Consider the following 61,097-nt stretch of genomic DNA (forward strand, 5'->3'; position numbering starts at 1 on the left):
GACCCTTAGCATTCAAATCTTTAATTTTGCAGTTGGCCATTCTGTCTCTAAATCTTCTGCATTTGCTTCTAGAAGCTATAGCCCCTCCTTTCTTATCTTCTAAGCAAGCAATATCATTAAAGTCTCCTGCTATTAACCATGACTCCTTCATCCCTGATGCAATCTTCACTAAGTCCCCCCACAACTTATTTTTATGGATATCTTGAGGACTCGCATATAATGCAGTAAAATACCAATTCTCCATCTTGTCTCGAGTAACCTTAACATGAATAAATTGATTGCTAGTCTGGATTACATGCAAAGTTAAATCAGCTGACTTCCAGGCCACTACAATACCACCCGCAAAGCCTCTATTCTCTACACTCTCCATAGAATCAAACCCCATCCGCTTAATTGAATTATTAAGCTTCATAGGATTACATCTTGTTTCCACCAAAACCAAAACAACTGGTTTGTAATTATCCACATACTGCTTACAGTAACGGTAAAAAGAATTGCTTGCAGCTCCTCTGCAATTCCAAACCATAATCTTAGAGTTTGTACACATCATAACAATAGAATAAAAAGCTAGAACATATAAAACAGTTACTGAGTTTCACTAACTGTCTCCACATCTTCCTCCAGTTTCTCTTCATTACAATTTTCAAGTACCTCTCCCTCTTGAATCCTTTCCAGAACATGTTTGGGATTTGGGTCTAAAAAGGATCCCACTCTTTTGGACTGAAGGTTAATGTCAGGAGGTTTATCTAACTCAATGACATCAATCGTATTTGCATGCATATCCTCCAAATCATGCTTCCCACCTCTCTCTTGCATCACTTTCAAGTTCCCCACTTCCGCCGCCTTTCCTTTTTTAGTTAACGTAAAAGTGTCAAATTTTGTTGTTCCACTTGTTTCACCAAAATTCATATTTCCAAAGATGCCCTCCATACCTTTTTTTACTGATTCCACTTACTTTCTCTTTCATATTTATTCCTCCACGTGTTGCCAGTGATACCTTTTTAACTTTAACCTCATTAATATTCCTTCTACCCCCACTTCTGGATCCACCAATCTTCTTTTTTGCTTTATGGTTACCAATTTGATTCTCCACATTAATTCCTAAAATATTTAAGGAATTAATCAATTCTTCATCATTATTATGATTTCCATGCACGTTCTCTTCCCTCCCCACATTATAACTTCCACCTGTACCCCCATATTTATTTGCACTTTTAATAGGTTCCACCATTCCATTAGGAAACAAATTCAATTCTCCATATTCCTCTTCTGTATCCACATTTATGTGATCCATATTTCCATCTTTATTTCCACCAGCTCCTGAATCATTACTTTCCAAAACCAGAAATCTTGATCCACCATTCTGGGCCTTCTCATTAAATCTTGCCAGAGTTGTGCTTTTCCGGCCCTCCACTACCTTCCTCCCTTTCCTTGCCTTCTGGACTACTCTCCACGGACCATCACCTGCTTCCAGACAAATCTTCTCAGCAACCTTTCCATTCTCTGCTTGGAACTTTATATTAGCATCATGGTTTCCACCTTCAAAGACTGTCTCCTTCTCTTTTTCTCTATAGGCGCATCCTTCTTTATAATGACCATACCGGCCACAACTTAAACATAAAAGATGTAGCCCTTCACACTCAATCTTGTAATTCCACTCCGACTTTCCTTCTTGTATGCTTAGCATGGCTAGTAAAGGTTTGGAAAGATTAACCGCTACACACACTCTTGCATACTTCCCTCTTTCCTGCTTAGTGGTAGTTTTATCAACTTTAATCGTGCGACCTATCCGGTTACCAAAAGCCGTCAAAGCCCTAGCATCATAATATTCTATGGGTAATCCTGAGATTCTCACCCATACTGCCACTTCATCTATAGTGTCACTCTCCGGCTGGAAGTTAGGACGCCAATCTTTCACTGTTAAATAGTGATCATATATAAACCATGGCCCATTTTCCGTTTAATAGTGATCATAATTTCGCAAATTCATTCTTAAAATTAAAATTCTAAACATAATCATCACACACAACAAAATAGTAAAAATACAAATCCAAATAAATTTTAAATAAGATATATTTATATTATAATTTTATGTTTTTATAGTTTTTTTTATTAAAACATCGTAATTTTTCTGAGAACAAATAAATATTTAAATCAACGATTTTTCAAATGTAAATAATATAAATATTAAATAATACATCGATTAATATAATTTTTCAAATGTAAAATTCTTAGAAGAATACATTATTAGATTCTAAATTCTTAATCATATAAAAGATTTAATTCTTTTAAAGATATGTTTATTATTTATAGATTATTATAAACCATTTTTTCTATAATGGTTGTGTTTGTAGAAATAAATTTTTCAAATACTATCAGGGCCCGTTTGGTGCGCAGGATAAAAGAAAAGAAGGATAGGATATTTGTATCATATCTTATCTCAATCCAGTGTTTGCTGACACAACAGGATATGATAAGTTAATCCTGAAACTTATCCTATCATGCATCACTAGTTCAAATTGTTATCCTGAATATGAGCTGAGTTAGAATCCGACTGGATAAGATAAGAAAATGATTTACTAATTTACTCCTATAAAATATAATTTAAAATAAAAAATTAAATATGACAAAATATAAATAAAAATTAATATTATATTAAATTAAAAATATTAATAATTAATTTAATAAAATAAAAAATTAAATATTTAAAAATAAAATAATTATTAAAATTTTAAAAATATGAATTCTAATTTTATTTTTTATCAAATTAAATATATGTTCTTGCAAGGATAATTTTGTTATATATATATATATACACACGCGCGAGAATTTATGATCTTTTTCAAGAAAAATTAAAATTATTTACTTATTGTGTCAATGAATTTTTTTTAATTATAACTTTTTTACCAATTTATAAATTTTAAAATATTTTATAAAATAATTTTTAAAAAATATAGCTGTTTTACAAGGGTATATACATATATATTATTTGAAATTATTTATCAATGAGTTTTTTTTAATTATCGGAAGATATTATTTTTTATCAATTTATTAATTTTAAAATATTTTACAAAATACTTTAGGAAAAATATAGTTATTTTTTTATCAAACAAATCCAAATAAAAAATATAGTTATTAACATTGAGGGCCCGTTTGGTGCGCAGGATATGATAGAGACATGATAGGATATCAAGCAGGATAAAGATAAGATATATACAAATCCAAATAAATTTTAAATAAGATATATTTATATTATAATTTTATTTTTTTATAAATTTTTTTTATTAAAACATCGTAATTTTTTCTGAGAAAAAAATAAATATTTAAGTCAACGATTTTTCAAAATCGCTGGTTTGCCAATTTATCAATTTTGAAAAATCGTTGACTTAAATATTTATTTTTTTCTCAGAAAAAATTACGATGTTTTAATAAAGAAATTTATAAAAAAATAAAATTATAATATAAATATATCTTATTTAAAATTTATTTGGATTTGTTTTTTTACTATTTTGTTGTATGTGATGATTATGTTTAGAATTTTAATTTTAAGAATGAATTTGCGAAATTATGATATTTTGTAGTTGAAAAATTCTGTAGATATTGTAATTTTTTTAGAGCCTGTGTCATTCGGTTTGACCGTTTAATAATTATATAATTTTGTTATATAGATTAGTTAATGCAATCAAATTATTTCGTTTAATCTGATTTAATCATTTGATTCAATCAATGACTCAATAATTTGACAATAAATCAGTAACTCAATACCCGCATCTTAGGATGTGCCCAATAATTATTGACGCCTAAGGCAAATTTTGTAAAAAATTTAAATTAATAATAATAATAATAATAATAATAATAATAATAATATTTTTATTCAAAAGTGAATTTTTTTGAGTTTTTTAAGAAGTAAAATTATTTATTAATGCTTTATATTTTATATTCATCTAACAATAAGTAATATTTATTGAAAAATGATTGGTTTAACATTAAAGTTATTAACATCGAGGGTCCGTTTGGTGCGCAGGATATGATAGAGACATGATAGGATATAAGTAGGATAAGGATAAGATAGGATACAAATCCAAATAAATTTTAAATAAGATATATTATATTATAATTTTATTTTTTTATAAATTTTTTTATTAAAACATCGTAATTTTTTCTGAGAACAAATAGATATTTAAATCAACGATTTTTCAAAATTGCTGGTTTGCCAATTTATCAATTTTGACCGATTTTTACTAATGCAATAGCTTATCCGATCTAACAATCAAATCAAATCAATGTCTCCTAAAATATGATCGGTTCGATCGGCTAATTCGATTTAATTTTTAAAATATTGATAGAGGGAGAAACTTGAATTTTGTAATAGAAGATGGAATGTTAAACACAACTCAACAGAGACATATAAAAATGGCATTAAGGTATAATAATTTACAGTGTTGGGTATATATATATATATATATATATATATATATATATATATATATATATATATATATATATATATATATATATATATATATATATATATATATATATATATATATATCAGTAGATGAGAAAATTCTCTATCTATATATTGTTCTAGTAGCTAGTAATAACTTATTCAAATGTCATGCAACCGCTGCTGAGTAACCAAACAACCATGATTATGGCTGGAGCTTGTTTCTCCCCGCTCTTCCGCCGCAAGCAGCCGTTTCAGGCCTTGAAACTTAAGTCAGGCAGTATACGGAGCATAACCTCTGCTCGGTTTGCCATGTCAATCAACAGTGTTGGAGCAATGGAGGAGAAGCAGAGACGGAGCGGTTGGAAGGAATACTTGGAGCAAGCGAAAGTGTTGATAGAAGCAGACGGTGGACCTCCGCGGTGGTTTTCACCGTTAGACTGCAGTTCAGCGCCGGATAATTCTCCGCTGATGCTGTTCTTGCCAGGTCAGTCATTGTTTTGATATTAGTTGCTGAAAAACTTCTAAACCAATACATAAATCCAACGTAGATTCTACCAATAACCACAAAATCTAATCAAGATTTTTTTTCCAGTAAACTGTTTTATTTTAAACAAAATTAATGTAGAGCTTTTCTACTAAAGTATACAAATTTTAATCTTTGTTGACTTCATTAATAACTCAAAAGTGTAATCCTTAAATTTTGTCGAATTGGAGATCGAATGAAAAATTAGTAATGCGTTTATGTTTTCAAAAAATAAAACAAAATAATTTTTTTAATCAATATAAATTTTGATTAATTCAAAAAACAAGCGATACAAGCCGATCGCGAGGATCTACCATACACTATCAGACAAGAAAAACAAAAACCAAGGATACTAAATCATTAAATTAATCAGATAATCTCTAGTCTTCCTGTTATGCCATCCCCTATACACTATCATGTCTATGATAATATCTTCAACTTTTCTATTTTGTATAAACTTTCCAAATCTTTTGTCATATCTCCAAATTTCATAAATGCATTCAGCCAGGTTAAGAAGTTGAAAACTCTCTTCTAAATAAAACAAATTAATCATTAAAAAACCCTAAAGGTACAATTAATTTGGAAAATGCGCCCTAAAGGTACAATTTAAGAAGTAAATAAAAAAAATGTTATCTTGAAAATTGTTATTAAATTTATTATAGATATATAATTAATGTTTTAAACAGGTCAGTAGGTCACATAAACTATTGTCTTTGGCCTCTAAATTAATTTTTTCTATATTTAGTAATATTCACTTTCGACATTTTAATTAGGGGTGGCAAAACGGGCCGGGGCCCGCCGGGCCGCCCGTGCACCCGTCAAAAGTTGGCGGGTTGGGTTGAGATTTTAGGCTCGCCAAAGTCCGCCCCGCCAAAACCCGCCGCCCGCCATACCCGCCCCGCCAAAGCCCGCCGCTCGCCAAAACCCGCTCCTCCTCCAAAACTCACTCTTTTTTTAGTTAATTCTAATAATTGCAATTCTTGATGATTTATTTTATACATTTATTTATAAATATATGTAATATTTTTTAGAGTAAATTTGTTAAAAAATTACTTTTATAAAAAATTGTTTTAAAAAATAAGTGAAAAGTTTAATTAAAAGGTAAAAAAAACATATTAATCTATTAAAAAAATATAAATAAAAATAGGCGGGTAAGCCCGCCGTCCGCCAACCCGCTATCTTGGCGGGGCGGGCATGATTTTGATGCCCATTTTACTTGGCGGACATGCCCGCCCCGCTCGTTTTTTGGCGGGCATAAGGCGGGGCGGGCGGCCCGTTTTGCCACCCCTAATTTTAATATTGCATTGCTTTTATTGTGTGGTTTGCTAGTTTTTTTTTTATAAGATGGAGGGCCTAAGCCCAAAAGAAAAAATGTTAATGCAGAGACAATAAATGCAACAATGCACATGGTAAACATTGACCGACACCATAAAATATAATATAAATAGACTTTCTTTTTAAAAAAATATTTAGGCTTTTTTATTTTACAATTTCATGCTATGATGAATTCACATTATTAATAATAATAATATAAAAATTCAAAAAATTTATTTAAGATTAATACCAAATCAATTTTATTATCAATTAAAAAATATAAATAAAATTAATTAAAATAATTTCATAAATATTTTAAAACTTAAAATTCAATAAATAAATTTTAAATATTTTATATTAGACTTTATTTTAAAACACGCCTTAGACCTAAACATCTATTAGGCCGGTCCTAATTTTAAATTATTTTGCCGGTCCTAATTTTAAAGTATTTTTTTAAAGAGAAATTTTTTATTTGTAGATTTTTTAACATGTGTTCTATGGACACATTTTTTAGGTTTAATTTTTTTGTATTATATTTTAATTTTGGAATTCGTTTTAATTTTTAAATTAAAATTTTTATTGATCTCTTAATTCTTTAAAATATAATATATTAATCATTAATTTTATTTAATTAACAGTAAAAAAATTAAAAATTGGTCAATAATTCATTGTTAATTAATTGAAAAAGATTAGCATAATACATTTTATAAAATTAAAAAATTAATATAAATATTTTAAGTTAAAATACCAAAATAAATTTAAAAATTAACATACAAGACCACATAATAGAATATTAAACCTATTTTCTATCAGAAAGAGAAAGATGATTATATTGCAACGTGCTTGAAAGTCGAAATCACATATTGAGATTATGTTTGACCTGATTTTTTGCTGACTTATCTTCAACTTTAAAGGAAAAGTTGGGCCAAACAATTTTTACAAAAAGCTTCTTATAAAAAATTAACTTTTATTTTAAAAATAAAAATATAATTTAAGTAGTGACTTTTATTTTAAAAATAAAAATATAATTTAAGGAGTTTCTATTAAAGCGGTTGAAAGTAACTTTATAATAATTTTTTAGAATATATGTACATAACTATATATATCTTCGAATCCCAGTGAATACAATTTATACCATCACATTATTATAAATTATTTTTTAATTCTTCACTTCAACACACATTTTCATAATTCTTTTTATACTACTTTATTTTATCTAATTCAAAAAAAATTATTCGTTCACATGCCAATATTATTTTCACATATTTTTAAATATTTATTAAAAAAATCATTTAATTTTTTCACTTTTTATATTATTTTATCTATATATTAAATAAAATAACTTTTAAATTTAAAAAATTATAAATATTATCAAGCAACTTTTATTTTCAACTTCAATTTAAAAATCTTTTATAACCGAAAAAAATCCGACCAAATGATATCTATATATGTTTAATCAGTGTTTTAAAAATCAGACCGGACCGGCCGGTCGGACCGGTTGATCCGGGAACCTGTCAGGTAACTGGTCTGGTTCGATTGCTGGATCAGATATGTCATTGAACCGGTGTGAACCGGTCAAAACCGGTGTAAATCGATAAAACCGGAAAAATCGGCGGTTTTCAAGAACCGGTGGTTTAAATGCATTTTTAATTTTTTTAATTTTAAAAACTTAAAACAACAATCATTTTAATTATTTTAATAAAAATTAAAAGAAAAAATCAAAGAAAAATATAGAAAATACAAATAGAAAATAAAAATAAAGATGTTTCGGATGCGGTTGATTTTGTTGCAGATGATTTTGATATTGAAGAAGGAGGTACCAACATTGAAATAATTTTTTCTTCTTTGAAATTAAATTTAGTAGACAATGAAGTTTATTTATTATAATTTATTCAATTACATTATGTTACGATTAAATTTGTTTGCAAATATATACTTTGTAATTTTATACTATTTTATCATGTGTGATATCTATGTTTAAAATTTGAATTTAAATTATGATCATGTGAATTTATTTAAGATATGATATTTTTAAAAATTTAAGTGGCAGTTATATATTGTAGAGACTACTGAATCATCATGTTCGACATATTTTATACCTATATAGTTTTGTTATAACGACCGGTCTATTCAACCTAATTATCCGGTTTAGTCATGCGGTTCGACCAGTGACCCAGTGGTTCAATCAATAAACCAGTGACTCAATACCCTCACCGGTTTGATGTCTAGTCCGGTTTTTAAAATACTGTGTGTATCAAACTAATCTATCAATTCCGACATTTATTTGACATGTTCTCGTAATGAATAGCGAAAGAAATCACAACAAACTTTGATCTTGACGTATACCTACCTATAAAACATGCTAGTGTATGCTTTTAAACTGTATTTATTTATTATTTTTTGGATTACTATATTTAGAATATAAACATAAGCATACCAAGGTCAATCTTGGAGTACTCAACGGTGGGGGACACATCAATTTAGAGATCGACAAATGTGAACAGCTCAATTGAAATCGGATCGGATTGTGCGTCGAGTTAATTCAGTTGTTTAATTTAGATTGCATAAGATTGTTTCGGTTGGATTTGCATAAAATCAAAACTTTAATGGTCAAAATTGGACCTTAAAAATTAAACTACTGTTTGTGTTGAATTGCTTGGATTTTATCTTTCGACTCAAAATCTATAATAACTGACCATTTCTCCAACTTTACCTTAACTTTTAAAGTTTGTACACCAATTATTATTTTATATTTTTTAGTTTTACATCCATGGTATTTTTGTTTGCATTTTAAATATAGAGAATATCTCATTATACCATTTGATTCTCTCAGTTATTTGACGAAATTTTAATTATGATTCTTGCGTCCGTAAATACATATCTGGAAGTATTTTTTTAATAAAAAATTAGTTTTTTTCAAAGATACATCTACGGAAGCGTTAAAAACACAGTAAACGTTGAAAAATTCAAATTATTTCAGTTCAGCAAATCTTCCGTAGATACATCTACGGAAATGTTAAAAACAAAGTGTTCTGTAGATGTACATACAGAACATTATGTCATATTTAAATCTTCTGCATTTCACTCCAAAAATAGAACATCAAATAATAGTGCAATATATATGATGTATACAATGTATTCTTTTGGTGTTCTATTTTCCATTGCCTTAGGGTTAAGGGTTTAAGAAATTGCAAATTGCACTATAATTTGATGTTCTATTTTTGTTTAAAAAATTGAAATTTAGGAGTGAAATGTAGTTGATTTGAAAATATAACAGAATTATTTTTAACACATTTCGTAGATACATCTACGTAAGATTTGCTGAATTGAAATAATTTGAATTTTTCTTAAGTTTAGTGTGTTTTTTACGCTTCCGTAGATGTATCTACAGAAAAATTAAAGTTTTTTCTTAAAAAGTATTTCCGAAGATACATCTACGGAACTAAAGAAATATTTTTGACAACTCACATGGTGGATAAAAGATCCAAATGGTGAGGTTAGAGATTCTCCTCATTTATGTCTTGCAAGTTTTTTTTCTCATTATTTTATCTCTTTTTTATAGGCTTGGATCCTCTCTTAATTTTTCTTTCCAACTCTCTTATTTAGTAATTTCTTTCTATCTCTATTTTAAGTTTTATTTCTTTTTTTAAATTTATAATATGTTATTTATCATCTCACATTTATGTTGTGTGAAGAAACATAAATGAGAGAAAGAGAGTCTCTAAAGTGTTCTTTTATATTTGATAATTAAAAGTTTAAATTGCACTATTTCCTTTCTCTTTTATTTATTTATGGTAGAGTTTAAATTATATCCTTTAATTTATTTAAAAATTTTAGAAGCCATTGTCTTCACAGCTCATACTTTATATTTACACTGTTTTTACTTTTTACTCTTGTCTTTAAATTCACGCAAGTTTCCAAACCATAGTTTTTTGTTTTGAAAAAACTAAAAGGTATATTAAATAAAAGACTCCCAGAAAAGTACAACAGTACATTGTAGTACCATAACAGATTAACAGGTACAATATACACCAGAAAAACTAAATACAAAATTATACCCCCCACTGATACAAACAGACTAGTCAAATACTCCACTAGCAGCCCCACACCAACTAGTACTAGCTACTATAATACTTGAAATTCACGCAGGCTAATTTACAATTTAAGGGATTTGAACTCCCAACCTTTTGTATTTATTAAAGAAGGATCTCACCACTCAACCACCTAAGTTTAGGTGAAAGTTTTATGGCATAATGAAATCATGAAACTAGTAAAATAGGTGGTGAGAGAAAGGAAGTATGTTAAAACAATAACGTCTATTCAAAATGAAAGTTTTATGGCAGTATTGATATATACCACTTGAATGAAAGCATAAAACCAGTAAAATAGGTGGTGGGAGGAAGACGGGAATTTGTTATATATTATTTCTACTATAAAACTTTCAGCTAAACTTAAGTGGTTGAGTGGTAACATTAGGGATTGGAATTGTTAAAATTAATTAACAGATACCTACGATCTAATTTATACATGTTTAAGTCAAAATTTTTGAATAGGAAAGTGTAGACTCTATTGTACTTTGTATTTTATATTAAAATATAAAAATAAAATTTAATTATCTTGAAAAATTTATGAAAATAAATTAAAAAAATCTTATGAATAATGTCATAAGTTGTTTACATAAATTCTCTCAAACAAATAATTTCACAAAACTTATACTCTTATGTAGGCTTAAATAAGTCAATGTAAACAAACATTTAGTTTCATTGTACTTTTGATTTTCTAGTATATTTAATCATTAGTTAAATTGCTTATTTACATATATTAAAATGATATAGACTTTTTAAGCAGACTAATAAACTAATTAATGACTAATCAGACATTCGAAAAGATCAGACTCAGGCAAAAAAATAAGCTTATGATAAGTCGTATGTCAGACTAAGGCTTTGAATTATTTAATAAGTCAAACTCAGATTCGGCAAAGTCTAACTCGGTCCAACCTATTCTCACCTAAGTAACTTTTTTTTTCTAATGTCCAAATGGTTATGAGGATTGAATTCTTTGGTGTTCAAAATTTTGGTATTTAAATTTTAAATACTTAATTTTTGTAATTTTCTAAAAAATAATTATAATTAAATGAATAATAATGAATTAGAATTATTTAATGAAAATGTAGCATTGACACATAATTAAGTCATCTCTTATGTCATCAAATTTTGATCTTAACTTAGAAGGAGATTAAAATTTGAAAAAAATAAATTTAAAAAAACATAAATAAATTAACCAAAATAATATAGAAATGAAGGAGAGATGAGTGAGAGAAAGAGAAAAGAGAAAATAATCTTGTATTATCATCTTCAAAAGTACTTTTACATTGTAATATGGGCCTTATTTATAGGACCAAAGGGAGATGGAAAGTCACATCTATTAATAGGGAACATGAAGATGAAAAGGAAGAATAAGGATGAATATCCACTTTTATCTTTATTCATAACATCTCCCCTTGGATGTCCATTGAGGATATGTCTCATTAAAACCTTACTAGAAAAAACCCAATGGAAAAAATTCTAGTGAAGGAAAAAGAGTACAATATCCTTTGAATGTGAATTTCCTCATTTAAAACCTTACCGGGAAAATCCATTGGGACAAAACCATGGTGAAGGAAAAAAGAGTGCAAAACATATGTATTTCTCCCCATCATGCAGACATTTATATGTGAGACGATATTTTTTGTAGTTGTTGCTTAAAAGTTATTCTTGGAAGAGACTTCATGTAACGCGTCATTTGATGAACTTGTTGTTATGAGTTGTTGCATAGATCTCCATGAAATGGTTGTACCATCACATGTAAACAAATAACCTGTTTCTGATCTACCATTGTGAGAGTCTGACAAGTAACCTGCATCTCTACAAAAACAAAGTATATGTTTGACTCTGTTTGAATATCTCTGTGTAGCTGAATAATTGTATCTTGCTAATAGATTGACCACATATGATATATCAAGACGTGTATAATTAACAAGGTACATTAGTGCTCAAATTGCACTAAGATATGGTACTTCAGGATCAATCAATTTTTAAAATCCTTTTCTCGAGGCCTGAAAGGATCAGATATTTCTCTACATCTAATGATATAACAATCATTGGAGTAGACAACATATGAGATTTTTCCATGTATAAGTGTTTCAACACTTTTTTATATAACCTTCCTGATGTACAAATATTCCATTGTCCAAATTCTCAATTTGTAAGCCTAAACATAATTTTGTTTTTCCTATATCCTTCATCTCAAACTCTTCCTTTAAGCAATTTATAGCTTTTGGAAGCTCTTCAGGGGTTCCAATAATATTTATGTCATCCACATAGACAACTATTATTGCAAATTATTTTTCACATCCTTTTATGAAAATACAAGGACAAATTGAGTTATTTGTATATCCACCCTTTAGTAAATATTCATTAAGGCGATTATATCACATTCGTCCAGATTTTTCAACCCATAGAGAGACTTGTTCAATTTGATAGAGTAATTTTCTCGACATCCAAAATTACGTGCCTCTAGTAAATTGAATCCTTCAGGGAGTTTCATGTAAATGTCACTATTAAGTGAACCATATAGATAATCTGTTAAAACATCCATCATGTGCAAATTAAGCCCTTCATGTGCTACAAGGCTTATTAAATATCGAAAAGTGCTTGCATCTATTACAGGTGAATATGTCTCATCAAAATTAATTTATGATCTTTGCGAAAATCAGTGAGGAACAAGTCGAGCTTTGTATCTCACAATTTTATTATTTTCATTTTGTCTTCGCACGGAAACTCATTTGTATCCAACCGACTTCACACCTTGAGGTGTTTGAACTACAGGTCCAAACACTTGTCTCTTGTGAAGTGAGTTTAATTCTGCTTCAATTACATATTTCCATTTAGGTCAATCCTCACTTAGTGTACAAACTTTACTAGACGTCGATTCATGATCCTTTTTGTCATTCATCACATTTAGCGCTATATTGTATAAAAAATATCATCAATGTTGACTTCACGTCGGTTCCATTGTATTCCATTATGGACATAACTTATCGAGATCTCTTTATTTTCATAAGTTTCAGGTACCTGATCAATCTCTTATGGAGATAAAATGTTTATTCTGTCTGAAGATTCTTTTAAATTTTCTATATCCTCACTTGGGTCATCTTTATTCTTAGCTCCCTTTCTTGTTCGGTGATTTTTATCTTTGGAACCAATTGATCTGCCACGCTTCAGGCGTGGTTGAGACTCATTTGATTGTCCAGCAGGGATATCAATTTTTGTTGGAGCATTTGAAGTTGGTATATATGATTTAGTCACACCTTTTGGATCAGTGAATGCATTTGGTAATTAATTTACTAAGTTTTGAAGCTGAATTATCTTTTGAACTTCTAGTTCACATTGTTTTGTTCGAGGATCAAGATGAGATAATGATAATTCATTCTAATTGATATCTTTTTCCAGCTTCTTATTCTCTCCCCCTAATGCTGGAAAATTTGATTCATCAAAATGACAATCAACAAAACGAGCACTGAATAAATCTCCTGTTGTTGGTTCAAGGTACTTACGATAGATGGAGATTCATATCCAACATATATTCTCATCCTCCTTTGAGAACCTATCTTATTGCGTCGGGGTAGAGAAATTGAAACATACACTGCACATCCAAAAATTATTAGATGGGAAATATTATGTTCTTTACGAAAAACTAACTATAAAGGGGAAGAGGTGTGATAACTTGTTGGCCTGATGTGAATCAATATTGGAGCAAGCAAAATTGCATGTCCCCAAGCAGAAATTTGAAGTTTGCATCTCATAATAAGCGGTCTAGCAATTAATTTCATGTGTTTAATAAATGATTCTGCAATTCCATTTTCTGTATGAACATGTGCTACTGAATGTTCAATGTATCAATTTCAGTAGACATACAATACATATTAAATGCTTGAGATGAAAATTCTGCAGCATTATCAAGACTAATTTTCTTGACATGATATTCGGGAAAATGAGTTCTTATTCAAATCAATTGAGCTAGCAATTTCGTAAACGTCTGGTTGCAAGTTGACAACAAACAAACACGTGAGCATCTAGTTGATGCATAAACTAAAACCATAAAATATTTCGAACTTTTGGTTCATATTGATTTTTATGGGGATCAAAATTTAAAATTGTTTATTTGAACTTCTCGTTCATGATTTCAACTCCTTATTCCCTCCCACTAATATTGAAAAAATAATTTATTAAGTGATAATCAGCCTACTGGACTGCAATCAAGTGTTTTATTATTTTCTCAAATCATATCCTCAAAATTGAGATTCATATCAATATTCTTTCATGACTCATCTTAATGTATTATATTGGAGTAATTGGAGTATACACAACACATCCAAATATTCACTTAGATGAGAAATATTAGAATAAATGGTAAGTTTACGGAGGATTAAGATATAGTATCTTGTTGGCTTGTTGCGAATAAATATTTAATTTACTTGATTGCAGGTTTCCAAAGTATAATTTAGAAGTTATAACCTCATAAGTATCAATCATACAACTTACTTTAGACGTCTAAAGAATGGATTTTCAAGTCCATTTTTTTCATATGAACATATGCTACAATGTTCAATATCAATTTTTAATAATATATGTGATACTTATCAAGAAAGTTCTGGAAAGAAAAAATTCAGAAAATGAGATCATTTTCTGAGAAGACAATTTCACAAGCTTTTGGTTGTGAGTAGACAATAAATATTTTTCATGATATTTTGGCCAATGCAACAATTAATGTCATGAAAAACTCAATTTTTTTGATTTTTAATTTCCTTTAGAAACACAACAATTTACTGGACTGAAAAAACTTCAGGTTCTTCAATATTAATTATTCGCATCATATTATATCCGAGATCACTTAACCGATTTTAATTACCAACAATACATTTAAGTGTAATTTGTAAATTTCTGGTTTACAATGTCACGTGCTTCAATTATACTAATATAAATGTAGTACAAACTCGATGAAAAAGTTGATAGCTGTTACAAATGTCATCCATACATTATACTTGTAAATAGAAAAGAATAGTATAATCAAGATTTATACGAGAAATCTAAGCACTATTATAACAACTTTAAAATATGTAGCAACTTTAGACTATAGTTATATGTGTGTGTGTTGCAACATAGTTGTAAAAAAAAAACTTTGTAGTGCAAAAATATAGTCTATAAAATAAAAAAGAATGATACATGTTAATTATATAAACCAAATCACTAACTAGTGACATAAGAGACTAATTTTATTGTTTGACTAGTACCAATGGATATGGAGAGTGAGATTATTTTGTTAGTAGCAATAAAATAAAGTTTCAATGTATATCAATATTTAGAAATAATAAGATATAAAAAAAATAGTATCAACAAGACTTTGTTTAATATGAGATATTACAATTGATGACAGAAATTAAACACTGATCATCCTAATTTTGAAGCATCAAGAAGTATATATAATCTGTGTAATGGTTGGCAATATATTCAAAACCAATATAATTGTATCTCATGATTATCAAAATCATACAAAATCATATCACTATAAATAAGTTTTTTTACTCTCTCTCTCTCTCACTTCAATCTTTGGTTTCCATTTTTCTTGATGAGATTACGCAGAGATCGGAAAATTGGATTGAGGTTTCGGTGGTGGCGGAAATGCCGCCACCTTCTTGTGGCAACTATCTGAAGCTGAGATGCTGTGTGAGATGAGAGCGTCTTACTTCGCACAATGCTTCCAGCTCTACGATTCCTGTTACCTCATTTGCAATTACATTGCCAGCTCTATATCTTGGCTGTGCACCATATAGTTTATTTCACCACAATATTTATTCATGTAATCTAATGCCCTATGTATCAAACAACAAGCTTATTATATTCCAAATTTTACAGGAATTGATGGCGTGGGATTGGGACTTGTTTCGCATCATCGCCAACTCGGAAGGTTTCTCTTCATTTCACCTTTTTTATACTAACTCATATATGTAGTAATGAAATATTAATTTTGTTATTTTTTGTTTATTCAAGGATATTTGATTTGTGGTGCTTGCATATTCCATTTGCCGATCGAACACCATTTACAGGTCCTTTTTCCTTGTATACTGCTCATCTTCAACAATCTTACACTATACGTTATGTTTCTTTTTCAGTAGTGTATTCCATCATTATTTATTTTCCTGTTGCAGACCTTGTGAAATTAGTTGAGACAACAGTTAGGTTAGAGTATCAGCGTTCACCAAATAGGCCCATATATCTCGTCGGAGAATCTCTAGGAGGCTGCCTTGTACTGGCTGTTGCCGCTCGTAACCCTCATATTGATCTTGTACTAATTTTGGCAAATCCAGGTAACTTTTTAGCTTTTAGTCATATAGATAAGATTTATTAGCTTTCCTTTTACTGATTTTATACTAATTTTGGCAAATTCAAGTAAGATGTCTGTTATTGCCTATGAATAAGCTGGAGATTAGTGTTTTCCGAGTGATGCCATTTATTGGAAATGGTTCGATGGAAATGCATTTCATAGCTAGAGCTTTGAGTGAAAGTTCCTTAACAATATCCAAGTTGTTTTTGCTGTAGCAAATCAGTTAAAGAATCACAAAGCACCTGATCTGACCATGACCTTCCTATTTGGCAGCTACTTCTTTCGGTAGGTCCCAGGTGCAACTTCTAACATCATTGTTGGACGCGTTGCCTGCCACACACTTTCCTGCTCTGCCTAACATTCTCAGTTTGAGTGCAGGTTTGCTCATGTTTCTTTGCTGTTTTTTAATAAGTACTATTTTCTCAACATCCATGTCAGGTGCCTTTAGTCCAAATTTGATCTTCATAGCTCCTAATATATCTTGAAAATGTTGAATGTTATGCAGAAAACGAGAAATGCATCTAATTTTCGAGAATTATGTGAAGAATTGTTTTCTTTCACCAAAGATTATTTTATTTTAAATATTGTGTTTCTCTTTATTAGGAGTCTAGTTTATAAAATTGGAACCGTGCCTCCAAATTGTTTGAGACAACCCTGTAAATTTCATATTATGTCTCTACTTCCCTATTTTCTAGGATGTACTAGGGGTGGCAATAAAATCCATTAAGGGAAAATCCATCCAATCCATCCAATAATTTATCCATCCAATCCATCCATCAACCAAATAACTATTTAACGGATTGGATTCAATCCATCCATTTAACTATATGGATGGATTCAATCCATCCATCTCATTTAATAAATCCAATGGATTTTTTTTTAGTTTCACTTAAAATTTTCATCTAACAATTGCATTTTTCATCAATAACTGCTGTTAATTTCTTCTCATTGTTCAAGTAAGTTACTAACTTTTAATGATAATAATAATAATTTTATTTTTTATTTCCACTATCGTGAAATTACTCTTTCTCTCACGTAAACAATCATGTTCATCACCAATTAAATATCACCATCAGTTTTTTCACTCACTTTTGTATATACTTTTAAAAGCACCAATTCATTTGAATTGGAAATCATATTTCAAAATAAAATTGAAAAAATCTATAATTCAACACAGTAGTTAAGTATTGAAGGAGAAATAAGAATGCAAGGGTGTCATAATTTAACAACGAAGTAATATATCATTCCAATTATTAAACGAAATTGTAAATTCATACAAAGATAAAAAAATTAGAAACAACATTAGAAAAAAAGAGAAAAATAAAACAGAATAACACTAACAAATAATTATCAAAATTTATCTATCAAATATTATAAATTATGAATAAATATAACATAAATATATTATATCTATATATTGTAAAAATATTATTATAGAGAAATTAAAAAAAAAGTTTTTGTAAAGTTTTAAAATCTAAATTATTAGAAAATTAATTAAAATATTTAAATAAATGTTTTGGATGGATGGATATCCATCCACTATAAAGATGTTAATGGATGGATTGGATTGGATTTTAACCTTAATGGATGGATTGGATTGGATTTTTTAGATGAAGATTTAATGGATTGTTAATGGACTAATGGATTGATTGGATCCATCCATTAGCAATCCAATCCATATCCATCCAATCCATCCATTTTGCCACCCCTAGGATGTACCCACTATGGTTTACGGCGTATGAGATTGTTGTGGATCTAGTTTTCTCCTTAACCATATAAATGTTTCATGCCTTTGTTCGTTCTTGTCTTTGATTCTTTTTTTCATTTTCCGCTTTTGCTTTCCGCTAAAATTTGAATTATTTATTAATCATAGTTTTCTAGTTAATTAAATTAGCAAATACTTAATTTCTTCTATGTCACTAGGAACCTATGCTAATTTTTCACTCCAATATCTTAAGGCCTAGTTTTTTTTTTGGTAAAGTTCAAATATCATAGTGGAGAACTTGTATTCCGCCTTTATCTTTTACCAAAGAAAATGATACTTTTCTCTATTAATGCCTTCAAATTTTCTTTTAACATTAGGAGACATTCTAAGGACAGTGTTCGATAACGCTGTGAAAAGACTTCCACTACTAAATGCAGCAAGAGAGCCACTAGGCGACTTTAATACTTTTGCATCATCTCTTCCTGTAAGGTTCTACCGTTGTTTTTATTTGAAAAATTAAATAAAAACAATTTCAATTAGAAGTGCAGTGTGTGACTTTTTCTTTATGCTTTGAATATTTGAAGCATGTTGTGTGAGTAATAATGAGTTAATGCCATTGAAAGTGCTTAAAGCATAATTCAGAATAAATATTAAGTGAACATTGGCTAACTTATTTTCGTTCTTCTATTATAATTTAAACATAGTAAAAGTGGAATATGCTGGATTTTGGAAGACTGTGGTTGCACATCACTGCATTTTCTTTGATCTGACTAGTTGTTGCTCATTTGAGCTTTCACTTCATTTACTTTCAATACTGAATATCTATTGTTGATTAAATTATCAGGTTCTTGCAGACATTTTACCAAAAGAAACATTTTTGTGGAAACTAAAGATGCTCAAGTCTCCGTCAGCATATGCTGATTCACGCCTATATGCTATCAAAGCTCAGACTCTGATACTTTGCAGGTTCATCTCCTTGTGATTGTATATCTTATATTGGTCATTATATTGAATCATATGTTCTATCACATAGCAGAAATATGATAAAACCAACTGGTATATTATAACTGAAAATGGGGAAGGATCCCCTTTGATTACGAACAACGGAAGCACTTCGAGGGTCTGCCAACTTCCCAATGCCAAAAGGCCCTATTCCTCTCCTATGATAAGATAATCCCCTCTCTAATCCTCCTCTCTATTAATAGGCAGCATGCCTTATTTAACCTAACTAACTCTCATCAAAACTATTAACTATCCATAACTAACTAACTAACTAACTAACTAACTAACTAACTATTTAAGTAACGAATAACTACTTCTTAACTAACAATAACAGACCTATCAAAATGCAATAGCAAAATAAATTGATAAAAAGAGTGTTTAGTCTGAACAACCAATTTAATGAAAATTTATTACTTCTAAACCTTTTATTTCTTATACATACCATGATTTCCTTTTCATAAACACATGACACTTTCCTTTTTCAATGTATGACTCTTCCTGCAAGATGAAACTGAGTTATTTCATTTGTTCTTTAGTGGAAAGGACCAGTTACTACCTAGCCAGCAGGAAGGTGAAAGACTACGTCAGTTACTGCCTAACTGTGAACTCCGTAAATTTGATGACAGTGGCCATTTCCTATTCCTGGTATTCTTTTCCCCTTTTCTTTTTTTCTTCTGCTGGCATGCTTCTCGTTAAGTTTCTTTCCAGGAATGCATCGTGATCTTATTCTTCTGATACAAATGATATCAAACCAGTAGGATGTTAACTGACCTTAGCTTTGGGGCCTTTGCAGGAAGGCGGCCTTGACCTAGTAACGGTAGTCAAGGGAACTTCTTACTACCGGCGTGGCATGTATCATGACTATGCTTTGGATTTCATACCGCCTTCACGAGATGAAGCCAATAAAATAGTAGAATCTTACAGGTACAACTTACTGAATAAATTTGATCATTTAATCTATTAACACAAAGCAAGAGAATTCATATTATATAAATATAGAAGACTGCTGGGAAAGCTTAACCTACAGCTACCATGATGAGTTGTTTGATATTGATGTCTTGATGATATTGTATGCCTGTGAATTAATATTTGTTCATTCTTGTTAATTGAGTTGATCACCTTTCAATTATAATGCTTCCAGTTTGTTTAACTTCATCACAAGCTCTGTAATGCTTTCAACTTTGGAGGATGGAAATATTGTAAAGGGCCTTGCTGGAATTCCTTCCGAGGGGCCTGTTTTGTTAGTTGGGAACCACATGCTGCTAGCATTGGACAAATTTTCCTTGATATCTCGTTTTTATATTGAACGAGACATCATTGTTCGAGGAATGGCACATCCCTTTATGTTTAGGAGACAGAAAAGTGGAAGACTGCCAGAAGTATCTTTTTTTGACTGGCTAAGAGTTATGGGTATTGTGCCTGTAACAGCAACTAACCTTTTCAAGCTTTTCTCTTCCAAGTCACATGTCGTATTATTTCCTGGAGGTGTTCGCGAGGCTTTTCATAGGAAGGTAAATCCTTTAAGTTGGCCCTTCATTTTCAGTTTGATCTTTCTCAAGGAATCCGGTTTTGCTCACCCGACTCTTTTTGAAGTCTTTGACTTGTTCTTCTTGAACAGTTGGAACTAAATGCAGTCAGCCGGTTAGGAAGTTTAGATAGGGCTTGTGATTTATATGAATTGAATGAGTTATCAGTTATAACTTATAAGTTATACCTTATAACTACTTTTTTATAATTCATTTAAGGGTAAAAAGAAATAAAATTCATGAATCGTCGTAGATCTTGGATGTGCTGGAGAAAAAAAACATTACTTCCCCAGCATAATCATAAAATTGCATCAAATGCTTGGTATTTAATATCACATGTTGGATCTGTCTAGTGCATCTGGCTTATGATAAATATGTAGAATGGGGCACAACATGGTTTTAAATTGTGGTCCGGAACAGCAATTGCGGCTGTAATATTGTTGATGATGCAACATTATGTGTTCCGCAACAACCGCAATCCCATCCGCAGACATATAAGATGATGCCGGAGGTGTTGGGCTATGAGGGTGTCCGGGGATCATCACATAAGAGCAACCACACAAGTGAGAGACACCACATCTTATCCCAAAGTCTTAGGTATTAAGTCTATGGATCCTCTCACTTATAAAGTGTTCACCAATAGATGGTATCCTTCTAGTTTTTAGAAAAGAAAACAGGTCGTCAAAAAAAGAAAGGAAACGACTACTGTATTATTTCATTCACATTTAATGTTGGAATTTCAGCGTTTATTCATTTTAAATTTCACTGTGCCTCTTCTGTTTTTATATTTATGATCTAAAATATACTAGAATTGTTAAACTCCATCATTTTGTGATAATTATCAGGGTGAAGAATACAAGTTATTCTGGCCTGAACAATCTGAGTTTGTCAGGATGGCTGCCAGATTTGGAGCCAAAATCGTACCTTTTGGTTCTGTTGGAGAAGATGATCTTGGTCAAGTAAGTTTCAGTATTTAATCAGCCAATGGTTTTCCTTTACAAAGTAATTATCTTTCTCAAAATGCTGGGGCATTGAAAGCAAACTCTTAAAGATTTTTATGGGAAGCATAATTCTACTATAGTTTCTTACTCAGTAAGTTATTATGAACTGTAGGATTAATTTTTGTTCACCACTAGTGTAATGTCCTTGTAAGCTGTCATCAAGAGTTTTCGATTGCATTTTGGTAAATGCAGCATTACAGCCTATTACATACTGCAGTGTATGAGTAGATCATATTCTGGATCCATTTTAGCCATTTGGATGGAAGTAACGCTGTACTCTAGCATTTAATTATTTCCATTCATAAGATATGAGAGAGGTTCAGCAACTAGCGGAAACCACATATGTTGTGACATATTTGTAATCGTTGAATAGTCTTTAGGGAGTTAGTATGTTTAAAAGGAAAAAAAAGCAACAAACTCCTATATTGCTTTTCTGTCGAGTCTCCCAGCAACCACCGCCTCTCGCTACCTTCTCTGCTTCCATGACCACTACCCCGATGAAACCTCAGCAGCCTATTCCCTTGCCACATTACAATCCTCCATCAACTAAAGAGACCTTTTCTGCCAATACCCATTAAAGACAAACTAAATCCAGAAGAAGTCCAGACTTTTATGGTCTTGCTTGAATCAACGGTCCAATATACCACATAACAACCATGAGGCATATGGCTGAACCATAGGGATGAACCAACAACAAACTTTGTAGTGAAGCCCCTCTGCATTGAAACACTTATAGTGTCCAATGTTTGACCTCCTCACACTTGATTCCCCTCTAACTATGCCCAAATCCCAATACACCACTTTCTGTTCTACAAATGCAATTAAAAAACATCATTGCCATGTTTTTTGCCCCTGCCAAGCAATGCTCTAGGTTCTTTTCCGCCTTATACTCACTTCTAGCGGCGACAGCAATCCTTCACAACTTGAGTGGAATTGAAGACTCAATTGGGTTGTTATCTGTCACCTCACCATTTTATAACAACTCTTTGAAAAAGTCACAGTTTATCTTCTATCTCGTGAAAATCTATCTGGCGCTATGAAGGATTTGTGTACTGTAACGCTCACCTTTTCTACCAATGTTAGAAGTTATCTATGGCTGTAGCAGTAGCAGATAACACAGGGATTGCAAATTCCATATTAAAATTTCCGTGAATATCTTGAACCTAGATTTGAATATCACAACACCATATCTCATTGTTCTTTTCAGATTGTGATTGATTATGATGATTTGATGAAGATTCCTTACGTTAGGTCTGAAATAGAAAACCTTAAAAATGAGGCTGTGCAGTTGAGGTATCTATGTTTGCTTTTTGTTGATTCATACCATTTTTTATATACTTTCCTTTTTTCCAACTTTTATATATATATAGACACACACATAAGCATTATTTTTGTACCTTATATATTGCTAAATTAGGGTTGGTGTTGGCGGTGAGGTGGAAAATCAACAAGTGTATCCACCTGGAATTTTGCCTAAAGTTCCGGGCCGGTTCTACTTTTATTTTGGAAAACCAATTGAAACAGAAGGTAATGCCCAATACATATTTCTCTACTTGGAATAACTAAAATGTGGTGGTAAAATTTGAGATATTGTTTGACAGGAAGGAAACAGGAACTTAAGAACAAGGACAAGTCTCAAGAATTATATCTTGAAGTGAAAACTGAGGTAGAGAGATGCATTGCTTATTTGAAGGAAAAACGGGAAAGTGACCCCTATAGAAATGTATTGACTCGGTCATTATACCTAACTACAAACGGTCCTACATCCGACATTCCAACTTTTGAAATTTGATTGTTCTGCACAGAAAATGGTATGTCCTATAGAAGGTTGGACCATTGTGCAAATCTTCCTATAATTTAAATTAAAAAGAAGCAACTGCAAAAAATAAATGATTGGGATAGGATCATAACTACTCAAGTTGCAGGTAAATTTGTAAACTTTTATTCTAGGGTCATGGCATCTTGAACCATGTACGAGGCATCAATCTATCATTCCCTATCATAGTGAAACTATATGTCTTTCGTCTATATTCACACACCAGAAGTGTTTGGAATTCATTCCAATACTTTCTGTGGTTGGTTTTTAGTTTGGATGATTGTTTGTATTGAAAAGTCTGATAAACCTATATGGTCCTTTGGTCTGTGTTTATGCCATTTTCTCCAACTCAGACCAACTTTTGAGATTTGTTTGCTTTGTAAAAATGTTGTTTTATTTTTAAAATTTATTGTCAAACAGCATGTAGAAAAACCAAATAATCAAATTATAACAACAATCATCATTAAAACAAATTAAGCATACAATACAACATGTTCTATGAGTGTTTTATGGGTGCTTGATACTGAGTTGAAGAGTGTCAAAGATAAGAAAGAAACAATTTTTGGGACACTTGGTTGACCTTTTTAACATGTATCGTACGAGTGTTATATAAATGTCGGACATGGTGACACGCCTCCTCTTAGAGGTGTTAATCTTGCATATATTTAAAACAAATGTTAGCCCTTCATATATTTAAACCTCCAATAACCACACCATGACATTATAAAACACGGCCAATCATAAAGGAAAATTTCATAATATTTTTTCCTTTAAAAACCTAACACATTTTAGATTGGTTACAACATAAACCAATGTAAAAAAACAATTTTACTGATAGATTAAGAATCAATTGTAAAAATCCACCATTCTTCAGATACATCCTTCAAGCAATGTGTTTGTCACATTTCCTCGTATATTTGATGACAAAGGGTGAATATGTATTATAATCTTCAGATGCACTTATGAGATTTTTTTTTTAAAGGATAACTGAGATAATATTGTTGGTAAAGTTATAGTGGTAGTTTTGGATAACATAAATCATTAGTCATTCATAAACTAAATTTATTTCTAACAAAAAGTGAATTTTCATAAGATATTTACACATCAGTCATTTGCATAAATCATTCGCATATCATTCATTTGCATAAAATACATATAATTTATAACATAGTCATTCAAAATGTTTACATTAAAATACAAGTGCAACAATGCAATGACATATAAATAATACATCTATGTTGGTGGAGAATATATGAGTGGTATGTTTCATAAGGGATGGTTGAATGGACCATTCCACTAAATCATTTTATCAAAACCATTTTCTTAAAAAAAATTAAAATGTTATAAATAAATTCACATTTAACAGACGCAAGAAACATATAGAGGAGGAGGTTTTATAAATCGCCTAACACTGAACACTTCAAAGTCAATTAACCTTTAAGCCAACACATGGTTAAATATGAGTTTTTCTATTGTATCAGAACACGCCAAACTATTAAAATCACAAGATCATCTTTTGATCTTGACATAAGAATCCTGTTAGACACAAAGTTCTGCTCCAGACTTCCATTCCATATCGATATTTACTCGATCCTACCAGTTCCTTGTCTGAACCCTTATTCTACCTAAATATCATGGAAACTCCCAATTTATTCGGTAGCTACCTTATTTTGATACTACTGAAGTCTTTAGTGGAGTACAAAATAATAGCTAGAAGTAATTCTCCAATCACCATAATCACAAAATTGAATATTCAATCTGATACACACAAAAATTTCACAAAAACTTTAGATTCTCCGATGTACCTTATATCTACCCCTCACACTCAATCTTTAGAGTTAGGCACCAAAATGATGGGATTTCTTGTTTCAAAGTTGAAGGTAATTAGGTTTCTTAAAGAAACTCACACAATGTCTAAAGAGGTTTATCTTAATTACCATACTATGACGTTTATCTATATGTTAGACTTGAGAGAGAATGTGTGAACTAAAGAACGTTCAAGATTTTTTTAGATTTGTGAAAAGTATGACTTGAAATTTGTACTTCCTAAAAAGTACGATGAGGGTAAACCTGTATTTGGAGGGCTATCTGTAGCTGTTGGTGGTGTTTAGAGATAACATATACAAAGTGATAAAAAAGTTATGTATATAAATTTCTAGGGGAAAAGATTTATCCCCTCTTATAAAATTTTGATTTGAATAAAAGGAAATGATGGTTTTAAACAAGGTGATAAAGACTAGAAGTGGCTTATTTGATTCGAAACATATGATTTGAATCAAACAAATGTGTGATTGGAGTCACACAACCAATGGTGACCATGATTCCTGTCATGTCTAACTGTGATTCGAGTCAAGGTGTCTTCTAATTTGTGTAACTGATATAATTCCAAAATCTAAGTTTCACATTGAATTATTAATCCAAGTCAACCATATGCTTGATTCAAATAAAACATCAAAAACTACTTGTATCAATATTTTTGACTTGTAATTAAAGACACACATATAATTAACTTTGAACAATTACTCAAACTAAAAAACAATTGTAACAGTTTCAACATTTGTAAGTGAAAAGGATAACTCAAGGTACACTACTTTGATAAAATGACGAAATCAAATAACAAATAAAATCATAAAATAAAATGATATAATGAAATTACACATAAATTGACAATCGGAAAATATCAAAAAATGAAGAAAATCATCAAAATTGCAAAGATGAACTAAACAAAATCAACATTGTTATTGATCGTGAAATTTCAATCCACGACATGGTTCGTCCTTGCCTGTTTCTCTTCTAATAACTCCTGATGAACTGACCTAGGGTGATCTCCGTCTAACACTGGTGTCATATAAGGATGAGACACTATAAAACCATTAGATGTAAATGTATATCGGACTCCATGGACGAGGAGCTGACACACCACATACATCCTCTAAAACTAGATACTCATTGTAGTTAGAATATCATTAGCAAACACAAACCAAATGATAAGCATACAAGTCAGTTTAAAATTCAGGATAAGTATAATGAAAATGGATATTATAGATTGTACCTTGTTCCTAGCATGTGAACTCTTTTATACCTTGGGTCTAGTAGAGTGGACTTGAGATGGTTTGGGCCTTGGTCAATAGGATCATTTGTTGGTCCAAAAAAGTTGCCCCTAAGGATTTGTTGGGATATGAAGGAGTTGTGGGAAACCTTAGGTATCATTGAATGTGAAAATTCTGGTATGACAGATTCAGGATGTCATTTACGATGTCAAGACATCTGATTTGTTATTAACTTAGCAAATCGATAACCAAACTGTTCCACTTTTTAAAACCCAACCCAAATATTAAAATGTAATATTAGGTGACCCTTTTTGTGATCCAATAATAAACCGGTACCCATAAAAATAATTTGGTTCAACTATTGGATACCCAAATTTACTTGTCTCATATTTTTTCAAATAATATATACCTATGTTATTTATCTTGTAAATAAGATGGCAATATTAACATCAGTTAATTAATTTTTTCGTATTTCGAACCGTGTTTCAAATAATTAATTATTATTTATTAAATTTTTACCGAAATTAATCACATATTCAGAGTTAAATATTAAAATTGAATGCTCAATCCTCTTTCAAACAATTAGGAAATCTCGACTAATTCATTAGCATTGAAGTATCGAACATATCCAATGATAACAAAGTTGAAAATCTAAAGTGGATTCAACCTGTGCTAAGATTGAAATTTTAAATAAACTGTATCCAAAAATTTATGTTAATAAAATTTGGTAACAAAATATGTTAAATAGAAAACAGTGTGACATTAAAAATAAGGGTCAAGTTATAAGGGAGAAATGTAAGGAACAACTTGAAAATACAAAGTTTGAAATATTATCACATTTTAACATCCGTCAAGATAACATCTTACATATTAATCATCAAATTTCATTATATATATATAGCCGGCCTCAGCTCATATATATTAATTGTCACATTTTATATAATAAATAAGAAATTAAAAAGAGCAAAGGTAAAAAAAAACTATGTAAAAGAAATCGGATAAATCAAATAAAAATAGTTCAATTAATACTGGTTTTGAGAAAAATTGAATTTCAAATCCGATTCTAAAGAAATTTTGGTTTTAAACCGGTTCAAACAAAAAATTAGTTATTAATTTTAAACCGGTTTTGAACAAACTAAACCAAATAAAACCAGTTTTAAAAAATTAAAAAAAAATTAAATCCATTTTATTAAAGTCAGGGGCGGAGCCAAGGCCCAGCTAGCCCGGGCAAGCGCCCGGGCTCAACTCCTATTTTTTTTGTATTCCTCCCAATTTAATAGTCGAGTTTTAGACAAAATCAGGGGCAAAATTAGGAGTAAAATTAGTAAAAATAGGGTGTGAAAATTAAAACAGATGAATAATCAGTGGTGTAAATTTTTTGCCCAGGCTGTCTAAAATTCCTGGCTCCGCCACTGATTAAAGTGGTTAGAACCAAAGTGAACCATATATTTGATTTAGTTTGGTTTGGATTTAGAACCGCCTTACGAAAGCACGCTCTACAGTCATGTAGTACAATAGTAGTATCATTGTCTCTTTCAACAAGAATCCTCCACCATATGCAGCATTATTATTAAAGTCGCTGCGCAAACTTTCAGTAAATTAATAGTGGTACAGTGGTAGCTCTTTTCTTATGTCACCAGAAAATTTCAGTTAATTAATTAATATCACTATTATAAAGAAAAACATAATTAAAAAAAAGTATCTTTTCTATAAAAGGTTAATAATTAAAAATTAGTTTAATTTAGATTAATGATTTACATTAATATTAATTAGTGATATTAATTTATTTTTTAATCTAGTCATCACATATTTTTAATAATATTAATTTATTTTTTATCCAATCATCAATACCATATTATATCACTGCCACATATTCATAAACACGGATAAAATCTTAGGAAAAATAAAGCTGAGAAAAATATTTTAAAAATTGAATCAATTATCAAATGGTCGAGGCAGGCCCGACTAGGCATGGCAACGGGGTGAGACGAGACAGTTTTTATCTTCTCCAACTTTAAATATAAATTTCTAAACAATTTTCGTTCCCGCCTCAAACTCAAACGAGAATGAAGAATTAAAACTCAAATTCGTCTTAAATAGGTTCAGGTTAAGTTCAGGTATCCCCGTCGCGCCACCATCTATTTAGTAAAAACAATTCTTTTAATAAAAATATTTATTTTTTCAAAATTAAATTAAATTATAAATATTAAAATAAAATAATTGAAAAATTCCATACATACATTTCAAATATTTAAATAATAAATAAAAATTAATTATCAAAACATTGAACACGATTTTAATATTTTAAATTATCGAAAATAAATAATAATGTACATAATAAACTAAATGAGACGGATTCGATAGCGGATTCGAGGTGGATACTAATGTCCTCATTACCCGACTCGTTTTCATCTTGAGTAATTAGGAAAAATCCAAACCCAAACTTAAATCCAATCAAAATGAATTTCCCCCGTCCACTTCGAGATGAGTTCGGGTAGATACCCGCGAGTATGAGTTTTATTGTCATGTCTAGGTCCGGCCCTAGGATAGGCAAAATAGACATTTGTCTATAGGGCCTCTAAAATTTTTTCTTTACCTTTTATATTTAATATACTTCCTCCGTACTAAAATAATTATCATAATTGATACTTTCACACAGATTACGAAAATGTGACAAATAAAAGAGGCAGAATAATAATTTTACCAAATTATCTTTATTAGTTATTGACGTATTCTTAAATGAGACATTTGCAACATTTGTTTTGAGATAGAGGGAGTAATATATATTGATATTAATGTTATTTATTGATATTAAATATTGTATGCTGACTATCCAAATTCTGGGATTGCTTTTAGTTCTTTCTCATTCCCATTAATGATGCATTAATGAATACGTACAAGTAATATTACTGAATCTAAAACATATGGGTGAATGTCATGCAAGTTTCAATTCTCAAAAACAATGTTTTAAAAATTGGGTCGATCATCAAACCGGTGAGGGTACTGGGTTACTGGTTCATCGATCTGGATCATTAGTCGAACCGCATGACTAAATTGGATTAAACCGGATTAAGCCTATCATTATAATAAAACTATATAGATATAAAACCGGTCGAACAGGATCTTTCAATCTACAAAAAAAATATAACTAGCACTTAAAAGCTGATCCATTAACAGCATAATCTATAAATAACGCTCTTAAAAATAACAAATTCACAAGTTGTGCATTAGGTGCTGAAAAAAGCACAAATATAATTTGCTCAGCACTTAAAAATCACAAATTCAATTCAAATTTAAACATAAGTATTACACATAACAAAGTAGTACAAATTACAAATAATTGCAACATAATCTAATTGAGTACTTTAGAACAAAAATACTCCAATATCTATTAAATTTAGTTCTAAGGAGGTAAAATTATTTCAATGTTGGGATCTTCTTCAATATCAAAGCCATCCGCGACAAATCAATCGCATTTGCAACATCTTCCCCATCAATGATATCATTACTTTGGTTATTTTCTCCAGAATTAAGTTGTGCATCTCCCTCAACATCAAGCTCATCCAAATTTAATCCATCTACAACAACATCAATTTAAAGAGTTTAGAAATTGACATATTTTAATAAATTAAAATAACATAATTGTAATCACAAAAACTAATATCATACCAATATCATTTAAAATAGGTTGGATTGTCATACTAGCAAGATCTTTGCGTAGTGCTTCCACCTCCTCAATGGTCAAGAATGGTGGTGAATCCTCCAACACCCAGCTAGAATGATCACCAAGTGTTTCAAAATTTATAGGATCATAATTTTGTTTCATCTTGGTCCTATAAATCATTAACGGTCGGTAATGTCAAACATAGAACCTAATAAACTTAACAAATAATATACATTCTTAACAAACTAAGAAATATCACATATTCTTAAATATAGAACCATAGAATATTCTTAATAAACCAAACAATGTCATATATTCATCACTATAGAACCAATATTCTCGTGTCATCAAGACAAAAACAAAATAGTCTTGCCAAATAATAGCATATTTCTTAACTATAAAACCATATCATATATTCTTAACCATAGAATCAATATTCATGTCATCAAGTATCGAAACAATAGCATATAAAGCATAATAAGTGCAATACATATTTTGTACCCGTAAATTGTAACGAACATAAACCCGATCGTTAAGCTTTTGATGCTCCAATCTATTTCTCTTTTTTGAATGAATGTGTTCAAACACACTCCAATTTCGTTCACAATCAGATGCACTACAAGTTTGACTCAAACTCCGAATAGCCAACTTTTGCAAATTGGGCGCTTCGGTTCCATAAGTGTCCCACCATTGATCTAGAATAATGCATGTGAAAAAAATTAGAAAACATTTTAAAATATATATTGACATTGTACTAAAATGCTTAAAGTTTATCGTATAATTTTACCTGGCAAAACTTCATCTCGGTTTTCTACGGTTGTTGTCCTTCCAAAACTACCTTCACAATTTTTGAATGAAGTCATCTCAGCAGTTAATTTAGATTGCAAGTCCATACTGTCATAAGCATACTTTTCAATGACATCCAAAAGGCCTTGGATGGTGGACTTGTTTTTTTCATATTCGCTGCATTATCTGTAACGATTTGGACAACATTTTCCTGGCCAACATACAACACTACTTCCTTGAAAAGCTTAAACAATGTGTCTACAGTTTTAGAGCACCAAAGGCATTAACAGACTTTATGAAAACAATTTCTTTGGGGCAATAAACTAAAAAGTTGATAAGAGTTTTCCTACAACGACCAGTCCACCCATCTGCCATAAGAGTACAACCTGTATCCTTCTAAATAGAACGATATTGCTCTATCTGTATCTTCATGTCATCAACCCACTTATTTAACAAATTACCACGAAGAGAGTGCATGGTAGGAACTTTATATCCAGCACCCATACAACAAAGAGCATCAACTGCAGGTTAAAAATACAGTGAATTTGCAGCATTGAAAGGAATAGATTCATCAATAAACCACTTGGCAATAGCAAGATCACACTTTTCTACCACTTCTTTACTTTGCATCACACTTTTTAAAGTAGGCTGAGCTCCCGGAGTTGTTCTTGGTAAAAAATAAGTACCAATGCGAGCGTCATGCTTTTTAGATGCACCAATTTGAAATTCACCTCCCTCCGTAGTAAATGACTCACTTTCAGCCACATCTGAAGCTTCTCTTTTCTTGCTCTGCTCATTGAAATGTTGTTTCAACAGACACTTTCTTACGAATTTCAACATTTCCTACTATTCCAGCCAAGTGTTGCTTTACCCTATGAATTCCACCTCCAACAAAAGATTTGTGACAATACATACAAACAAGAGATTTTCCATCAGGACTTCTAGTACAATGTGCCCAAGCTATATCAGTCTTTCCTCTAACATTATTTTGAACTAAACTTTGAGCTGAAGATGCTTCTTGTGATGATGGTGTTTCAGAAGATGCCATATTCCTGTAAAACAGCTCAAAATTGCCATATAAAAATAAAGTAAAACATTTATCAGTTGCTGTAAAAATCCAATATATCATCAATTACTATTTCCTGGTTATATTATGTCTTCACCTGATTTGCCAGCGAGATAATTTTCTACATATAACAGATGAAAGAGTCATGTCTATTAAGTATTAACTAAAATTAAAAACTAAATAGACGAGAGGGCATTAGTTGAATTTGAAATCCACATGTCTTTAGCATAAACAATGCTTAGAAGGAATATAAGGAGTACCATGTATTAAAAAGTGGTCATTGTGGGTATCCATTCCTTTTTACATCTTCCAGTAGTTGATAAAGGTAAAGTAACTATAATTGTATTTTTTTTCAAATGTAAATCACACCATACCAGCTAAAACCAGTTCATCAGTAGCATTCACACATTATAATTGTATATTTGTATATGAACTATGAAGAAACTGAAAAGAAAATAATGTTACCGTGAAAGAAGCCAAGAAGGTCGGAGATAATGACTCCGTAGTCCGTCGACGGCGGGAAGAAAATCTAGGCACGGTGCTGCGGCGAAACGGCGAGGAGGAAAACAAAAAGCTTCTATTTAGGGTTGTGTTTGGAATAGTGTCCGGGAAAAAGGATAGGATACTGAGTGAATGAGCTGAACAGCTTTTGTTTTTAATTTTTAAAACTAAAACAGCAAAACACGTCGTTTTGCTTTAATTAAAAAAAATTAACATTTGAACCACCGGTTTACAGGAACCGTCGGTCTAGCGGTTTGACCCGAATTTTTGCGTTCCACACCGATTTTGCGAAGCAGGCGATCCAAGCATTGGACCAGGCCGGACACTGGCCTGGTTCCCGGTTCAACCGGTCCTACCGGCCGGTCCAATTTTTACAACATTGCTAAAAAATGCACCACTAATAGAGGATGGTGTGTTCGTTATAACCTTGGTCGCTTTATATCTGCAGGTGTTACTTGGAATATAGGTACTTACTCTATCTTAGAAGCGGAAGCCGTTGCCCTTAAAGAAGCAATTCAAAGAGCTATAACTTTGAATCTTTGACATGTCATTTTTGAAAGTGACTCCCAAATGGTTGTGCAAGCTCTTCGATCAAAGCACACGGGTAGATCCGAGTTTAGTCTATTTATTTCTACTTTACAATCCTTGTTGCTTTCTTATTCTAACTTTGAGGTAAAGTTTATTAAATGTCAAGTAAATTTGGTGCCTACTTGTTAGCAAAGACGGCCAATTTTTGGTCTAGGCGTAGTAGTTTTCATTTGATACCTCCTTATATTTAACATCTTTTGATTAATGATATGAGTTAAGTTTGATTTTGTAAAAAAAAAAAATATATGGATCTATCTAAGGAACAGTGTTTTAGGGCACTCTTTAATATTTTAATTTTTAATACATTTTCAATGTATTAAATACTTTTTTAAAAAAATTATCATTTTAATTACTTAAAGGATATCCTAAAAACACTAATTAACATTTTCCAAAACATATAAACATTTCATGCATTAATTTATATAAACATTATTAATGGTATAATTCATAAAAAAAATAATTCAATGAGATTACTGCCAACCAAATTATAGAAATTTCAAAATAATTTAACTTAATTAATTTTTATATAAGAGACAAAACAATCCCTCATTCTAAAGTAGATTTAAACAATGTAACTCTTTATTTAATATTAAATTTTAAATTTATTAATATTGAAAATAAAATTATATTTATCATGAACGGTCATTAATATGTATTGACTAATATAAAGATAAATAATATAAATATTAAATAATACATCGATTAATATAATTTTTCAAATGTAAAATTCTTAGAAGAGGTACATTATTAGATTCTAAATTTTTACTAATTAATTATTCTTAATCATATAAAAGATTTAATTCTTTTAAATATATGTTTATTATTTATAGATTATTATAAACCATTTTTTCTATAATGGTTGTGTTTGTAGAAATAAATTTTTCAAATACTATCAATGTTAATAACTTTTATTTAAAACCAATCATTTTTCAATAAATATTACTTATTGTTAGATGAAAATAAAATATAAAGCATTGATAAATAATTTTACTTCTTAAAAAACTCAAAAAAATTCACTTGTAAATAAAAATATTATTATTATTATTATTAATTTAAATTTTTTACAAAATTTGCCTTAGGCGTCAATAATTATTGGGTACACCCTGAGATGCGGGTATTGAGTTACTGATTTATTGTCAAATTATTGAGTCATTGATCGAATCAAATGATTAAATCAGATTAAATCGAATAATTTGATTGCATGAACTAATCTACATTACAAAATTATATAATTATTAAACGCTCAAACCGAATGACACAGGCTCTAAAAATATTACAATATCTTCAGAATTTCAGAATTACAAAATATCATAATTTCGCAAATTCATTCTTAAAATTAAAATTTTAAACATAATCATCACACACAACAAAATAGTAAAAATACAAATCCAAATAAATTTTAAATAAGATATATTTATATTATAATTTTATTTTTTTATAAATTTTTTTATTAAAACATCGTAATTTTTTCTGAGAACAAATAAATATTTAAATCAACGATTTTTCAAAATCGCGTTTGCCAATTTATCAATTTTGACCGATTTTTACTAATGCAATAGCTTATCCGATTTTAAAAATATTGATAGAGGGAGAAAATTGAATTTTGTAATAGAAGATAGAATGTTAAACACAACTCAATAGAGACATAAAATGGCATTAAGGTATAATAATTTACAGTGTTGGGTGTATATATATATATATATATATATATATATATATATATATATATATATATATATATATATATATATATATATATATATATATATATATCATATGAAAATGACATATTTATATGAGAATGTGAGAATGAATCTGAACCATTGAATTTTAAAATAAATGGTGGAGATTATAAATGAATCTTTTTTTCTCTCTCCTATTTCATTTATTTCAAGATGCATGAGAGAGAAAAAAGATTCATATATAATCTCCACCATTTATTTTAAAATCCAATAGTTCAGATTCATTCTCACATTCTCATATAAATATGTCATTCTTATATGATATGCCATATATATATATATATATATATATATATATATATATATATATATATATATATATATATATATATATATATATATATATATATATATATATATATATATATATATATATATATATATATATATATATATATATATATATATAGCAGTAGATGAGAAAATTCTCTATCTATATATTGTTCTAGTAATAACTTATTCAAATGTCATGCAACCGCTGCCGAGTAACCAAACAACCATGATTGCCGCTGGAGCTTGTTTCTCCCCGCTCTTCCGCCGCAAGCAGCCGTTTCAGGCCTTGAAACTTAAGTCAGGCAGTATACGGAGCATAACCTCTGCTCGGTTTGCCATGTCAGTCAACAGTGTTGGAGCAATGGAGGAGAAGCAGAGACGGAGTGGTTGGAAAGAATACTTGGAGCAAGCGAAAGTGTTGATAAAAGCAGACGGTGGACCTCCGCGGTGGTTTTCGCCGTTAGACTGCGGTTTGCCGTTGGAGAATTCTCCGCTGATGCTGTTCTTGCCAGGTCAGTCATTGTTTTGTTATTAATTAGTTGCTGAAAAACTTCTAAACCAATACATAAATCTTTGTTTTAAACAAAATTAATGTAGAGCTTTTCTACTAAAGTATACACAAATTTTAATCTTTGTTGACTTCCTTTAATAACTCAAAAGTGTAATCCTTAAATTTTGTCGAATGGGAGATCGAATGAAAAATTAGTAATGCATTTATTTATTTAAAATTAATTTACAATAGTTATTTTTTCAAAAAATAAAACAAATTTATTTTTTAACCAATATAAACTTTGATTAATTCAAAAAACAAGCGATACAAGGCGATCACGAGGATCTGCCATACACTATCAGACAAGAAAAACAAAAACGAAGGCTACTAAACCATTAAATTAATAGGATAATCTCTAGTCTTCCTATTATGCCATCTTCTATACACTATGATAATATCTTCAACTTCCCTATTTTGTATAAGGTTTTCAAATCTTTTGTTATTTCTATATCTTCAAATTTTATAAATACATTAAGTGGCGGCCAATTTAAGAAGGCCAATTTAAGAAGTTGAAAACTCTATTTTAGATAAAACAAATTAATCATTAAAAAATAACCCTAAAGGTACAATTAATTTGGAAAATGTGCCCTAAAGGTACAATTTAAGAAGTAAATAAAAAAATGTTATCTTGAAAATTGTTATTAAATTTATTATAAATATATAATTAATGTTTTAAACAGGTCGGTAGGTCACATAAACTATTGTCTTTGGCCTCTAAATTAATTTTTTCTATTTAGTAATATTCACTTTCGACATTTTAATATTGCATTGCTTTATTGTGTGGTTTACTAGCTTTACTTCCAATTTAATTTAATTTGAAGATAGACTATCATTAAAAGAAGGAAAATGCTTATTAGTAAGAAAGTGAAAAAACAAGAAATGCAAGAATAGATCTCAACCATCCATTATCACTACAACCCCCATGATCCCTATTAAAAAAGGAAGTTAAATTTAAAATTAATTTAAAATTTACCACTAAAATAGTGACACATAATCATTCTTGCATTTCTTCTTCAAATTGCTTCGTACTAAATAGCACTACTCATAAAAGAATGGAAAAAAGTTAGTGTAGAGACATTAAATACAACAATGCACATGGTAAACATTGACCGACACCATAAAATATAATATAAATAGACTTTTTTTAAAAAAAATATTTAGGCTTTTTTATTTTACAATTTCATGCTATGATGAGCTCACATTAATAATAATAATAATATAAAAATTTAAAAAGTTTATTTAAGATTAATACCATAAATCACTTTTATTATCAATTAAAACATATAAATAAAATTAATTAAAATAATTTCATAAATAATTTTAAAACTTAAAATTCAATAAATAAATTTTAAATATTTTATATTAGACTTCATTTTAAAACCCGCCTTAGACCTAAACATGTATTAGGCCAGTCCTAATTTTAAATTATTTTTTTAAAGAGAAATTTTTTATTTGTAGATTTTTTAACATGTGCTCTATGGACACATGCTAGTAATATTCAATTAAATTTACATACAGATGTAGATATTTAAAAAAATAAGATTACACATAATGTTTTTTGTTTTTTCTTTATTTTTAAATTTAGTCAATTAATTAATTTAAAAATAAATTAAAACTTATTCAAAAATAACTTCTAAGATTTAATTTGTCAAGTCTTTAAAGATTGAGTGTTTGGAGGGGCTCCACCATTCGATAGTACGCATTTCAAATTTTGAAATTTTCATATTCATACATCGACTTGATTTTTTAGGTTTAATTTTTTTTTTTACTATATTTTAATTTTGGAATTCGTTTTAATTTTTAAATTAAATTTTTTATTGATCTCTTAATTCTTTAAAATATAATATATTAATCATTTATTTTATTTAATTAACAATAAAAAAAACTTAAAAATTGGTCAATAATTCGTTGATAATTAATTGAAAAAGATTAGCATAATACATTTTATAGAATTAAAAAATTAATATAAATATTTTAAGTTAAAATACCAGAATAATTTTAAAAATTAACATACAAGACCACATAATAGAATATTAAACCTATTTTCTATAAGAAAGAGAAAGATGATTATATTGCAACGTGTTTGAAAGTCGTAATCACATATTGAGATTATGTTTGACCTGATTTTTTATTGACTTATCTTCAACTTTAAAGGAAAAGTTGGGCCAAACAATTTTTACAAAAAGCTTCTTATAAAAAAAGTAACTTTTATTTTAAAAATAAAAATATAATTTAAGTAGTGACTTTTATTTTAAAAATAAAAATATAATTTAAGGAGTTTCTACTAAAGCGGTTGAAAGTAATTTTATAATAATTTATTAGAATATTTATATGTACATAACTATATATATCTTCGAATCTCAATGAATACAATTTATACCATCACATTATTATAAATTATTTTTTAATTCTTCACTTCAACACACATTTCCATAATTCTTTTTATATTACTTTATTTTATCTAATTCAAAAAAAAATTATTCATTCACATGCCAACATTATTTTCAAATAATTTTAAATATTTATAAAATTATATTCATTTAATTTTTTCACTTTTTTATATTATTTTATTTATATATTAAATAAAATAACTTTGAAATTTGAAAATTATAAATATTATTAAACAATTTTTTACTTTATTTATAAAATCCTTATTGTCAATTTCAATTTAAAAATAAGTTTTACAACCAAATAAAACTCAACCAAACAATACCTGAATATGTTTAAGCATCAGACTAATCTATCAATTCCGACATTTATTTGACATGTTCTCATAATGAATAATGAAAAAAGAAATCACAATAAACTTTGACCTTGACGTATACTTACCTATACGGCATGCTAGTGTACTATGCTTTTAAACTACAGTATATTTATTTATTATTTTTTGGATTACTATATTTAGAATATAAACAGAAGCATACCAAGGTTAATCTTGGAGCACTCAACAGTGGCGGACACACATCAATTTAGAGATCGACAAAATGTGAACGGCTCAATTGAAATCGGATCGGATTGTGTGTCGAGTTGATTCAGTTATTTAATTTAGATTGCCTAAGATTGTTTCGGTCGGATTTGCCAAAAATCAAAATTTTAATGATCAAAATTAGACCTTAAAAATTAAACTACTGAATCTATCTGCCCGTTTGTCCAACTTTACCTCAACTTTTAAAATTTGTACCAATTATTATTTTATATTTTTTGGTTTTACATATCTGGTATTTTTAAGTTTGCATCCCTAAATTCAGATTATATTTCATTATACTCTTTGATTTTCTCATGACAAAATTTTAATTATGCATGTCTCTTATTTTCGTAGATGTACATTCAGAAGTACTTTTTTTAAATAAAAAATTGGTTTTTTTCGTAGATACATCTACGGAAGCGTTAAAAACACATTAAATATTAAATAAATTCAAATTATTTCAGTTCAGCAAATTTTCCGTAGGTACATCTATGGAAACGTTAAAAACAGAATGTTATGTAGATGTACATACAAAACATTCTGTCATACTTTAAATCTTTTACATTTCACTTCAAAAATAGAACATCAAATTATAGTGCAATCTATACGATGTATACGATGTATTCTTTTGGTGTTCTATTTTCCATTGTCTTAGGATTTAGCGTTTAAAAAATGGAACATCAAATTACAGTGCGTCGTAGGGTTTAAAAAATGGAACATCAAATTATAATCAATTTACATATTTTTAAACCCTAAACTATGGAAAATAGTACACCAAAAGAATACATCCTATAAATTGCACTATAATTTGATGTTCCATTTTTGTATACAAAATTGAAATTTAGGAGTGAAATGTAGTTGATTTGAAAATATAACAGAACTATTTTTGACGCATTCCGTAGATACATCTACGTAAGATTTGCTAAATTGAAATAATTTGAATTTTTCTTAAGTTTAATGTGTTTTTTACGCTTCCGTAGATGTACTTACGGAAAAACTAAATTTTTTTTATAAAAAAGTGTTTCCCGAGGTACATTTACAAAAACAGGGAGATATTTTTTACAACTCGCATGGTGGATAAGAGATCCAAGGATAGGGTTAGAGATTCTCCTAACTTATGTCTTGCAGTTTTTTTTCATTATTTTATTTTTTTATGGGTTTGGATCCTCTTTTATATTTTTCTTTCCAACTCTCTTATTTATTAATTTCTTTCTAGTTTTATCTCTTTTCTTTAATTTATAATTTTTTATTTATCATCTCACATTTATGTTGTGTGAAGAAACAATAATGAGAGAAAGAGAGTCTCTAAAGTGTTTTTAAATTGCACTATTTTCTTTCTCTTTTATTTATATTTATGGTAGAGTTTAAATTATATCCTTTAATTTTTTAATGAAAATTTAGAAGCCATTCCAGCATGAGACATGCTAGAAGTAGGGGTGTTCATGGGTCGGTTTGGATTGAATTTAGCCAAAACCATAACCCAACCCGTATATGGTACACTGGTTTGGGTGAGGAAAAATAACCACCCATAATATCATTAGGTTGGTTTGGGTAAAACCACAAATTTGTGGGTTGGATTGGGTTGGGTAATGGGTTACCCAATATTATTTTTCCTTATATAATTATTAATGATATGTTACATTTTTTCTTAATAAATAGTTTAACATATTACTGCTATTTTTTAAAACATCAAATGTCAAAATGTATAATGAATTTTATTATAAACATATATTTGTAAGAACCAAAGTTACATTACAGTAAAACCTAGAATTACATAAAATACTTGCAATTTATTAAAATTAGCATCAAAATAATCAAAATGTGGCATCCTAAATAAGTTAAAATCATTACTTACTAAATAAAAAATGTTCAAAAAGTTGAAATTGAAGCAAGCAAAATTAAAAACATCAAAGTCATCACTTGTCAAATTATAAAAAAAGAGAAAAAATATAGTCACTCAATAACCCATGGGTTTTGTGGGTTGGGTGTGGGTTTACCCATAACCCAATTATTTTGAATGGGTTTTCATTTTTGAAAACCGTTATCACCCAATAACCCGACCCAACCCACTTTTTTGAATCGGTTTAGGTGGGTTTTACTGGGTTTATTGGGTTTACCCAACCCATGAACACCCCTAGCTAGAAGTAAATACAACCAGTACATTGTAGTACCATAACAGGTACAATATACACCAGAAAAACTAAATACAAAATTACACCCCCCACTGATACAAACAGACTAATCAAATACTCCACTAGCAGCCCCACACCAACTAGTACTAGCTACTATAATACTTGAAATTCACGCAGGCTAATTTACAATTTAAGGGATTTGAACTCCCAACCTTTTGTATTTATTAAAGAAGGATCTCACCACTCAACCACCTTAGGTGAAAGTTTTATGGCAATATTTAAATGAAATCATAAAACTAGTATAATAGGTGGTGAGAGAAAGAAGGAAGTTTGTTAAAACAATAATGTCTATTCAAAATGAAAGTTGTATGGCAGTATTGATATATACTGCTTGAATGAAAGCATAAAACCAGTAAAATAGGTGGTGGGAGGAAGACGGGAATTTGTTATATATTAGTCCTACTATAAAACTTTCAGCTAAACTTAAGTGGTTGAGTGGTAAGATTAGGGATGGGAATTGTTTAAATTAATTAGCATGGACATACGGTCTAATCTATACATGTTCAAGTCAAATTTTGAGTAGAATGACATAAATTCTTTTATAAGTCTATTTAGTTAAATAGATTAGACCATATGATATAAAAAAAAAAAACTTATAAACCTATTAAACTAGTATATTTTAATAAATATGAATAAAATTATTACTTTTTATATTGTACTGTGTATTTTATATTAAAATATAAAAATAAAATTTAGTTATCTCGAAGAATTTGTGAAAATAAATTGAAAAAATCTTATGAATAAAGTCATAAGTTGTTTACATAAATTCTTCCAAACAAATAATCTCACAAAACTTATACTCCTTAAATAAGTCAATGTAAACAAACATTTAGTTTCATTGTACTTTTGATTTTCTAGTATATTTAATCATTAGTTAAATTGCTTATTTACATATATTAAAATGATATAGACTTTTTAAGCAAACTAATAAACTAATGACTAATCAGACTTTCGAAAAGATCAGACTCAGGCAAAAAAATAAGTTTATGATAAGTCGTATGTCAGACTAAGGCTTTGAATTATTTAGTAAGTCAAACTCAGATTCGACAAAGTCAAACTCGGTCCAACCTATTCTCACCTAAGTAACTTTTTTTCTAATGTCTAAATGGTTATGAGGATTGAATTCTTTGGTGTTCAAAATTTTGGTATTTAAATTTTAAATAATTAATTTTTGTAATTTTCTAAAAAATAATTATAATTAAATGAATAATAATGAGTTAGAATTATTTAATGAAAATGTAGCATTGACACATAATTAAGTCATCTCTTATGTCATCAAATTTTGATCTTAACTTAGAAGGAGATTAAAATTTGAAAAAAATAAATTTAAAAAAACATAAATAAATTAACCAAAATAATATAGAAATGAAGGTGAGATGAGTGAGAGAAAGAGAAAAGAGAAAATAATCTTGTATTATCATCTTCAAAAGTACCCTTTTACATTATAATATGGGCCTTATTTATAGGACCAAAGGGAGATGGAAAGTCACATCTATTAATAGGGAACATGAAGATGAAAAGGAAGAATAAGGATGAATATCCACTTTTATCTTTATTCATAACACCTCCCCTTGGATGTCCATTGAGGTTATGTCTCATTAAAACCTTACTAGAAAAAACTCAATGGAAAAAATTCTAGTGAAGGAAAAAGAGTACAATATCCTTTGAATGTGAATTTCCTCATTTAAAACCTTACCGGGAAAATCCAGTGGGACAAAACCATGGTGAAGGAAAAAAGAGTGCAAAACATATGTATTTCTCCCCCATCATGCAGATATTTATATGTGAGACGATATTTTTTGTAGTTGTTGCTTAAATTATTCTTGGAAGAGACTTCATGTAGCGCATCATTTGATGAACTTGTTGTTATGAGTTGTTGCATAGATCTCCATGAAATGGTTGTACCATCACATGTAAACAAATAACCTGTTTCTGATCTACCATTGTGAGAGTCTGACAAGTAACTTGCATCTCTACAAAAACAAAGTATATGTTTGACTCTGTTTGAATATCTCTGTGTAGCTAAATAATTGTATCTTGCTAATAGATTGACCACATATGATATATCAAGACGTGTATAATTAACAAGGTATATTAGTGCTCAAATTGCACTAAGATATGGTACTTTAGGATCAATCAATTTTTTAAATCCTTTTCTCGAGGCCTGAAAGGATCAGATATTTCTCTACATCTAATGATATAAAAATCATTGGAGTAGACAACATATGAGATTTTTCCATGTATAAGTGTTTCAGCACTTTTTTATATAACCTTCCTGATGTACAAATATTCCATTGTCCAAATTCTCAATTTGTAAGCCTAAACATAATTTTGTTTTTCCTATATCCTCCATCTCAAACTCTTCCTTTAAGCAATTTAAAGCTTTTGGAAGCTCTTCAGGAGTTCCAATAATATTTATGTCATCCACATAGACAACTATTATTGCAAATTATTTTTCACATCCTTTTATGAAAATACAAGGACAAATTGAGTTATTTGTATATCCACCCTTTAGTAAATATTCATTAAGGCGATTATATCACATTCGTCCAGATTTTTCAACCCATAGAGAGACTTGTTCAATTTGATAGAGTAATTTTCTCGACATCCAAAATTACGTGCCTCTAGTATATTGAATCCTTCAGGGAGTTTCATGTAAATGTCACTATTAAGTGAACCATATAGATAATCTGTTAAAACATCCATCATGTGCAAATTAAGCCCTTCATGTGCTACAAGGCTTATTAAACATCGAAAAGTGCTTGCATCTATGGAGGAACAAGTCGAGCTTTGTATCTCACAATTTTATTATTTTCATTTTGTCTTCGCATGGAAACTCATTTGTATCCAACCGACTTCACACCTTGAGGTGTTTGAACTACACGTCCAAACATTTGTCTCTTGTGAAGTGAGTTTAATTCTGCTTCAATTACATATTTCCATTTAGGCCAATCCTCACTTAGTGTACAAACTTTACTAGACGTTGATTCATGATCCTTTTTGTCATTCATCACATTTAGCGCTATATTGTATAAAAAATATCATCAATGTTGACTTCATGTCGGTTCCATTGTATTCCATTATGGACATAATTTATCGAGATCTCTTTATTTTCATAAGTTTCAGGTACCTGATCAATCTCTTATGGAGATAAAATGTTTATTCTGTCTGAAGATTCTTTTAAATTTTCTATATCCTCATTTGGGTCATCTTTATTCTTAGCTCCCTTTCTTGTTCGGAGATTTTTATCTTTGGAACCAATTGATCTGCCACGCTTCAGGCGTGGTCGAGACTCATTTGATTGTCCAGCAGGGATATCAATTTTTGTTGGAGCATTTGAAGTTGGTATATATGATTTAGTCACACCTTTTGGATCAGTGAATGCATTTGGTAATTAATTTACTAAGTTTTGAAGCTGAATTATCTTTTGAACTTCTAGTTCACATTGTTTTGTTCGAGGATCAAGATGAGATAATGATAATTCATTCCAATTGATATCTTTTTCCAGCTTCTTATTCTCTCCCCCTAATGCTGGAAAATTTGATTCATCAAAATGACAATCAACAAAACGAGCACTGAATAAATCTCCTGTTGTTTGTTCAAGGTACTTAGGATAGATGGAGATTCATATCCAACATATATTCTCATCCTCCTTTGAGAACCTATCTTATTGCGTCGGGGTAGAGAAATTGAAACATACACTGCACATCCAAAAATTATTAGATGGGAAATATTATGTTCTTTACGAAAAACTAACTATAAAAGGGAAGAGGTGTGATAACTTGTTGGCCTGATGTGAATCAATATTGGAGCAAGCAAAATTGCATGTCCCCAAGCAGAAATTGGAAGTTTGCATCTCATAATAAGCGGTCTAGCAATTAATTTCATGTGTTTAATAAATGATTCTGCAATTCCATTTTCTGTATGAACATGTGCTACTGAATGTTCAATGTATCAATTTCAGTAGACATACAATAATCATTAAATGCTTGAGATGAAAAATTCTGTAGCATTATCAAGACTAATTTTCTTGACATGATATTCGGGAAAATGAGTTCTTATTCAAATCAATTGAGCTAGCAATTTCGTAAACGTTTGGTTGCAAGTTGACAACAAACAAACACGTGATCATCTAGTTGATGCATAAACTAAAACCATAAAATATTTCGAACTTTTGGTTCATATTGGTTTTTATGGGGATCAAAATTTAAAATTGTTTATTTGAACTTCTCGTTCATGATTTCAACTCCTTATTCCCTCCCACTAATATTGAAAAAATAATTTATTAAGTGATAATCAGCCTACTGGACTGCAATCAAGTGTTTTATTATTTGCTCAAATCATATCCTCAAAATTGAGATTCATATCAATATTCTTTCAAGACTCATCTTAATGTATTATATTGGAGTAATTGGAGTATACACAACACATCCAAATATTCACTTAGATGAGAAATATTAGAATAAATGGTAAGTTTACGGAGGATTAAGATATAGTATCTTGTTGGCTTGTTGCGAATAAATATTTAATGTACTTGATTGCAGGTTTCCAAAGTATAATTTAGAAGTTATAACCTCATAAGTATCAGTCATACAACTGACTTTAGACGTCTAAAGAATGGATCTTCAAGTCCATTTTTTTTCATATGAACATATGCTACAATGTTCAATATCAATTTTTAATAATATATGTGATACTTATCAAGAAAGTTCTGGAAAGAAAAAATTCAGAAAATGAGATCATTTTCTGAGAAGACAATTTCACAAGCTTTTGGTTGTGAGTAGACAATAAATATTTTTCATGATATTTTGGTCAATGCAACAATTAATGTCATGAAAAAATCAATTTTTTTGATTTTTAATTTCCTTTAGAAACACAACAATTTACTGGACTGAAAAAACTTCAGGTTCTTCAATATTAATTATTCGCATCATATTATATCCAAGATCACTTAACCGATTTTAATTACCAACAATACATTTAAGTGTAATTTGTAAATTTCTGGTTTACAATGTCACGTGCTTCAATTATACTAATATAAATGTAGTACAAACTCGATGAAAAAGTTGATAGTTGTTACAAATGTCATCCATACATTATACTTGTAAATAGAAAAGAATAGTATAATCAAGATTTATACGAGAAATCTAAGCACTATTATAACAACTTTAAAATATGTAGCAACTTTAGACTATAGTTATATGTGTGTGTGTGTTGCAACATAGTTGTAAAAAAAAAACTTTGTAGTGCAAAAATATAGTCTATACAATAAAAAAGAATGATACATGTTAATTATATAAACCAAATCACTAACTAGTGACATAAGAGACTAATTTTATTGTTTGACTAGTACCAATGGATATGGAGAGTGAGATTACTTTGTTAGTAGCAATAAAATAAAGTTTCAATGTCTCAATTCTCTTGATAAAATATCAATATTTAGAAATAATAAGATATAAAAAAATAGTATCAACAAGACTTTGTTTAATATGAGATATTACAATTGATGACAGAAATTAAACACTGACCATCCTAATTTTGAAGCATCAAGAAGTATATATAATCTGTGTAATGGTTGGCAATATATTCAAAACCAATATAATTGTATCTCATGATTATCAAAATCATACAAAATCATATCACTAAATTCTTCCAGGGATGCTTGATAAGTTCTTCAAGAACTATATAAATAATTATTTTGTTATCCTTCAGGGATACTTGATAAGTTCTTCAAGAATTATATAAATAATTTGTTATAAACAATGATCTACAAATAATTTGTTTTGTTATTCTTCAAGGATACTTGATAAATTCTTCAAGAAATATATAAATTAAACAATGATCTACAAATAATTTGTTTTGTTATCCTTCAAGGATACTTGATAAATTCTTCAAGAAATATATAAATAATTTGTTATAAACAATGATCTACAAAATATAACCATTATCCTGCGATGCGTTAAAATTATTTGTATCGTTCTTCTAGAATGACAATCTTTTATGAGCATATTAAAAATTATAAACTTTTAGATGATACAAGAAAAAAACCTTTATGAAATCCTTATGAGATATTTTAATATTATTCTTGCAATTTTTTTGGGATCCATCAAAATTATAATTGATATTATCTTAATCAAATATATAATAGGTTAAATAACTATTATATCTGAGAATTTCGTGCTGATAACGTGTTATGAAATTAACCAAAATAATATAGAGATAAAGGAGAGATAAGTGAGAGAAAGAGAAAAGTGAAAGTAATCTTGTATTATCATCGTCAAAAGTACCATTTACATTATAATATGAGTCTTATTTATAGGATCCAAGAAACATAGAAAGTCACATCTATTAATAGAGAATATGCCAATGAAAAGGAAGAATAAATCTTTATTCATAACAAATCTGAATTTTAAAATAGAAGAATAAAAAAAAAAATTGCAATTAAGCCAATTGGCATGATACTCCTCCGCAACGGCTAGTTTTCTCCCGGTAACGGCTAGTTTGCTGTCCTCCTTCCTCCTCTCTCACCTCTCAGCTTCCTCCTTTCTTATCTTCATGGATGCTTCACTACTATTTCCAGAGACCTCCTTCTCCGTTCCAAATCGAGACCCGACGGCTAAAAATGACACTCTAAAACCTCCATTACAGGTTAAATCCTTTTCGTCTGTGGTTGCAAACAATGTGTGCGACATCCCTCTAAGCCAACTACCCACTCCTTGCCTCAAGGGAGATAGGCTGGCTATCACGATTCCAGAAGAGGAATACAAAATTGGTGTGGAAGCTTGTAAGCATAACCTTCATGGTAGAGTGATTTGGTCGAAAGGAGCCACGCCCCTTACAGTCGTTAATCTGAAAAGCAAACTCATGGAACTTTGGCCAGCCATAGGTAAATGGGGAGTCACTTCTTTAGGAAAGGGATTCTTTGAATTTGCATTTTCTTCGCTGGAAGATGTTCAGAGAGTACGCTCGGTTGGTGCTTGGTCAATTCCTCAGGGAGTTCTCAAGCTATTCCCTTGGACTAAGGATTTTGTTCCTTCCACACTCAAACAGACATCAGCTCAGGTTTGGATACGAATACATGGATTGTCGCAAGAGTACTGGAGGCCGAAAATACTCTTTGCCATTGCAAGCAGTGTAGGAACACCAATCTGCATTGATTCAGCCTCGAATATGTCAGCATTTGATAGACCCTTTGGTCACTTTGTTAGGGTGCTGGTGGACCTCGACTTGACTAAAGAGCTCAGCTATAAGATTCTCGTTGAGAGAGTCGAATTTGCTTTTTTTGTTGATATCGAGTATGAAAAGATTCCAGAATTCTGTACCTACTGCTCTTGCATTGGACATGCCATTCAAAATTGCAAAAGAAAAGATCAGGTTGCTAAAGGAAAAGATTCTGAGGGTAACATTGTCAAGGATGGCAAGATCAAAACTAAAAATCCTCCCACACTGGTAAATCCTTTTATCCCTTTGGATACTCAAAAGGAAGCTTCGACTGATAAAAACAATACCCCCCAAATGGACAAGGGTCACACAAACACTCAGCCTGAGGAATCCTCTAAGGCCAAACAGTTGCAAACCAACAATATCCAGGATTCATCTGAAGAAGACAGAAACACTGAAAGTGAGTACATTGATGCTACACAAGTAGTTGAATTTGTGCCTGAAACTCAGCTTGATGAAGCTCACCAGCAACAGGTCAAAGACTTTCTTCTCCACTCATGGGACAATATGGCAGCAGCAGACAGGGCAGATGATAATGGAGTGGACCTTCTGCAAGATACAGACTTCCAATTGGTGTCATCCAAGAGAAGGAGAGGAAAAAAATCTTTGTCTCTTGTCAACAATAGGCAGGTGCCTAGCAAACCCAACTTGTCCTTATGAAGTGCCTCTATTGGAACATTAGAGGTATTGCTAACAATGCTTCTAGAGTTGCCCTAAAGAAGCTGATTCAAAGGAACTCTCCTGATTTTATCTTCATAGCTGAGCCTTGGATGAATTTTAACAATTTCCCTATGGCTTGGCTATCCAGGTTTGACTTAAAACCTTTTGCCTTCAATATTAGAAACAACATGCTTCCCAATCTCTGGTGCTTCTGTAAGAACAATTTTGATCCTACTATTACTTTCTCTGACGATCAACACATTTCCTTTACTATTAATTTGAATAATATGATGTTTGGTTTTTCTGTCATATATGCATCTACTGATTATATTGCTAGAAGAAACCTGTGGCAATCCTTAACCAGTCAAAACACTTCCATTCCTTGGAGTTTTATAGGAGACTTTAACACTATCATTAGTTCTGATGAGTATAGGGGGAGCCACACACCTGCTTCTGTCCCGATCAGAGACTTCTTTGAGTGGACTGACACCAATCAACTCATACACTTACCCACTTTAGGTAACTCCTTTACTTGGTGTAATGGTAGGAGGGGTAGACATAGAACTGAGAAGAAGCTGGATAGGGCTATCTGCAACTTGGTGATGATAGACACCTGTAGTAGCATAGATTGTCATACTCTCCCTAAAATTAAATCTGATCACTATCCTATTATGTTAACTGTTAACTTAAATCAAACTAGCTTTAAATCTCAATTTAAGTTCCTCAAAGTGTGGACTTTGAATGAGGAATGCCATAAACTTATTGAAGATACTTGGAAGGTTAAGATATATGGTTGTCCTATGTTTGTCCTTGATAAGAAACTCAAGATTCTGAAACAAAAACTTAAAGTTTGGAACAAGCAGAGCTTTGGAGACATACACTTGAGAGTTTTGAATGCTGAGGATGACCTTAAAAAGATTCAGACTGATATAGACACTTTAGGTTACAGTGATAGTTTGCATGACAAGGAATTAAAGGCTCAACATAATCTTGAGAGAGCCTTACTTATGGAAGAAGTCTTTTGGCATGAAAAGGCTAGAATTAAATGGCATGCTCAAGGGGACAGAAATACCAAATTTTTTCACACTTATGCTAAGATTAAAAGGAAAACTAACCTTATTTCCTCTCTTGTTATTGATGATGTGGTGGTTAATGATTCTGCTATTTTGGAAAAACACATTGAAAGTCACTACAAACTTCTTTTTAACCAACAGGTTACCCTTCAAAACAATGACCTCATTTCCAATGTCATTCCATCTCTTGTTAACAGTAGTTCTAATGAGTTGATGACTAGAATTCCCAACCTTGATGAGATCCATAGAGCTGTTTTGAACCTTAATGCTGAATCTGCCCCTGGCCCGGATGGGTTTGGAGGCATTTTCTTCCATACTTACTGGGACATTATCAAATCTGATGTGGTTAGTGCTGTTACTCAGTTTTTCCTGGATGATTGGATTCTGCCCAACTTCAATTCCAATACTTTGGTCCTCATACCTAAAACTAAGGATGCTAACTGCTTAGGCCAATATAGACCCATAGCTTTAGCTAATTTCAAGTATAAGATCATTGCTAAAATTCTTGCTGATAGACTGAGTACTATTCTTCCTTACATTATTTCTCAAGAACAAAAAGGCTTTGTTAATGGTAGAAGCATTAAGGATGCTATTTGTCACACCTCTGAAGCCATAAATATTCTCCCAAACAAATGCTTTAGTGGGAATGTTGCCTTAAAGATTGATATTGCTAAGGCATTTGATACTCTTAGTTGGGACTTTCTTCTTAAAACTCTTAAGGCCTTTGGTTTTGCTGATAAATTTTGTAGTTGGATTAAAACTATCCTTTGCTCTGCTAATATGTCTATAAACTTTAATGGCAATCTTGTTGGATTCTTCAAATGCTCTAATGGAGTGAGACAAGGAGATCCCTTGTCTCCTCTTCTGTTCTGCCTGGCTGAGGATGTTCTTAGCAGAGCCATTTCTAAGCTGGTCAGCAACAATCAAATAAATCTTATCAAGGCTAACAGGAATCATATGGTTAACTCTCACACTCTTTTTGCAGATGACATAATGATTTTTTGTAGGGGTGATGTCAAATCTCTTACTGCAATCTCCAATCTTCTTAAGGACTATGCTAGCTGCTCTGGGCAACTTTGCAATTTCAGCAAGTCTTTAATTTATGCTGGTGGCATGTCCTCCAATAGACATTGTCTTCTGGCAGACATCATTGGTTTCACAAAAGCCACTCCTCCCTTTATGTACCTTGGAGTGCCTATGTTTGTTGGTAAACCTAAAGCTTGTCATTTTTCTCATGTTGCAGATAACATTAGGATGAAGCTAGCCTCTTGGAAAGCAAAGCTCCTTTCTATGGCTGGCAGAGTGCAGCTTGTTAGATCTGTGGTTCTCAGCATGATGATTCATAGTATTTCCATCTACAACTGGCCAGCTAGCTTAATTAAAAGGATGGAGACCTGGATGAGGAATTTTATTTGGACTGGTAGCATTGAAAACAAAAAGCTCATCACTGTAGCCTGGAAGAATTGCTGCAAAAGATTGGATGAAGGTGGTCTTGGTATTATCTCTCTTAGAGACTACAACAAAGCAACAAATATGCATCTCTGCTGGAAATTTATGAACAAGGATCAACATTGGTCTCAGCTCCTGAATAGTAGGGTGATCAGAAATGGCAAGATAATCAAATATACTATCAAATCTTCCATATGGAATGGTATAAAGGAGACTCATGAGCTGGTTAAAGAAAACAGCATCTGGATTATTGGCAATGGTAGGAATGTTAACTTTTGGATGGATAACTGGCTTGGTGAACCTCTGGCAGTTAAATTCAAAATTCCTGAAAGATTTCACTCTAATTTGAAGACTATGGTGTGTGATTTGTGGACCCCTCAAGGCTGGGCTATCAAACCTAATCTGCAGTTGGTTTTTCCTAACCTTCTCCAATCTATATCTACTATCACTATTCCTGAATTCAACAAAGATGATGCCTTTGTGTGGAGACACTCTAAGCATGGAGATCTCAGTTTCAAAACTGCCTATCAAACAATTCACAAACCATGTCCTTCTAAGCTTTGGTCCTCCTTCCCTTGGAATCAAGATTCTCCTCCTTCCTACTCCATGGTAGTTTGGAGATTTATGCATCACAAGTTGCCTACTGATGACAACTATGTCATTAGAGGATTCAGCCTTCCTTCCATGTGCTCTTTGTGTTTATCTAAGGCTGAAACCATGGACCATCTTTTCTTTGAATGCTCCTTTGCCTCTAAAATCTGGAATTGGCTTGCTGATACGTGTGATATGCATTTTAAAGTCAGAAATTTTGAAGACTGCCTGAATCTTATTGATAAGGATTGGTCTGCCCAGGCTAGAACTGTCGTTAAAACCAGTGTTATTAGCATATTCTATCATATTTGGAGGGCTCGTGTTGCTGCCATCGCGGCTCAAGTTAAGTTGGCCGGCAATTTGACTAAAAGAAAATCCAATAACAGCATTTCAAACTTCGCTTTGCTCAAAAGATTCGATGTCAAGCTGAATCCTTCCAAGGCCTATGGGTGTGTTGATGTTCTTTGGTCTCCTCCTTTGTCTTCCTGGATTAAATGCAACGTGGATGGTGTGGCTAGAGGTTCTCCTTGGATTGCTGCCGGCGGGGGTATTTTCAGAGATTGTTACGCCAATCATGTTACTAGTTTCTCCATTTTTCTCGGCTGCGAACCACCTGCTAATGCTGAGTTAATTGCTGCTATGGTGGCTATGGAAAAAGCTGTTGATATGAAGTTAGGAAATTTTTGGTTGGAAACCGACTGCACCCTTGTTGTTGATGCTTTCTATAACCATGCCTTGGTTCCTTGGAATCTCCGATCTCGTTGGCTTAAGTGCTGGGCTCACATGATGAATATTGATTTTAGAATCACCCACATCTATCGAGAGGCCAATTTTTGTGCGGATGTTCTCGCTAGCATCGGTTTAGATTGCAATACTATTACTTGGTTCCACCATGTTCATAACAAAATTAGGCATGAGTTCTTGTTAGATAAGCAAGGCTTCCCTAGATCTAGAATTCTTCTTTAAGAGGTTTTTGGCTTTGTCCCCTCTTCTTTTGTAACCTTCTCTTTTTATTTTAATATATTCTCTTTTGGTTAAAAAAAAAAATTGCACTAATCTACTTTGAATGAAAACAATGGAGGGGTTCAGGGGAAGAGAGTTTTGAGAAGTTTATTTTTTTCTCTCATAGCTTGGGTCATTATACGACTAAGACTTTCAGCCCTCTCTCTTTCACTTCCATCTCTGGTTTCCATTTTTCTTGATGAGATTACGCAGAGATCGGAAAATTGGATTGAGGTTTCGGTGGTGGCGGAAATGCCACCACCTTCTTGTGGCAACTATCTGAAGCTGAGATGCTGTGTGAGATGAGAGCGTCTTACTTCGCACAATGCTTCCAGCTCTACGATTCCTGTTACCTCATTTGCAATTACATAGTTTATTTCACCACAATATTTATTCATGTAATCTAATGCCGTATGTATCAAACCACAAGCTTATATTCCAACATTTACAGGAATTGATGGCGTGGGATTGGGACTTGTTTCACACCATCACAAACTCGGAAGGTTATTTGATTTGTGGTGCTTGCATATTCCATTTGCCGATCGAACACCATTTACAGGTTATTTTTGCTTCTACTGCTCATCTTCAACTCTCTTACCATATACATTATGTTTCTTTTTCAGAAGTGTATTCCATCATTATTTATTTTCATGTTGTAGACCTTGTGAAATTAGTTGAGACAACAGTTAGGTTAGAGTATCAGCGTTCACCAAATAGGCCCATATATCTCGTCGGAGAATCCCTAGGAGGCTGCCTTGCGCTGGCTATTGCCGCTCGTAACCCTCATATTGATCTTGTACTAATTTTGGCAAATCCAGGTAACTTTTTAGCTTTTAGTCATATAGATAAGATTTATTAGCTTTCCTTTTAGTGATCTTATACTAATTTTGGCAAATTCAAGTAAGATGTCTGTTATTGCCTATGAATAAGCTGGAGATTAGTGTTTTCCGAGTAATGCCATTTATTGGAAATGGTTCAGTGAAAATCCATTTCATAGCTAGAGCTTTGAGTGAAAATTCCTTAACAATATCCAAGTTGTTTTTACTGTAACAGCAAATCTGTAAAGAATCATAAAGTACCTGATCATCTGACCATGACCTTCCTATTTGGCAGCTACTTCTTTCGGTAGGTCCCAGGTGCAACTTCTAACATCATTGTTGGACGTGTTGCCTGCCACACACTTTCCTGCTCTGCCTAACATTCTCAGCTTGAGTGCAGGTTTGCTCATTTTTCTTTGCAGTTTTTTATTATGTACTATTTTCTCAACACCCATGTCAGGTGCCTTTAGTCCAATTTTTATCTTCATAGCTCCTAATATATCTTGAAAATGTTGAATGTTATGCAGAAAACGAATCTAGTTTACGAGAATTACGTGAAGAATTGTTTTCTTTCAGCAAAGATGTTTTCTTTTTTAAATATTGTGTTTCTCTTTATTAGGACTCTAATTTATAAGATTGGAACTGTGCCTCCAAGTTGTTTGAGACAATCCTGTAAATTTCATATTATGTCTCTACTTCCCTATTTTCATAGGATTTACCCACCATTATTTATGTCTGTTCATCCCTACTTTCATAGGATTTACCCACTATGGTTTATGGCGTATGAGATTGTTGTGGATCTAGTTTTTTCTCTTAACCATGTAAATGTTTCATGCCTTTACTCGTTCTTGTCTTTAATTCTTTTTTATTTATTTTCAGCTTATGCATTCTGCTAAAATTTAATTTATTTATGAATCATAGTTTTCTAGTTAATTAAATTAGCAAATGCTTTATTTCCTCTATGTCACTAGGAACCTATGCTATTTTTTCACTCCAACATCTTAAGGCCTTGTTTTTTTTGGTAAAGTTCAAATATCATAGTGAACTTGTATTCCGTCTTTATCTTTTACCAAAGAAAATGATACTTTTCTATATTTTTGCCTTCAACTTTTCTTTTAACATTAGGAGACATTCTAAGGACGGTGTTCGATAATGCTGTGAAAGGACTTCCACTACTAAATGCAGCAAGAGAGCCACTAGGCGACTTTAACACTTTTGCATCATCTCTTCCTGTAAGGTTCTATTATTGTTTTTATTAAAAAAATTAAATAAAAACAATTTCAATTAGAAGAGCAGTGTGTGACTTTTTCTTTATGCTTTGAATATTTGAAGCATGTTGTGCGAGTAATAATGAGTTAATGCCATTGAAAGTGCTTAAAGCATAATTCAGAATAAATATTGTGAACATTGGCTAACTTATTTTCGTTCTCCTATTGTAATTTAAACATTGTAAAAGTGGAATATGCTGGATTTTGGAAGACCGTGGTTGCACATCACTGCATTTTCTTTGATCTGACTAGTTGTTGCTCATTTGAGCTTTCACTTCATTTACTTTCAATACTGAAAATCTTTTGTTGATTGAATTATCAGGTTCTTGCAGGCATTTTACCAAAAGAAACATTTTTGTGGAAACTAAAGATGCTCAAGTCTCCTTCAGCATATGCTGATTCACGCCTATATGCTATAAAAGCTCAGACTTTGATACTTTGCAGGTTCATCTCCTTGTGATTGTATAACTTACATTGGTCATTATATCGAATCATTTGTCCTATCTAATAGCAGAAATATGATAGAACCAACAGGTATATTATAACTGAAAATGGGGAAGAATACCCTTTGATTACGAACAATGGAAGCACTTCAAGGGTCTGCCAACCTCCCAATGCCAAAAGGCCCTATTCCTCTCGTATGATAAGATAATCCCCTCTCTAATCCTCCTCTCTATTAATAGGCAGCATGCCTTATTTAACCTAACTACCTCTTATCAGACTATTAACTATCCATTAACTGACTAACCAACTATTTAACTAACAAATAACTACTTCTTAACTAACAATAAAAGACCTATCACAATGCTATTGCTGAAGAAATTGATAAAAAGAGTGTTTAGTGCGAACAACCAATTTAATGAAAATTTATTAATATTAGATAGAGAAAGATTGTAGAAATCCATCTTTGCTGTTATTAGATTAATACTATACTCATAATAGATGGAATAACCATTTGAAGAGTTCTGCTAACAGAACCTCCATAACTGTAAAGTAAATGGCCCACTGACATCTTCCTATAAGCCATGATAAATCAGCACTAACAGTATGACTAGGATAATGGAAATAATTAAAATAACTGCTAATTATCTTTATTGACTGAGGAAGAACTATAATAATTACTTCTAAACCTTTTCTTTTATATACATACCATGGTTTCCTTTTCATAAACACATGGCACTTTCCTTTTTCAGTGTATGACTCTTTCTGCAAGATGAAACTGAGTTATTTCATTTGTTCTTTTAGTGGAAAGGACCAGTTACTACCTAGCCAACAGGAAGGTGAAAGACTACGTCAGTTACTGCCTAACTGTGAACTCCGTAAATTTGATGACATTGGCCATTTCCTATTCCTGGTATTCTTTTCTCCTTTTCTTTTTTTTTTCTTCTATTGGCATGCTGATAGAGACCATGTGACAGGGAATGAGACAAATGAGGTTATGGTTTAGCATCAGCCCAATGGGCCCAAGGTATGGAGAGTTTATTCTAGAAGGGGCAAAAAGGGGAAAGAGCAGTAATTCTGTTAGAGAGTGCAGAGAGTGAATGATTGTACGATTCCACAATATAAGGAATGGATGAGAGGTTGAGAGGATTACCTTGAAAAATATTCTGTTGCTTAGTCATGAATAAGAGGCTCTAGCCACCTATAGGCGCTTGCTCTGTGTCATATCTAGGGTCATTTCCCTTTCTGTAATTCCACTTTTCCATCAATTAATAAACAATCATTCTGTTGTGTGTTGTTTGCCGCATTTTCCTCTTATTATTTCTACTTGTGCTTTGTTGGGTTTCCAATTCCAACACATGCTTCCCGTTAAGTTTCCATCCAGGAATGCATCACGATCTTATTCGTTTGATACAAATGATGTCAAACCAGTAGGAGGTTAACTGACCCTAGCTTTGGGGCCTTTGCAGGAAGGCAGCCTTGACCTAGTAACGATAATCAAGGAAACTACATACTACCGGCGTGGCAAGTATCATGACTATGCTTCAGATTTCATACCGCCTACACGAGATGAGGTCAACAAAATAATAGAATCATACAGGTAAAACTTACTGAATAAATTTGACTATTTAATCTATTAACACAAAGCAAGAGAATTCATGGTGCAACTACCATCACGAGTTGTTTGATATTGATGTCTTGATGACATTGTATGCCTGTCAATTCATATTTGTTTATTCTTGTTAGTTGAATTGATCTGTAATCAAATAATAGCATTTAACACCTTTCAATTATAATGCTTCCAGTTTGTTTAACTTCATCACTAGCTCTGTAATGCTTTCTACTTTGGAGGATGGAAAGATTGTAAAGGGCCTTGCTGGAATTCCTTCAGAGGGGCCTGTTTTGTTAGTTGGGAATCACATGCTACTAGCATTGGACAAAGTTTCCTTGTTAACTCGAACTTATACCGAACGAGACATCATTGTTCGAGGAATGGCACATCCCTTTATGTTTAAGAGACTGAAAAGTGGAAGATTGCCAAAAGTATCTTTTTTTGACTGGTTAAGAGTTATGGGTATTGTACCTGTAACAGCAACTAACCTTTTCAAGCTTTTTTCTTCCAAGTCGCATGTCCTATTATTTCCTGGAGGGTTTCGCGAGGCTTTTCATAGGAAGGTAAATCCATTATGTTGGCTCTTTATTTTGAGTTTGATCTTTCTCATGGAATCCGGTTTTGCTCACCTGACTTTATTTGAAATCTTTGACTTGTTCTTCTTGAACAGTTGGAACTAAATGCAGTCAGCTGGTTAGGAAGATTAGATAGAGCTTGTGATTTATATGAATTGATTGAGTTATCAGTTATAAGTTATACCTTATAACCTCTTTTTTTATAATTCATTTAAAGGTAAAAAGAAATAAAATTCATGAATTGTAGTAGGTCTTGGATGTGCTGGAGAAAAAGAATATTACTTTGCCAGCATAATCATATAATTGCATCAAATGCTTGGTATTTAATATCACACGTTGGATCTGTCAAAAAAATAAAATAAAATATTTTTATGTACAAGTGTGACTTGGAAGTCCTGCTTAGAAAAGTGAAGGTTGAACACTTTATAAGTGAGATGACCCATACACATATCACCTACATTGTTTCCATACATTGTCGAAGTTAATGCACCATTTACTTGCATACTGTCTGTCTGGTGCATCTGGCTTTTGCTGATGAAGCAACATTTAGTGTTCCGCAACAACTGCAATCCCATCCGTAGACATATAAGATGATGTCAGAGGTATTGGGCTATGAGGGTGTCCGGGGATCATCACATTCAACCACACAAGTGAGAGAGACACCACATCTTAACCAAAAGTCTTAAGTATTAAGTCTTATAAAGTGTTCACCAACAGACGGTATCCTTCTAGTTTTTAGAAAAGAAAGCGAGGCGTCAAAAAAAGAAAGGAAATGATTACTGTATTATTGAATTCACATTTAATGTTGGAATTTCAGCATTTATTTTTTTGAGCTGCACTGTGTCTCTATCTTTATATTTAATCACTGAACTATACTAGAGTTGTTAAATTCTCTATCATTTTGTGATAATTATTAGGGTGAAGAATACAAGTTATTCTGGCCTGAACAATCAGAGTTTGTCAGGATGGCTGCCAGATTTGGAGCCAAAATCGTACCTTTTGGTTCTGTTGGAGAAGATGATCTTGGTCAAGTAAGTGTCAGTATTTAATCAGCCAATGGTTTTCCTTTACAAAGTAATTATTTTTCTCAAAATGCTGGCATTGAAGGCAACCCCTTACCAATTTTTATGGGAAGCATAATTCTACTATAGTTTCTTACTCAGTAAGTTATTATGAACTGTACGGATTTAATTTTTGGTTACTACTAGTGTAATTTCCTTGTAAGCTGTCATCAAAAGTTTTCGATTGCATTGTGGTAAATGCAGCATTTAGGCCTATTGCATACTGAAATGGATCAATAGATCAGATTTTGGATTCATTTTAGCCATTTGGATGGAAGTTATGTTGTACTCTTCTAGCATTTAGCTATTTCCATTTATAAGATATGGGAAAGGTTCAGCAATTAGTGGAAACCACACATGTTGTGACATATTTATAATCGTTGAGTAGTCTTAGGGAGTTGGTATGTTTAAAAGAAAAAAAAGCAAGAAACTCCTATGTTACTTTTCTGTCAAGTCTCCCAGCAACCGCCGTCTCTCACTACCTTCTCTGCTTCCATGACCACTACCCCAATGAAGCCTCAACAGCCTATTCCCTTGCCACATGAACAATCCTCTATCAACTAGAGAGCTCTTTTCTGCCAACACCCATTAAAGACAAACTAAACCCAGAAGAAGTACATACTTTTATGGTCTTGCTTGAATCAACGGCCCAATACACCACGTAGGAGTTTATCTTCTATCTCGTGAAAATCTATCTGGCACTATGAAGAATTTGTGTACTGTAACACTCACCGTAGCAAATAACAGAGGGATTGAAAATTCCATATTAGAATTTTTGTGGATATCTTAAACCTAGATTTGAATATCACAATGCCATATGTCTTTGCTCTTTTCAGATTGTGATTGATTATGATGACTTCATGAGGATTCCTTACCTTAGCTCTGTAATAGAAAATCTTAAAAATGAGGCTGTGCAGTTGAGGTATATATCTTTGCTTTTTGTTGATTCATACCATTTTTTATATACTTTCCTTTTTTCCATCTTTTATCACACACACATAAGCATTATTTTTGTCCCTCATATATTGCTAAATTAGGGTTGGTGTTGGCGGTGAGGTGGAAAATCAACAAGTGTATCCACCTGGAATTTTGCCTAAAGTTCCGGGCCGGTTCTACTTTTATTTTGGAAAACCAATTGAAACGGAAGGTAATGCACAATGCGTATTTCTCAACTTGGAATAACTAAAATGTGGTGGTAAAATTTGAGATATTGTTTGACAGGAAGGAAACAGGAACTTAAGAACAAGGACAAGTCTCAAGAATTATATCTTGAAGTGAAAACTGAGGTAGAGAGATGCATTGCTTATTTGAAGGAAAAACGGGAAAGTGACCCCTATAGAAATGTATTGACTCGGTCATTATACCAAGCTACACACGGTCCTACATCCGACATTCCAACTTTTGAAATTTGATTGTTCTGCACAGAAAATGGTATGTCCTATAGAAGGTTGGACCATTGTGCAAATCTTCCTATAATTTAAATTAAAAAGAAGCAACTGCTAAAAATAAGTGATTGGGAAAGGATCATAACTACTCAAGTTGCAGGTAAATTTGTAAACTTTTATTCTAGGGTCATGGCATCTTGAACCATGTACGAGGTATCAATCTATCATTCCCTATCATAGTGAAACTATATTTCTTTCGTCTATACTCACACACCAGAAGTGTTTGGAATTCATTCCAATACTTTCTGTGGTTGGTTTTTAGTTTGGATGATTGTTTGCATTGAAAAGTCTGATAAACCTATATGGTCCTTTGGTCTGTGTTTATGCCATTTTCTCCAACTCAGACCAACTTTTGAGATTTGTTTGCTTTGTAAAAATGTTGTTTTATTTTTAAAATTTATTGTCAAACAGCATGTAGAAAAACCAAATAATCAAATTATAACAACAATCATCATTAAAACAATTTCAGCATACAATACAACATGTTCTATGAGTGTTTTATGGGTGCTTGATACTGAGTTGAAGAGTGTCAAAGATAAGAAAGAAACAATTTTTGGGACACTTGGTTGACCTTTTTAACATGTATCGTACGAGTGTTATATAAATGTCGGACAAGGTGACACGCCTCCTCTTAGAGGTGTTAATCTTGCATATATTTAAAACAAATGTTAGCCCTTCATATATTTAAACCTCCAATAACCACACCATGACATTATAAAACACGGCCAATCATAAAGGAAAATTT

At 31.1% G+C, this 61,097-nt stretch overlaps 2 protein-coding genes across 2 annotated transcripts; both read left to right on the forward strand.

Annotated features, from left to right (window-relative positions):
* The first annotated feature begins 4,639 nt into the window (after positions 1-4,639).
* LOC131626981 (phytyl ester synthase 2, chloroplastic-like) lies at positions 4,640-24,126 on the forward strand. The gene is made up of 14 exons (XM_058897816.1): positions 4,640-4,934; positions 16,241-16,292; positions 16,376-16,431; positions 16,534-16,692; positions 16,983-17,087; positions 18,792-18,898; positions 19,259-19,380; positions 19,953-20,061; positions 20,210-20,340; positions 20,558-20,927; positions 21,788-21,901; positions 23,151-23,236; positions 23,361-23,470; positions 23,545-24,126. The coding sequence occupies exons 1-14, from the start codon at positions 4,649-4,651 to the stop codon at positions 23,733-23,735; spliced, it is 1,998 nt and encodes a 665-aa protein (XP_058753799.1). The 5' UTR covers positions 4,640-4,648; the 3' UTR covers positions 23,736-24,126.
* An 11,505-nt stretch (positions 24,127-35,631) lies between these two features.
* On the forward strand, positions 35,632-60,710 carry LOC131626982 (phytyl ester synthase 2, chloroplastic-like). The gene is made up of 13 exons (XM_058897817.1): positions 35,632-35,941; positions 53,584-53,691; positions 53,792-53,950; positions 54,246-54,350; positions 55,076-55,182; positions 55,541-55,662; positions 56,464-56,572; positions 57,129-57,259; positions 57,465-57,834; positions 58,764-58,877; positions 59,744-59,829; positions 59,945-60,054; positions 60,129-60,710. The coding sequence occupies exons 1-13, from the start codon at positions 35,656-35,658 to the stop codon at positions 60,317-60,319; spliced, it is 1,998 nt and encodes a 665-aa protein (XP_058753800.1). The 5' UTR covers positions 35,632-35,655; the 3' UTR covers positions 60,320-60,710.
* The last annotated feature ends 387 nt before the right edge of the window (positions 60,711-61,097 follow it).

This window comes from Vicia villosa, unplaced genomic scaffold, assembly GCF_029867415.1.
Source record: "Vicia villosa cultivar HV-30 ecotype Madison, WI unplaced genomic scaffold, Vvil1.0 ctg.000339F_1_1, whole genome shotgun sequence".
Taxonomy (NCBI): Eukaryota; Viridiplantae; Streptophyta; class Magnoliopsida; order Fabales; family Fabaceae; genus Vicia; species Vicia villosa.

Bases quoted from the DNA above. Each gene is read 5' to 3' on its own strand.
- LOC131626981 (XM_058897816.1), top strand. From the start codon at position 4,649: ATGATTATGGCTGGAGCTTGTTTCTCCCCGCTCTTCCGCCGCAAGCAG. The intron at 16,432-16,533 runs GTCCTTTTTCCT...TTCCTGTTGCAG, and splicing joins CGATCGAACACCATTTACAG to ACCTTGTGAAATTAGTTGAG. The intron at 16,693-16,982 runs GTAACTTTTTAG...CCTATTTGGCAG, and splicing joins ACTAATTTTGGCAAATCCAG to CTACTTCTTTCGGTAGGTCC.
- LOC131626982 (XM_058897817.1), top strand. From the start codon at position 35,656: ATGATTGCCGCTGGAGCTTGTTTCTCCCCGCTCTTCCGCCGCAAGCAG. The intron at 53,951-54,245 runs GTAACTTTTTAG...CCTATTTGGCAG, and splicing joins ACTAATTTTGGCAAATCCAG to CTACTTCTTTCGGTAGGTCC. The intron at 54,351-55,075 runs GTTTGCTCATTT...TTTTAACATTAG, and splicing joins CATTCTCAGCTTGAGTGCAG to GAGACATTCTAAGGACGGTG.